Raw genomic sequence first — 72089 nt, 5'->3', positions numbered from 1 at the left:
ATTGTCATTTTCATTTTTTAAAATTGTAACACTCCTCTCCACCCCCACAAAGCAGCATGGTAGTGTTCTGACCCAGCTCTGGCAGTGCGCACACATGTATGTGTATGTTAATCAGGAAGACAGTGAAATAGCTGTAAACGCAGCTTGCTCAGAAAATTAAAAAAAAGACAATCCAACCTGATTAAAACCCAGATCTACACCTTGAGCTTAATATCTGCCCAACAGCAACCCTGCTTTAAGCATGACAAAAAAAATGCAAGACCATCATCTGACATCAAAACAAAAAATTCCAACAATTTGTTGTGACTGACTAGTACAATATTGTCCATCTCACAGGTCTCGTGTGAGCACTTGCATACAAGTGTATGTATTCATGAACATATGAATCTGCCTGTGGAATCACGGTGGTTTAATGTTAAGCTAGCTAGTCAGTGAAGCAAAATCTTTTCAAACTCAAAATCATATCAAGTAGCTAACATTACTAGAAAAGAAAGATTCCTACAGTTTGTTTATTTGGCAAGATGATGCTAAAACATTTCTGAAAGGACTTCAGATAAGTTAACTTTATTCATGTTAGCGTAACTCTATTTTTACATGCTAATTAAGTGTCCAAGTTAACTAGTTATGTGTTAATGTTAGCCATGGACAAGGCTACGGCAACTTGGCAGGCAAATCCATAGAAAGTTATTTGACTAACCAGACTGCATAGCTATTGCAACATTATCGCTAGCTCTAAAAGCACAGACAACTTCACTGCAAGCTTTCTCTTGGAATAAAATGTTTATATCCCTCAATATGCTTCTGTAGGTCAGACAGCGAGTTTTTATAGGCTGTGATGTGGTTCATTTTAGGTAAACAAAGCAAACATTTAAAATGAAACAACTCTTTATTCCTTTCAGAAACTGAAACATGGGTTCTTGGTAAAGCCATGGGTGCATTCATTCCCCAGAAGAACCGCCTCCTTCCATTCTGCCATCAACTGATCATGTTAATTAATGCTGCTGAGAAATCACTGAACTTGATTTTATCCAATCTATGGACGAGATGTGACCCTAGTGATTACTGATAGATTGTCTCAGTGTCACCTGCAAAAAAACAATCACGTTTTAGAAAAGAAAAGAAAAAAACATGCACTTTCAAAGCCACTTCATAGTCTCAAGTAATGAGGACCTTGATAGAAATGTAGTGGAGTAAAAAGTACGATGTTTGTCTTTCAAATGTAGTGAAGTTAAAGTCATAAGTTGCCAAAAAAATCAATAAAGTACAGATACTCAAAGTGTACTTAAGTACAGTACTTAAGTAAATGTACTTCGTTATTGTCCACCTCTGTTTAACACACTTAGGCCAAGTTTACATTAGACCGTATCTGTCTCGTTTTCTTCACGGATGCACTGTCCGTTTACATTAAAATGCCTGGAAACGCCGGGAAACGGGAATCCGCCAGCGTCCACGTATTCAATCCAGATCGTGTCTGGTCCGGTGCTGTGTAAACATTGAGATACGCGGATACACTGTGCTGAGCTCTAGCTGGCGTCGTCATTGGACAACGTCACTGTGACATCCACCTTCCTGATTCGCTGGCGTTGGTCATGTGACGCAATTGCTGAAAAACGGCGCGGACTTCCGCCTTGTATCACCTTTCATTAAAGAGTATAAAAGTATGAAAATACTGCAAATACTGATGCAAATACTGCCCATTGTGTAGTTATGATTGTCTTTAGGCTTGCCATCCTTCCACTTGCAAGTGGTAAGTGGCGCACATACCCGATATGCACTGAGAGCACACACACAGCGGCTCAGTCCCGAATTACTGCTCGTGCACTTCACTCGCGCGCTCTGTGAGCTGCGCAGGGCCGGAGTGCGCACCCTCCAGAGGGCACTCGCTGTTCAGGGCGGAGTGATTTGGAGCGCAGGATGCCTGCGGAGCCGAGCGTATCCGTGTATTGGCGTTGCTGTGTGCAGGCGAATCGTGTATTGGTGTTGCTGTGTGCATGTTAATCGTTTTAAAAACGTTAATCTGATGATCCGCTGATACGGTCTAATGTAAACCCCACCTTAGAGGTTATAACTACAGAATCCTGATTGTTGAATAACGTAGCAGCAGAATATTAGAAGGCTCAATAACCAGACTTGGATGATATTTCGACCATGTGAATGTTAGATTTGTTCCTTGTGTTGTAGTTCTGTACTTCAGGATTGTGGTAAACATATTTTCTAAAATGCAGTAAAAACAAAAATCTGTGATTTTATTAATTCATGTGAAACTTTATTTAACTGACAAAAGTACAAAGAAAATATTTTCAGTAGTTTTACTGACCAACTTAATTGTATTTTGTAAATATAACCAAACATAGAATTTGATACTGCTGTGGGCCGAATGAAACGAGACAGAGGGCAGTATTTTTTTCCACAGGCCTTGAGTTTGAAACATGTTCGATAGCTTCACCTTCACCAGCTTTCTTTTAGTCATAAATGTGCTGATGTTTGTGTTTTTAAGCAGCGCTCACCACTGACATTTCCTGTGTGTTTGAATAAAAAATATAACTATTTACAATTTACACTTACTGGGTAATGGAATGACAGTCAGATTGACCACAGGAACAGCGTTACAGTAGTAAATCCCAGAGTCTGACAGAAACAGATTCTGTATCAGGAGTGATGAATCACTTAACACACTGTATCTGTTATCTGGATCAGGTTTGTGTTTAATGATGATTTCTCCATTTTCAGCAGTGAGGACGTCCTCTCTCCCTCCGTCGACATTTTTACTCCAAATCACTTTCCCATCATGTTTACAGAACAGAAGAGTGTTACCCTGCTCTATACCACTCTGATTCAATATGACTGTAAAAAGGACAAAAAGGACTCAAATGTACACAGCTTTTACAAATATCTGCATTTCTGTTTTTATTTGTGAGCCTTTATTTAACACATCATACAGCCTGTGCAGTAAATTTGCAGTAAAATGCAGGTGAAGCTGCTTTATTTTAGTCTATAATAGTTTACTCACCACTGTGAGTTGTGTGTATGGAGCCATAAAGCAGGAACCCGGTTAAAACAAGAACCCACATTGCAGTTGCTGCCGCGTGTCCTTACAAAATGTAAAATCATGTAAAATCCTTCAGTCTGCGATGACAGCTTTAAAACTGGTGGAAAAACACAGAGGAAGTGCTCTGCATGTCGAGTGATGTGTTGATTCATTTTTTAAAAAGGGCTGTTGTCTGTATAGTTCTGCTTGTGCAATCTTATACAGAACCTTACATCACTTCTGGGAGAGATGACAAATATATATATTTTAGGTTTCCCTCAAAATGTATGTAGTTGTAGCAATATAAAAAAATTTCAAGGGGGTGAATACTTATACGAGGTGCTGGAACAGATTGCTACAACATCCGACTGCATGGGTTTCATCATAGACATGATAAACCATTTTTTTCAGCAGAATTTTTGTATTATTTGAAAATCAAGTCAGTGCTACCATCCATCCATCCATTATCTGTAACTCCTTATCCCGTTCAGGGTCGCATTGCAGGGCTGACACACAACCATTCACATTCACACCTACGGTCAATTTTGAGCCACCAATTATCCTAACCTGCATGTCTTTGGACTGTGGGGGAAACCAGAGCACCCGGAGGAAACCCACGCAGACACGGGGAGAGCATGCAAACTCCGCACAGAAAAGCCCTCGTTGGCCACTGGGCTCAAACCCAGAACCTTCTTGCTGTGAGGCAACAGTGCTAACCACTACACCACCACGCCATCCCCCCCACTACTATATTCCCCATATTTTTTAAACCAGTTTAACTTCCTGTGAAATATTTACATTTCCAGGTTTTTGCCACTAAAAGCAGCCTTCATAAGGTAACTTCCACTACAACAACAATGGACAAGTGGAATTACTGCATCAGAGAAAAACTGTGAAATACAATAGAAGAAACAGCTTGAAGGCTGCAAATGAACAGCAGTTGCAGTAATTAAAGATAATCTGACAGATTCGTGAGTTTAACTGTAAGTTTGTTTGGCTGCTAGCAAGTTTTACTGATTATCTCACCTAAATGCGGTTTTATCATTTTGTAGAAATATGAAATATACAGTTAGAAAATAATAAAAATACTGTTTTAAGAGAATATGTGCACATCACGCCTGTCTTATCCACACTGCATTGGCTCCCAATCAAATTTTGTATTGATTATAAAATACTACTATTGACCTTTAAAGCACTAAATGGTCTCGCACCACAGTACCTGAGTGAACTTCTGCTCCTCTATGACCTGCCACGCCTACTTAGATCAAAAGGTGCAGGCTATCTGCTGGTACCTCGTATAGTGAAGGCTACATCAGGGGGCAGAGCCTTTTCTTACAAAGCCCCACTGTTATGGAACAGCCTTCCAAGTAATGTTCAGGAATCAGACACAGTCTCAGCATTTAAGTCTAGGCTGAAAACATATCTGTTTAGTCAAGCCTTTTGTTAATGGTGTTTATGAGGTAAAGGAGTAGATCTGGAGGGTCCTCAGACATAGAGTGTTTTGGTAAACTGGGATGTATGGATGCTGTCAGTCCCCACTTGCTTGCTCACTCGAGTTTGTTGACGGTGTAGTGGCTGGCTGCTTTATGTCCCGGGGCTCCCTCATGCCTGTGTTACCTTCTGGCTCTCTCCTTTTAGTTATGCTGTCATAGTTAGTTGCCGGAGTCCCTGCTTGTACTTGGTGCAATATGTATACTGTTCCTACTTATTCAGGTGACATTGGGCATACCTAACCACCTGTGTTTTCTTTCTCTCCCCCCCCACCCCAAATCTGTCCCTCTGAGTTACATGGAGTCAACAGGAAATCTTTTGGTGGAGACGGTGGAGACCTCGACTGGCTATCGTAGCCTGCAGGGAATCGGCCGTCAGACTTTCTGTCGCATGTCCCAGACCCGGTGAAATGTAACTGAATTGTCTTGGCCAGCCCTAAGGGTCCCATCTGCATCTCTTCATTGCTGAGGAGTGTGCTCCCATCACCCAATCAAGCATCCAGCCAGAGCAGGTCATGATATATTTTACCATATTAACATGCCATTGTGTGTTATGCCTGATGTAAAGACTCTCGTCTCTGCTAGCCTACCACACAGATTTAATACTTGTCATTTTTAGGGCATACCTAACAACGTGTTTTCTTTCTCTCTCTCTCTCCCCCCCCATCTGTCCCTCTGAGTTACATGTTGATCCTGGGATTGAGATGCTGGCCTCTTCTGCCCCTCGGACCTGCTTGATCCATCCTGGTGCCCTGTGTCTGGTCGGAGTTTTATCGCCCCACTCCTGTGAAGGACGGCCCCATGAGGACAGTTGAGGGTTATACCTGTTAAAACTGTTAATATTATAGTCAGGCTGTCTGTTGTTGCCCAAATGAGGATGGGTTCCCTTTTGAGTCTGGTTCCTCTCGAGGTTTCTTCCTCATGTCGTCTGAGGGAGTTTTTCCTTGCCACCGTCGCCACAGGCATGCTCATTGGGGATAGATTAGGGATAAAATTAGCTCATGTTTTAAGTTGTTCAAATTCTGTAAAGCTGCTTTGCGACAATGTTTATTGTTAAAAGCGCTGTACAAATAAACTTGATTTGATTTTGATTTGATTTGATGTGCAATGTATTATGGATTATTTAAATGACCGAGCTGGAGAGTATGTGCAGGAATGTGCAACAGAAAACCACAGAATGAAGAACACATGTCAGGAAATGTGCAACACTCCAGAGAGGAAGTGTGTTAATGTGACAATGTGGGTGAGTGGGAGGTTGGGCACAGTCAGTGGCGTTCTGTGGCCTTATTAATGAGGCCAACTATGGTGGGGAAAAAGCTGACCTTATAGCATGATGGACCACAGCCTCCTACCAGAGGGGGGTGTCTCAAATAGTTTGTGGCCCAGATGGGAGGGGTCAGCCACAATCCTTTCAGCTCTCCTCAGGGTCCTGGAGTCATACAGGTCCTGGAGAGATGGAAGATTGTAGAGGATCACCTTCTTGGCAGAGTGAATGATGCACTCCAGTCTGCCCTCATCCCTGGCAGTGGGAGCACAGTACTAGATGGTGATGGAGGAGGTGAGGATGGACCCAGTGATGGTGGTGTAAAAGTGCACCATCCTTGTCTTTGGCTTCAGGAAGTACATCCTCTGCTGTTCTTTCATATACATTTAATACATAAATAATATCACAAGCTGGCCTAGTGGTTAGTGTGTCCACCTCTCTACCGGGAGATTGTGAGGTCTACTTGTGGTCTAGTCATACCAAAAATCCATCATAAAAACAATACCTTCTGGTAAGGCACACTGCAATACAGATGCGAGTGGGGAGTCAAACTCTCACAGTTACCAGAGGACACCCCCCCACACACTGTAACCTAACTGTATAAACGAGAGGCCAAGAGCTATAGAAGCAGAGATCAGCGCTGCCCAACGCGGTTAGTACTGGGACAGAAGACTGCCTGGGAAGACCAGGTCCTGACACGGGAAGGACTCTGACTTTTGACATAAATAATATCTGTACATCCATTGGCAAATTTAGACTCATTTTATCAGTTTCTGTTAGTGACAGGACAAACAAATACAGGTTTAAATGGCTTTATTTTAAAAGGTTTAATGTCCTTTATTATCCCCTGGCATATAATGTGGGGGGATATAGCTATCGCTCTGTCTGTCTCTCCATCTGTAAACATTTTAGTTTCTGGAGCATAACTCAAAAACCATTAGGAATTTTTTCACGAAACCTGACAGTTATGTTAAGTGAGTCAAGGAGTTGTGCCTTTTGACATTTTGTGATTTCTGTGATTTTATTTATTTTTGTATTTCCATGGCAACCAATTCAACATAGGAAAATTTGGAGTGGGGTTTCATGTGCCAGGGGGGTGGGGTGGGGTATATGTCATCTGCTGATGAATCTTGTTTTATAAAAAGTCTTGATGTTACAGTAGGTAACGCCTTTAACATTGGTAGTCCACCATGCCAGTGAAAGAAGGACAAGAAGAAGTTGGTTAGTGAATTTCATGGCACAGATTAAAAACCCAAGTATGATGAAATGTTAGCAAATAAAATTGCTGGATGTTCTGAGAATGTCGGGTCAAATTGGTTATTACTTTGACTTAGAAATTCTTTGGTTATAGTTACATGGTGTGAATAGTGTGTCAAAGAACTTTAGCTGACATAGTTCGCTTAAAGGTCTCATTGCATTGTTTTTTCATTAACTGTGCGGTGGTCTCTAGTATGAGTGAATGCCCTGTGAGCCAGTTTTGGTGAAAAAAATGCTGTGGTTCTCCTGTTTCAGGCTGTTCTAGTTTGGTGGAGGAGTGGGTGGTGGGAGAACGACAGGATTTCAGCTCTTACTCATTAATATTCATGACATGTAAATGTGTTACCTCTGATTGGCTAACAGCAATCAGTAAACATGTTACCTCTGATTGGCTAACAGCACTGTGACGCTACCTCCAGTGGGTCAGAACAAGTGGCTGTGGGTGTCTTTGTAAAAACTGTTTTGATTGGCTATTATGGTCTCAACATCGATGTTTTGACCAATAACAATGTAGATAACACAAATTTTACATCACATTCAATGAGATTTAAATGAGACTAAAGAAGGCGACTTACAAATAATGTGTAAACATCGTTGGAGTTAATAAAGTTTGAACAGCATGAAGGAACATACCCCAACCCCCTGAAATTAATAAAAAAAAAAATTTCAATGGATTTGGCATAATATAAAAAGGTCGTTTTTTACTCAGAAAAAGCGGAAATCCGCCAAAAAGTGGAAAACTCTCATCCCTGCCGAGCTTGTGACCATGTCATGCATGCTAACGTGGAGAATATGAACATGCTATTTTGTAACAAAAACCTTCGAACAAAAAGTTCATGTTTTACTTACAGCTGAGCTGGTGGTCGATCGTCTTGACAGTACAGCTCCAGGTATTAAAAACAACCTTGAAGCAAAACCACTACTGAAGGCACCGAAGCTTGAAAAGTCACTGTGGTTGAAATGATCAGAACACATTACTAACATTGCATTATATTTCGCTGGTGGTGTTCCAAAGATAAATTCCAACCATTTCTTCTTCAGCTCTTCTATCTTGGGGAAGTAATGCAACGTTGATGTGTTACTGCCACAAATAACACAGGCACGAACTTGTTCAGACATGTTTTCAACTTGCTGTTAGGTCCTCTTCGTTAGCTACTGACGAGATGGGCTCTGCTATCTCTCCTCGTGCTTAAATCCCAACTTTCTTCCCATGGGCGGTTGCAAGCCAAGGTGGGCGAGGCCATGACTACTAATTTACGAAGTGACGCAAGTTCGTATGGCTTTTTCAGATCCGCTCGTTTTTCCGACTATTTTCTTTCATAAGCTAATACAGGGAATGGGAGTAGAATTACATTTTCACATGCAGCATGCATACTGTATGCAACTCAGAGTGAACTATGGTATTTCAAAAAGAGCCAGTATTAAACGTTTTTGGTGGAAGGGCACCTTTAAGATTTTTGGCTAACATTAACTTTCTGAGCTAGTCTGCTTACAGTTCAGAAGCTAACGGCACTAAATGCACTTTATTATTTTAGTTAAATGTATGGACAGTGAACTGAAGCACTGCAACAATCCCTGACTCATTGTTTTTCTGTAGATGGACAAATGATTTTGTTTTTTTTAAAGAAAACAGCCAGGTTCCCATGAGAAACTGAATTATTATTATTATTATACACGGCGGCACGGTGGTGTAGTGGTTAGCACTGTCGCCTCACAGCAAGAAGGTCCTGGGTTCGAGCCCCGAGGCTGGCGAGGGCCTTTCTGTGTGGAGTTTGCATGTTCTCCCCGTGTCCACGTGGGTTTCCTCCGGGTGCTCCGGTTTCCCCCACAGTCCAAAGACATGCAGGTTAGGTTAACTGGTGACTCTAAATTGACCGTAGGTGTGAATGTGAGTGTGAATGGTTGTCTGTGTCTATGTGTCAGCCCTGTGATGCCCTGGCAACTTGTCCAGGGTGTACCCCGCCTTTCGCCCGTAGTCAGCTGGGATAGGCTCCAGCTTGCCTGCGACCCTGTAGAAGGATAAAGCGGCTAGAGATAATGAGATGAGATGAGATTATTATACACTGCAATAGACCACTGTAAAGGTCTCTGGAATGGGGCAGAACAATGAAGCACTGTGAAAGGAGGGTTAGTTGTAGGGCAACTTTTTTAATCAAACTTTTCAGCTTCAACACTTTTCTTTCAGACATGTACACAGACAAACACGGCACACAGGGAAGCTCTCTCCTCTCTGGTTCCTCCCTCCATATAAACCCACAGCTGTCACGACAAGACAGAGAGACACACACACACACACACACACACACACACAGACACGGGTGCAGATAGAGGGTGGGACGGGTGGGATTTGTCCCACCCAGATTTAAATTCACCTCGTTTGGTCCCCCCCACTTATAGTTAGTGTTGACACCTGTCCCGGTTTTTCCTGATTGTCCCGGATTTTCATGGTCTGTCCCGGAAAAAAAAAAAAATCCGGGACACTGAATGTCCCAGTTTTTTGTACATGATGGGCAAAATATGTATTTCAACTTGCGAGCCAGCTGAGAACCAGTTTACTTTTCCATAGCTCGCCGTGCTAAGCGGAGCCACGTCATTACGTCACTGTATACGTCACTTACGTTGCTGTATACGTCAGTTATGGCGCTATGTTTACATAAACCTTGGCGCGAATATCAAAGCAAAATCAACACGGAAGAAGCAGCAGCAGCAACAACAACAACAACAATAATAATAATAATGGATGACTTCGCGTTTGTACAGCTGCTGCTTCTCGTCGCTTAAAAATGGTGATCTTTCGCGGTCTTGTTATTGTTGTTGGTCTTAACAACCCCGTCCCCCCGCTGATGTAAGCGGTTCTTTCCTCTGGCCCAGCAGAGAGTTGGTGCTAGCCTGGAACCGTTTTTTTCTGGCCCCAGAGCCAGTTCTTTGTCAGTGGAAACAGAAAACCCGGTTCCAAACTAAGCACTGGCCCCGAACCAGCCCTGGAACTGCTTTGGTGGAAAAAGGGCAATGGAGGATGCTTGGACTGATAAAAGAAACAGACTCTCTGTTGCAATGGTGAAGGCTGAGCTTCAAGTCAGGCTAAACTTTCAGTTGTCCTGTACTGAGTTCAAGACATTCATTGAAAATCAGCCAGGACTCATAGCAGCAGCAAAGAAAAACACCAAATATAAATGGAAGATTAGGTAAGGTTTTGGTGAATTAAATGAAATAGTGTAGTACATACTCCTGTATGTACTGTATGTGCCCAGTTATATCAGTTACATGTCCTCCTATGTATTTGTTTAGCCAAGAGCAGCAGAGGCACAGGCAAGCACAAGCAAAGCACACACCACACTCTAAGCAATCAGGTAAGCTGTTTGACACTGCACCTTACATTGTTACCACCCACGTGCAATGAACCGGTGGTACAGGTGCTCTAGCCCCTGCCCCTTTTCTGTTTGCTGTCCAAAGTGCCCTTTTCATAGGGATTGTTTTGTTGTTTTTTTTTAAATATTTGTAAAAGATAAGTTAGCTCCAACATCAATATTCTCTACAATTTGACAATAATATATGAAATTATAGATTTATAAAATAACGTTTTTCTATGTAAATGCGGGCATCAATCCGTGACGTCATGCATTCAGTGAGCCTCCATGCAGAAAGCGCATGCAGGCGGTTGACAGTGGGAGACAGTGCGAGGAATGGCATGGTAAGGTCACACTGAAAGTCTCCTTTCATTTCTTATCTGAACATGCAATATTGTGCAGCTTAGAACACAACAGTAAATGCGTAGGGTTGTTTATCATTTAATGAAGCCGCCTAGGCTATATTTAAACCGTTTGCTCCATCCATTTCATTAACGTGGCAGATTCGGAAACTTTAGTTTGAACGAATAAAGTTAACTTGTGTGAAAAATTTGTTCCAAGTGCCCTTTTTTGAATGTTGAGCCCCTGCCCCTCCAAAGGTCTTTGCACAGCCCTGCACTGTATGCAAGTAGAAAAAGATACATGCTTTTAAACCATGTCTTCACTGGCACCCAAGGATTCAGCACAATAAAGCCCATGCATCAAACCACAGCGAAATTGGGCCATTTCAAACATGAGACCAAGCAAGTTGCCACACCTTTTACCGGACCAAACAAAGCAAGTTGCAATAACCCTTACCAGCCAACAATTACACAAAGCACCATGTGAATATTTGAACCTTAAGACGCTACAAACACAAACATTTTCCCCGCATCTCAATGCCCCGTCAGCGCAACAATTTCCTCGCATTCACAACAAAATAAAAATAACCGCGAGCTTACCGGCTGTCTGTTCAGATCTTGACAATGGCAAAACTTCTACACAGCTTCACAAAATGCTCGGCAAGTGATCGAGTTTGTATTTGGCGCTGCAGCAGCCTATTTTTTGCTGTTCAGTCCTCGCACCCGAGCAGGAAGTCAGCATGTCGCTTTGTTCTCCTTGATTGCATGCAGGTGAGTAATTAATGCGCATGCATACCGGCTGACAAAAAGGGCATTCGCCGCGACAACAACAATGCTATTTTTTGATTGGCTGTTGGGTAGCTACATTTCTCAATTTATTGATCGGTGTGTGGCAAGCTATTTCTGAACTCTGCGGGAAACCGCTTAATGCCTGCTCTTCGTCCACAGTTAAAAAATAGCGGTGCACCTTGGTGGGCTTTGGCTTAGTAATTTATGTGTGTGAGAGATACAAGGTGTGGCGTGTGAACTGCTTGAAGTGCATGTGTCTCACGCTCAATGAGTGAGACTTGAGAGCCCTGAATATATACCATGGGCGATTGCTCTAAGACAACGAGGGAGGCTCAGCCTCCTCTAAAAATGACGAACATCGTGTAGGATGAATTGCGCTAGGCTTATGTTATAACCGACCTTATAACATTGCTATTTCAGATCCAGAATCATAGAAATATGTGCTCAACCCAACTACAGTGCGAAATCATTCCGTTATAACTTTCCCCAGTTCGCCTAATGTGTGCGTGAGTTTTTCCCCCTCGTGACAGCGCGATGCAGCGCAGCCTCAGTGGATTGGGAGCTATGTGCTTGTCAATCTCAAAATGCAAGATGATTATTGGACAAATACTGCGAAAATGCCCCCCCACGGAGTCTCACGGACTCCCAGCCTCAATGGACTTCAATGGCATTTGGGAGCTATGCGCTTTTCAATCTCAAAATGGAAGACGATTATTGGACAAATACTGCGAAAACGCCCACCCACAGACTCCGAGCCTCACATGGGAGGGACATGGCAGTTTCCACAAGGAGACTGGTGATTGGTGAAAGCGGCCGGATATTTTCTTTGATTGACAGCTCGTTTCAACTATAGACAGGCAGCGGTACAGTGTTGCCAGATTGGGGGTTTCCCACCCAATTGGGCGGTTTTAAGTGCATTTTGGCGGGTTTTGAACATATTTTGGGCTGGATAACGTCAGCAGTATCTGGCAACATCAGTTCAGTCCCATGCGGATTCGCAAGTGCTGTGGTGTATTGTAAGAGATCAGCTTACATTTCGATTTCATTCATTACATACGGTTTCTACCAGCTTTTTTAGTTTGTATATATTTTCATTGTAAATGAAGTGTAAATATAGTGTTGTCAAGTTTGCTATCTTAGTTCCAGAAATTTTGTTTATTTGAGTGACTGAACTTGAACTTGAGGGGGCTAGTCAGCTAGCAAGAAAGCTGCGCACAGATGCCAAGCATTGCTGATTTAATTTTGGCGAAGCCATTTGCCAGTCTTCCTTTTGAGGAAAAAATTAAAATTAAAGAGCAGGGTAGACCAACACCTCAAATTGACTTGGTGAAAAAGGTAGGGAATAATACTCGTTCCTTTCAGCTCTCCTGGTACGAGAAAGTGAATTGGCTAACAGCAAGTGACCCACATCAACAACAGTAAATAGGCTACTTTAGTAATATGTCATGATGGACCAAAAATATAGAATCTATTTAAAATGTTTATGATGAGTATATTATATTGGAATATATGTTTTTCTGGATATGAATTAAACACAGCTACAATTTGGAAAACATTTTTAAACAAAAACACAGCCGAGGTCAATTTTTAAACAACATGCCACAATTTTAAAATATAAAATGTTAAAATACCCCCTCCCCAACACCACCATCATGTATATTGGACAGTAGGCTAATGGGCCAAAAGAACCTGTTATTTCACAGTTTGTGATGCTGCCAACAATCAGCCAGATCAGAGGCAAGAGTATGGGCAAAATTGATGTGTTTTTTCTTTTAAAATCTGGAAATATCTTAACCGACCAGCCTCCCCTGTTTGAAAGACTACCAGCCGCCACTGATATATACAGTATATATATATATATATATATATATATATATATATATATATATATATATATATATATATATATATATATATATATTTTTTTTTTTTTTTTCCATGGCTCCCAGAAGTGATGTAAGGTTCCGTATGAGATTGCACAAGCAGAACTATACAGATGACAGCCCTTTTTAAAAAAAAAAGAATCAACACATCAGTCTGCACACAGAGCACTTCCTCAATTTTTTTCTATTTTAAAGCAGTAATTGCAAACTGAAGGACACGCGGCAGCAACTGCAATGTGGGTTCTTGTTTTAACCGGGTTCCTGCTTTATGGCTCCATACACACAGCTCACAGTGGTGAGTAAACTATTATAGACTAAAATAAAACAGCTTCACCTGCATTTTACTACAAATTTACTGCACAGGTTGCATGATGTGTTAAATAAAAACTAAAACTAACTAACTAAATAAATAAATAAATAACTAAATAAATAACAACCAAAATTAACAGTGAGGAATAATGTGTATATGGGGATGTCCGTGTGTGTGTGTGAGTATATATAAGGAGTAGTACTGACTTGCGGTTGGACTGGGGAGATGGAGGCTAGATCGCAGAGAAGGAGGGTGTAGAACTTCGAGCGGGTGGGTGGAGCACAGAAGTACGGCAGGCCAGAACTGAGTTTCCAAAAACTCTTTATTTTTGCACTTTTCAGAGACTTTACAATCTCCCAGCCACACATACACACACATAAGTCATCTGGTTGGGGAGAGAGCTTCCTTCCTCTGCTCTCTCTCCCTCCTTATACAGTATAGGGCACGGTCACTGGGGAAGACACACAAACACAGGTTAACTGACATCAGGTGCAGTGATTCTGCCACTTACCTTCTCTGACTCCGCCCTCCGTTCACAGACCGACGCTTGACCATGCCCCCACTGCCACAGAGGGTTTCAAAGGAAATGAGTATTATTATCTTTATGTAGGATAATAATAAGAGAAATAAGAATAGGGATAAGAACAGGAATAATTTGATTAACTGACTGATTATCCAGATTGCCTGGGCACCCAAGTATGACCATGGTGTCGTCCCACCCCCGCACAAGATATAGCACAATGAGACGGCAGAGGGAAGGCCCTGCGTGCTAACCAGCCCACGGCCCAAGGCCAAGGGCCCCCAGCACCACCACCACCCCCCACGACCCACCACACCTCGACACCAGACCATCACGCAACACACCATATTTGTCCTATGTAAGAATATAAATGACTAGATTGTGGGCTTACTCTAATGTATTGCATTAAAAGAAGTGTGCGTGCAGGGTGAATCTCTGCCCAGATTTCCCCCTGTACGCCGCAACAACCCTGCATACTCATAGATATATGCCTCCTCTAAATTGTGTTAGCATTAAAAAAAAAAACGAGGCGTGCAGTGAAACACCTGCAGAGGCATCTGCATGCAAGCCTCGCTTACCCTAGTCTATTGTTCTTGTTATTGGTAGATGTATGCAATCTAATGTGTAGTGCATTTAAAAGAGAATAAGGCGTGTTATGTATTACCAGGAAGAGGTATGTGTGTGTGCGCAAAGGACGAGTGCGCAACGGGGGCCCAGAACTCACAAATACCCCACAGCACCAACCAACACCGGTCCCACATGGCAACCCGACAGGACCGGGCCGCCCGAGCCACCCATGGGGCCCAGGCAGAACAGGGATGAGTGAAGTAGAGAGAGGCAGAGAGAAAGAAAAGGGAGGAAAGGAGAGAAAAAAGGGGAGGGGAGAGGGAGATTATACCAGGGCTTTACATTAGCACCCACCCACCCGCCAAATGCGGGTAAAATTGTGCTTTGGCGGGTAATGACTTTAGTCCCACTAGCCACTTTGGCGGGTGGTTTATTCTGTGGTATGACAATATATTTTAATTGTAGTTTTCTCTGAACGCATCTGATATAATAAATGCATTGCAATGTAATATTGTGTGCCAGTGGCGTGCACAGACATTTTGGGGGGCAAGTGCTCTGGGGGAAAAAGGGTACTTTTTTGCGCATGTAGAACACATTATAAAAGTCTGAGATTTAACCCTCCTCTTGTGTTCGGGTCGCCACTGACCCGTTTTAGTTTTAAAAGGTGTAAAACAACCACTTAATGTTAATTTATTACATCAAGGCTTTTTGACTTTGCCAGGAATCTCTAGTTGAACAAAATAGAAAAAGAAATTTTTGTTTTCCTAAATCTGAAAATGGTCTAGCAAAAAATATAATACTTATGTGCAGTTGTTTCTGTATGCGACGGGCTACTTCACGACAAAATAATTACTGGGCTTAGAGGGCAAACAATACATTTTCACTTGATTCATGTGTTACCTGGCTGGTGGGGCAGGGGAAGAGCTGACTGACTGCCCGATGTGTTGTCTGCGCTACGACAAGGCCGTGGCTTCCAGGACGCTATGCTGCTGCAACCTCACATTGAATGCACTGCACGCTTGTTCACGTGACAGAGCAAGAGAGACAGAGGTCCGGTGTGTGTGCGGAGGGGGCACACATCGGGACATTATTTTCACACATGCTTTTAATGCCGCGGCTTTTCTAAAATATCATGTTGACATTGGCCTCAGTAAACTGTAAAAAAAAAAAATTCAAAAGGGCACTTTTTTGGACAGAGGGCAGAGGGGCAGGTGCTTGAGCACCACCTCGTGTCTATCTGTGCACGCCACTGTTGTGCGCTGACAACTCCCATGAGCCCCTGCATAAACATTCTGACAACATGTTAGAATTGTTTAGAACGTTCGTTAACGGCTCAGATAAAATCAGTGATGCGGTAACCTGCGGTTAATAAACGACAAGCACACAATGTGGCGGCGTATAGCTGGAGTTTCAAACCCTGCTGCTCAGGGAAAAAGGGGCAGAGATGATCAGGGCCGGAGCAGCATTTTAAAATCACCGAGGTCCGTGATGCGCAAAGCGCGCGCCGAAACATTTCCGCCATATTTAAATGAGAGGGTGAATTACACATCACACAAGAGATCTCATCTCATTATCTGTAGCCACTTTATCCTGTTCTACAGGGTCGCAAGCAAGCTGGAGCCTATCCCAGCTGACTACGAAGTTTGAAAATGTAAATTTAACAGCTTCATGAAAGTGCGCTGATGGTTACCATGGAAACTCCATGTCTCCTGCACTGCGTTCCTCCCCCGAGTCGCGCATGTGCTCATTTGCTTTTGTGTTCTTGGTCTCAGAGCCGCACGCACCAAACAGAGACAGAATCAATGTTTAACATCATTAACAATGCACTTTTTATGGAGACATTTTAATGTTATTCTTTATTTTTTTATCCAGTTGAATATTTAGTGTACAAATGTATTTTCAGCTCTTAAAAATGACCGAGGTCCGGACCGCGGGGGCCTCAGAGCTGGCTGCGGCCATGGAGATGAACAAGACGCTAATAGGAAGATAAGACAGTTCAATGACAAATGGAAGTTCGGGTGAGATTGGCTAGTTCATAGCAAAACCGAAAATACCATGTACTGCGAAGACTGTAGAAAGTCTGGCAAAGACAGGCACCAGTAATTTGAAACTCGAAAGTATAAAGGACCACGAAAAGTCAAATGCACACATCGGTACTATAACATCAAAACAGGCGAAGACGGCTGGTCACTACAGGACAGCATTGCTTTCAGTCTCTGGCTGTCATGAAGTCGGCTGAGCTGGAGAGGATGGAGCTGCTGTTTAGAAATGTTCAAGCGATTGGAAAGAAGTTGATCTCACCCCAGCTATTAACTTACGGCCTGCTGGAAGCCTCAGGTCACGAAGACGATTTTTCATGGACCATTCAGACTCATCTGATGATGAATGTAATGAGGACATTTAATGTCTCTCTCTACACATGTTCACACACACACACACACACACACACACACACACACACACACACACACACACACAATTAATAGATAATACATAATATACATAATAATACTTGATAATACACATAATACTTGCATATCAAAACATCAAATGTTTTTCAATTGATTGATTGATTTATTCAATATAAAAATGATCTTGTACATGATATATAAAATACAAGTACAAAAAACATTAAAATATTGGGATGACACAAGAAAGTGTAAACACTTATTTCCATTGTGGTCCCCCAAAAAATAAATAAATAAATAAATAAAAAAGATGTATAAAACTGACAATATCACAGAACAACATAATGTAAACTTAACAATAGAAAAAATAAACTAATAAACAGTTACCAGGTTATATAAATATAAGAAAAAATAAATACAACAGTATCACAAAAAACAATACAATACAAGCAATTTCTTGGTTTTCAAGTCGACATTCCTTGCTTGTCTATATAGGAATTTCAGTTTGGCATTTGACTTACTGATGACATTTTCAGCCATGCCTTGTCCAGATAATGATTGATCAAGTTTGGCACCAAGGTATTTCACCTCTGTTTGACTATTCAATGTATTTCCAGCACATTGCACCTGAATGGTATTACATTTATGAAGTTTAAATTTAGATCTGAAAAGTATAGACTCCGTCTTTCCTAGGTGTAATGATATCTTATTATTGATCAGCCATTCTCTGATCGATTCAAGCTCTGAGGAGAGCAATCTCTCTATACTCTCAGGACTATGACCCGACACTATAAGGGCAGTGTCGTCCGCATATAAGAGAATCTTACAGCAGACAGACAATGGAATATCATTCATATATACAAGGTATAGTAGGGGGCCTAAAATAGACCCCTGTGGTACACCACATGTTATGGTTGCGGAATTTGAGATCGTACCACTAATCTCGATCGACTGTTTTCGCTCTGTCAAATAGGATCGGAACCAGTCTATAGCTGATGCATGACATCCTAGGGCTCCGAGTTTCTGTAAAAGGATCCTATGGTCTACCATATCAAAAGCTTTTTGAAGCTCTAAAAGGACCATGCCTATGTAATGGCCTTTATCTTGTTCCTGTTTGATATAATCAGTCAGATTGGCCAAACAGGTATCGGTAGAATAAGCTGATCTAAAACCGGACTGATATTCATATAAGAGCTTATGGGCTCTGAGGTAATCATCTAATTGATTATAGATGACCCTCTCAAATAATTTGATATTGTGCTCAGAATTGAGACCGGTCGGTAGTTACCTACATCCAATTTGCTATTTTTCTTATGTATAGTTGTCACCCTTGCCTGTTTTAACTCATCTGGAAATTTACCAGATGTTATAGAAAGATTCAGAATATGCGTTAGTGGAGACGCAATGAGCTTGGCACCATCTTTTACAAATCTGGGTGACAGTTGGTCTAAACCGGTAGCCTTGCTCGAATTTAGATCAGACAAGATCTTATGTACCATGTCCTCTGAGACCACTGAAAGTTTGAAACCATTAACAGGAGCATTAAGTGATGTATAATAATTCTTTTTAGATATTTTTTTGGGCTTTATTGGATAGGACAGTGTAGAGACAGGAAATGAGCGGGAGAGAGAGAGACGGGAAGGGATCGGGAAATGACCTCGGGCCGGAATCGAACCCGGGTCGCCCGCATTCATGGTATGGCGCCTTAACCACCTGAGCCACGACGCCCCCAAGTGATGTATAATAATTCTTAATATGGCACCAACCATATTTACCAACAGAAGGAGGAAGCTTGTCAACAAGTGTAGAGGCAATGGTCGTAAAAATTTGTTAAAATGCTCGGATACTTTGAGTTTGTCAAAACAAGTCTCACCATCAATATTTAGACCAATATTCCCAGCACGGGTTTTACATTGCAATGACATTCCGAGACTTTTAAAAATTTGCCACAGTTTCTTTGGTTTATTTTTATAGTCATTGACTTTGCTACTCAGATAGTCTGATTTAGCTTGTTTTTTCTTATATTGCACCTGATTTCAAAAATATATATATTTGTCATACCAACTGTGGTCCTTCGATTTCTTGTATTTATGTAAACAGCGATCCCTTTCATGAATGAAGTGTAAAATTTCTCCAGGGATCTGTCTGTTTCTTAACGCGAACATATTTAAGCGGTGCTATTTGGTCGATTGCGAAGAGGAATTTGGATTTAAAAACACACCATGCCTTTTCCACCTCTGTACAACCCTTGACCTCCTGCCAGTCTACCTCAGATAACAGACCTTCAAATGCTGATTTGCTGTAATTTTTACGTGAGCGTAGTTTTATACCTTTATGTTAATTTATCGGCATTTTCTTACATTTACGGGTACAGTAGATAAGTAGATGATCACTCACAGCAAAATCTAAAACACCTGATTGACTAATCTTGTTCGAATCTGGAACAATAATGAGATCTAATATAGTTGAAGTGGTTTTAATTACCCTAGTTGGTGCCTTGATAAGCTGTAACATATCAAACATTAATAAGAAGTAATTCAAACTAGTATGCAGTTCATTATTTCTGGATCTAGTAACACTTGTGTCCACATTAAAGTCACCAAGGATAACACACTCACTTTCAGCAAAACTGTCACAGTTCATGCAAGATTGTTCAGGTCTGTCGAAGAAGATAAATGATAAATGTTTTGAATTGGACTTTTAATATTAGAATCAGTTTAGTTGTACTGAATGTTATTTTTCATATTATACGATATTTCATATTGTAAGGGGCTTGAATTTGAGTTCAATAAACAGAATACTCTGTTTATATTTTTGTCTGAATTGGTTGCATGTTTTCATATACAGAGCTACCTTAACAGCACTGAATACCTGAGTGCTACTGTAGAGATACATTATACGCTGTCATTCATAATTAAATCTAGATCTTCCGAACTTTAACGTATCATGATGAATAAAAAAACTTCGATTTCCTGGCAACAAATTGTGGCTAGTGAAAAGGCTGAATGGCTAGTTGCTCAGGAAAACCACTAGCCACAGTGGCTGGTGAGCAAAAAAAAAATTCATTATTATGAATATTAGTATTTTATATATATATATATATATATATATATATATATATATATATATATATATATATATATATATATAATATTCATAATAATAATAAAAATAATTGTTCCAGCTACCATCTCCCACCCTATTATATATAGCCATTTACATGTGGATGTAAAATTGTGAGTTGGATCTCAGGTGCAGAGGGTCAAGTCATAACTGTAAGAAGGTTTAAATTCGGTGTAAATTTTAAATTCGGTGTTATATTTGAATTCTAATTTTTTGTATAATTGCATTATAAATGTTTTGTATAATTGTATTGTATATGAATATATCAATAAAAAAATAAAAATAAATAAATAAATAAATAAATAAATAAATAAATAACAGAAATGCAGATATTTGTAAAAGCTGTGTACATTTGAGTCCTTTTTGTCCTTTTTACAGCCGTATCGAATCAGAGCGGTACAGAGCAGGGTAACACTCTTCTGTTCTGTAAACATGATGGGAAAGTGATTTGGAGTAAAGGTGTCGATGGAGGGAGAGGGGACATCCTCACTGCTGAAAATGGAGAAATCATCATTAAACACAAACCTGATCCAGATAACAGATACAGTGTGTTAAGTGATTTATCACTCCTGATACAGAATCTGTTTCAATCAGACTCGGGGATTTACTACTGTAACGCTGTTCCTGTGGTCAACCTGACTGTCAGTTCATTAAACGGTGAGTGTACACTAACTTTGGCATATTTGTATTATTGATTCAGAAGTAAGTTTTGTTTTGTTGATGCTTTAATTGGATTTACATCACCAATTACTTACATTTTCTTTGTGTTAAACCTACAAAAAAATTTAACTTGACAGTTAATAAATGCTGAAGTTTATTGTTTGCTAACTTCAGGGAATCTTAATGTAAAACATTTCCACATTATACATTTTTTTTCATTTGTAGTGTTGTTTAGCTGCATTAAAGCCTCCCATTTAACTCTTCTATTATTCCCTGTACATTCAGGTAACAATACTGAGAAAGTAACAGATTCAACTCTCAAAGGTGAACCATTAAACCTGTCTTCACACAGAAACATGTATCTGGAGGTTGAACCTTATCAGTAGAGCTCATGAGTGGTGCAACAGCGAAATGTTCAGACAGTTATTCAGAGATTGTGAGAAAAATTGATTGAGGAGTCAGTGGAGTAAAACTAATGGTACTGTCTGGGTGGGAGGGGCATCCTCTCTCCCACATGGGCGCTGCCAGGGGGGGAAAGGTTAGAACAATTCTAGGGGCCCAGCACTGCCATGGGGCCCTTTAAGGGGCTGATAATATGCTTTTAATGATTTTAATAAGACTTTTGAAATAACAACAATGCAATATTCCATCTGGTAAAATGAGCTAATTGAACAAGATTGTCTATTTCTTGAGTTCTTCAACATATTGTCATTTAACCCTCCCCCTTTTGCGAAATGGTATGGTCCAGTTCTGGTAGAAGCGCGATGCGTTAAATCTGTGTGCTGATCAGTGCAATGCTACTTGCTGCTGTGTCGCGGTGCAGCAGCCAGCCAGCCAGCAGTGGAGTGCGTACAGTCTATGATCGCTAAATATGAAGAGTGGCTGTCAAAAACATAAAGAAAGGCAAATATTTTAAGTTCGTTTCTTAGACAAGGATATTTTTTAAGCTTGTTACCTCGTTAACAGTTTCGGCGAGAATCTCCCACCTTCTTCAGAAACAGTCACCAGATGTCGAGTGGTGACGTGCCTTATCAGCTGATGTTGCGTTACGGAGGCGTGAACGTCCCGCCCAATTTGACAGGTAGTTCACGCCTCCTGCTGTCAGGTCGCTCCTCCAGGACGGCGCTCCAGGTGTGCGACAGTGCATACGCTCCCTCGTCCCGGTTCATCGTCCTCTGCGCCCGCTTACGTATCTCCACTGCCTCTAAAATCCAACGCTGGAATCTATTTTCTTCAGCGCGAGTGACTCTGGCCTCTTCCCAATTCATTATGTGATTTTGCCGTTTGCAGTGGTCTGAAATGGCTGATTTTAGGTTTTCTTGGTTTGCTTTTTCTTTTTCGGATCTTGTGAGTCTTCTTGTTGTTTCTTTTTCACACTCTATTTGGTGTTCTTTCCTTCGAGTATGGAAGCATCTGCCCGTTTCACCAATATAGACTTTATTACATGAACGGCAAGGGATTTCATAGATGACGTTGCATTTATTGTCCAGTTGTATTTTGTCTTTGGGGTGAACTAGCAGCTGTCGGAGGTTCTTGTATGGTTTGACCGGGGTGTTGATGTGGTATTTCCTCATGGATCGTTGGATGCGTTCTGTGACTCCTTTTATGTATGGTAGTGTGACAAAGCCCCGGTTTGTTTTTTCAGTGTTTTTTCTTGTTTGTTTATTTTCTTTTATTTGTGTCTGTAATTTCCCTTTCCGAATTGCCCACGGTGGATATTGGCAGTTTTTTAATGCCTGTTGGATGTGTTGTTCCTCCTCCTGTCTGTCTTTCTCCTCTGTGATGCTCTGTGCTCGGTCGTATAGTGTTCTGATTACTGACATTTTGTGTGCGATGGGATGTTCAGATGTCCAGAGAAGATATTGGTCGGTGTGTGTAGGTTTTCTGTATGTTGTAATTCTAATGTTCCCTTCTTCTGTGTGGTGTATTTTTAAGTCCAAAAAAGCTATTGTCTTGTCCGTTTCCTCTTCGTGTGTGAATTTGATGTTGCCTGTCTTGTCTATGGAGTTTAAATGATCCGTGAGTTGTTGTGTGTGGCCTGTTTTGGTTATTTCAAGAATGTCATCAACCTATCTTTTCCAGAAGATAGGTTTGCAGTCATCCGGTGCTGTTTCTATGGCTCGGGTTTCCAGATCCTCCATAAAAAAGTTACATAGAGTGGCAGATAGCGGGTCCCCCATTGCAAATCCCTCTTTTTGTCTATAGATAATGCCTCTAAATTGGAAAAATGTGGAAGTGGAAATGAAATGTAATAGTTTTGTTATGTCCTGTGCTGTAAGTTTTGTGCGTTTTTTCAGGGTTCTGTCTGCTTTTAACCGTTTTTCTACTATGTTGAGTGTTTGTGACCGGTGTTTTTGTAAAGAGGGATATGACGTCATGCGATACATTCATCCTTTTTTATCTTGATTTCCTTTAATTCTTTTGCCAGTTGTTTTGAGTTTTTGCAGTGGTATTCCGTGAGTCCGAGGAGTGGTTTGATTATGTCTGCCAGCGTCTTGGAAAGGTTGTAGGTAACTGATCCTATACTGTCTACTATGGGTCTTAGTGGTGCTCCGGGTTTATGAATTTTCGGTGTGCCGTATATCCGGGGGGTGATGTTTGCTGTGGGGATGAGGTGGTTGTATGTTTGTTTATCGATTTTGTTGTCATCCAGTAACGGTTTGAGTAATAGCTTTAGTCTTCTTTTCTTTTCCTCCGTCGGGTCTTTTTTTAATACTTCATATGTGTTTGGGTCCGTGAGCATTTCATTCATTTGTTTTTCATATTGATTAGTGTCCAGGATAACCGTGGTCCTCCCTTTATCAGCCGGTAATATTGTTATTTTCTTGTTCTTTGTAAGTGTTCTGATGGCTTCCATTTCCTGTTTGGTTATGTTTCTGGGTGGCGGTTTAGCTGAGGTGAGGATGCCTGCTATTTCGTTCCTTAATGCGGCTTTCTGTCCTTGGTCCTGTATCATATTGCACGCTAGTTCCGTGGCTAATACGAATTCTTCATGCGGGATTTTATTTGGTGTGATGGCATAGTTTAGTCCCCGTGAGAGTATGGTGCGTTCTGCTGTTGTTAGTGTGTGTTTAGACAGGTTGCAAATCCATTTTTCGTTTATTTGCTTGTCCTTGCATTTATTTTGTTTCTTATTGATAAGTCTGTTCAGTTTTTTAATATGGCGTGTTTTTGTTTTTGAAAACTCTTGTTCTTGTATTGCATTCAGATGTTCTTCCATATTTTTTTCCATTTCACTGCTGAATTTGAACCGGCGTTTGAATTCATGTTTTCTTTGTGCTATTTCTGTGTTTAAATTGTTGATTTTGTTAGTCGTGCATCTGATTCTTTCTCTTACCAGAGTCATTCGCGCTCTTTCGATGGTCCTTTCCGCGTTTCTTGTTGGTATCGGATTTTTTATGTAGAGGCTTGCTGGAATGACGCCTTCGTCTCGGCAGCGGAGATTGAAGCGGAGATGGTTTCTTTGTCGCGCCAATTTTTTTCCTAGCTTTTCCAGGTAGCGTATCTCTTTGGCACAATCTTCTCCATAACTTATTTTTAATATGTAGTGGATGTTCATTATGTCTAACTATTACAAATATTTTAAGTTCGTTTCTTAGACAAGGATATTTTTTAAGCTTGTTACCTCGTTAACAGTTTCGGCGAGAATCTCCCGCCTTCTTCAGAAAAATAAAAAATATCCTTGTCTAAGAAACGAACTTAAAATATTTGTAATAGTTAGACATAATGAACATCCACTACGTAAAGAAAGGCAGCTGAAAGCTGAGAGGGACCGGAGAGGCAGGCAACTGGTCACTCAGTTTTTCCCAAAGAAAGGTAGCTATCGCTCACATGTGTGTTCAAAATATTAGCGAATGGTAAATGAACAGTATGAACGTGGTTGGATTAGCCTATCAAGAGAACACTTTTACAGTTTGTACAGTGACATTTTTTTCCATTTTAATAACTGAACTGACTTGTGTGATAAACAAGATGAAATATTACGTTATGCTGGTGCTAATAACTAGTGCTAATAACCAGTTTCATAACTAATGGGGTGCCCTAAATATGCACAGATTCAGCCTCAGGGGGACCTCCGCCCTACCAAACCACTGAACCCCCCTTTGGAGAAGGAGGTAAGCAGCAATACAACCCATAAATGCTTTAGGATTGAAGTTTTTAATGAGCGAGCACCATATACAGTTTGCTAGATTAAAGTGTTGCTAATAACAGACACCAGTCAAGTGTTTGACATGGTTACGTGTGTGGAATGACCAGTTTTCATCTAGTCCCTGGTAGGTTAATACATAAAATGTAATAAAGTCACAAACTCAAGGTCCATGGGCTATCAAAAGTCAAATAATGACAATAGTGCAATTGTGACGAGGGTAGGCAAAGTTGAGGGGCCCAAAATTCTAATCTTTCATGGGGCCCAAAATTTCTGGCGGCGCCCCTGCTCTCCCACTCCAGTGTCAATCACTGTGGCGCTAGCCAATTACAGCAAAACTAGCTGATCATCAGGGCTGTGTCAGCCTTCACCCTCTCTTATTGGTAACTGTCGTGTGAGAGGTGAGAGCTGAATAGTGGGTGGGAATCAGCAAATGAAATAATAATAAAAAATAAATAAATGAAATAAATATGTAAATAATACTCTATAAACAAGTATCACATGTGGAAAGAGCTATCTGCACTCTTCTACATACATAAATCTTATGGGTTCCAGCTATGGGTTAAATAGTTCATCACCAATAAGACGCTGGCAGCAGGGCACTTTTCGGTGTAATGTGGCAGATGACCCCAAAAGGGTCAATGGCACACTACCAGATGGCATATGGAAGAGCCACTCAAATGGCCAATGGATGGCATCACTCAGCAAGTCAGTTGTCACTATGGGGAAATTTCCATACCCGTCAGGTCTGTGGCACTTTTGTGCACCACTTGGCATCAGGTCTGGAGGTCCTGATGCCTCTGATGAGGCATGACATAATTTGTCTTACCTTACTGTGCAAGGCACTTTGTTAGGAGAGGAGAATAGGATGGAAGAGCTCATGAGGCCAGACATTCCGTGATGGCTCAGCCGGGCTATTTGTGCCGCTGCTGCGGGCAACTCTGTCACTCTGGTGTGTAATTAGCCACTGCAAATTCAAGAATTTGCTAATGACCTTGTCATTTGTAACTCCATTTTTCAAAAGAGGGAAAACTGTTAGGGTTTTGCTGGGATTCGAACCTGGTTCGTTGGTATGATGATCCAGCAAACCCCCACTAGGCCACCAGGGGAATGACTCAAATGCAGAGGCGTGAGGCGGAAGTAGAAAAAGTAACAAAAGGTTTATTTATACTATGTACACTATATACAATCCAGGGCAAAACAAAAAAACAGAAACAAAGAGTATAATTCAAAAAGAAAAAGGCAAAAATGCAAAAGCTCAGAAGATCCACAAAACACAGTACAAAGGAAACTGGAGATAAACATAACAGCACAAAGACTCCGTGACAAGAGGACTGAACTCAGGGGTATAAATACACAAACTAATTAAGGACACAGGTGAAGATAATTAGGACTAACAGGCAATTAACAAAAAACCCCACAAAACACAGGAACAGTGGCGGCCTCTAGAGGCCAAAATAAACATGACACAAAAAGGAAATAACAGCGGCCTCTAGAGGCCAAAACAGTCCAAGTCCTAACAGGACCCCCCCCTCTAGGAGCGTCTCCTGACGTTCCCAGGGCGATCCGGATGGGCCGAATGGAAGTCCCGACACAGTTCTTTATCCAGGACATCCCGAGCAGGAACCCAGCAGCGCTCCTCAGGACCATAGCCCTCCCAGTCCACCAGATATTGCAACACGCTGCGGACCCGGCGGGAGTCAAGCAGGCGATGCACAGTGAACACAGTCTGCCCCTGGAAGATGCGGGGGGGTGGAGGGTTCCTAGGGGCAGGGGCATACGTAGACGTCAGTACAGGCCGCAACAGGGAAACATGGAAAGTGGGGTTGATCCTCAGAGTCCGGGGCAACTGGAGCCGGTAGGAGACAGGGTTCACCCTGCGCACCACCTTGAAGGGGCCAATGTAGCGAGGAGCAAGCTTGCGGTTCTCCACCCGCAGCGGAAGGTCCTTAGTGGACAGCCAAACCCGCTGCCCAGGGCGGAAAGTGTGTGCAGGTCTTCTATGGCGGTTGGCCTGAGTCTGGTTGGTTCTGGAGGTCTGGATGAGGGTCTTCCTGACCTTGCTCCAGGTCTTGCGACACCGTCTCACATATTGGTTGACCGAGGGCACCCCCGCGTCCTCCTCCTGGTCCGGGAACAGAGGTGGCTGGAACCCGAATTGGCACTGGAATGGCGACAGCTTGGTGGCCGATGACTGCAGGGTGTTGTGGGCGTACTCTGCCCATGGCAGCCAGGTGCTCCACGATGTCGGGTTATCCATAGCCAGGCCTCGCAGGGTGGTTTCCAGGTCCTGGTTGAGCCTCTCCGTCTGACCATTGGACTGTGGGTGAAACCCAGAGGAGAGGCTGGCAGTGGCTCCGATGACCTTGCAGAACCCGTGCCACACTCGGGAGGAGAACTGGGGCCCTCGGTCTGAGACGATGTCCTGTGGAAGACCAAAGACTCGGAAGACATGATTAAATATAAGTTTCGCTGTTTCAAGAGCAGAGGGGAGTTTGCACAGAGGTATGAAGCGGCAGGCCTTGGAGAATCTGTCAACAATGACCAAAATGACCATGTTACCTTGTGACTCAGGGAGACCCGTGATGAAGTCGACTGCCACGTGGGACCAGGGACGCCGGGGAATGGTCAGAGGATGCAGGAGACCCTGGGGACGCTGTCGTGGGTTCTTGGTTCTGGTGCAAACCTCACAGGACAGGACAAATGACCTTACTTCCTTCTCCATGTTAGGCCACCAGAAGCGTCTTTTCAGGAAGTCCAGGGTCCTCCGAGCTCCCGGGTGGGCGGTGAGAGGGGAAGAGTGACCCCACTGGAGAACCTTGGCCCGGGCTTGATGTGGGACGTACAAGAGGCCCGGTGGCCCCGTCCCAGGACCGGGGTCCTGGCGTTGGGCTCGTCGAACAGCCTCCTCAATACCCCAGCGGACAGGGGCCACAATCCGGGACACCGGGATAATAGGCCCGACTTCATTCTCCCTGTTAGTGGCAGAGAACAGCCTGGACAGTGCGTCAGGTTTGGTGTTCTTGGAGCCGGGACGGTACGAGAGGGTGAAGTCAAACCGACTGAAAAACAGGGCCCACCTAGCCTGTCGAGGGTTCAGTCTCTTGGCTTGCTGGAGGTACTCCAGGTTCTTGTGGTCAGTCCAAACCAGGAATGGATGTTGCGCTCCCTCCAGCCAGTGCCTCCACTCCTCAAGGGCCAGTTTGACCGCTAGCAGTTCTCGATCCCCCACATCGTACCGGGACTCCGCAGGACTCAGGCGGTGGGAGAAGTAAGCGCAGGGGTGCAGCTTTCCTTCCGAACATTGAGAGAGTACCGCGCCGACACCACTGTCTGAGGCGTCCACCTCCACGATGAATGGTTGGGAGGTGTCCGGGAGGACCAGAATGGGTGCCGTGCAGAAGCGGGCCTTGAGGTCTTTGAACGCCTTTTCTGCCTGAGGAGACCAGCCATAAGATCCACCTGTCCCTTTGGTGAGGTCTGACATGGGTGCTGCCACAGAACTGAAGTTCCTGATGAACTTGCGGTAGAAGTTAGCGAATCCTAAGAACCGCTGAACCTCCTTAACGGACTTGGGAGTAGGCCAGTCCCGGACGGCCAGGGTCTTGGCAGGGTCCATTTGGAGTTGGCCTGTCCGTACAATAAATCCCAGAAAGGAGACCTCGGGAACATGAAATTCGCATTTCTGGGCCTTGGCGAACAGATTGTTCTGTAGCAGCCTCTGGAGAACCTGGCGGACATGGTGGCGGTGCTCCTGCACGGTCTTGGAAAAGATAAGGATGTCATCGAGGTAGACAAAGACGTACAGGTTAATCATGTCCCTTAAGACGTCGTTGATTAGGGCCTGAAAAACAGCTGGTGCGTTGGTGAGTCCGAAGGGCATCACCTGGTATTCGTAGTGCCCAGACGGGATGTTAAAGGCAGTCTTCCACTCGTCTCCCTGTCGGATACGGATGAGGTGGTATGCGTTCCGTAGGTCCAACTTGGTGAAGACGGTGGCACCTTGGAGCAGTTCGAAAGCAGTGGACATCAGCGGAAGGGGATATCGGTTGCGCACAGTGATCTTGTTCAGGCCCCTGTAGTCAATACATAGTCGAAGCCCCCCATCCTTCTTGCCGACAAAGAAGAAGCCGGCACCAGCAGGTGAGGTGGAGGGTCGAATGAACCCAGAGACCAGGGCGTCTTTGAGGTATTCCTCCATAGCCTTGCGTTCTGGCTGAGAGAGGGAAAACAGTCTGCCATGAGGAGGGGTAGTCCCAGGGAGCAAGTCGATGGCACAGTCGTAGGCCCGGTGCGGAGGAAGAACGGCAGCCCTGCTCTTGCTGAATACCTCCTTGAGATCCCAGTACTCTGTGGGAACTTGAGATAACTCGGTGAGATCAGGGGGCTCGGCAGGAGACACAGGAGAGCTAGAGAGCAGACAAGAGGCATGGCATGCAGGGCCCCATTCCACAACCTGGCTTGTTACCCAGTCTATGCGAGGGTTGTGGCGAGTAAGCCAAGGAAGGCCTAGAATAACTGGGAACTCAGGTGAAGGAATCAGGTGCAGGGATATTTCTTCCTTGTGACCTTGAGACTGGAGGAAGACTGGAGAAGTAACTTGAGTGACTCTTCCATCACCTAACGCTTGGCCATCGAGGGCAGACACAGACAGAGGGACTTCAAGAGGTGCAGTAGGTATATTGATGCTTTGGGCGAAGTGAATATCCATAAAGTTCCCAGCCGCCCCTGAGTCTATCAAAGCTTGACAAGAGTGGACAGACTCACCCCAGGAGATGGAGACCGGGATGTAGATTCCTTGGCCAGGGAGTCCGGGAGAGAGGGTAGGCCCCGTCACAACCCTCCCTCGGCTGGACGGGGCGGTCCTTTTCCCAAGAGTTCGGGACATGATGCTCGGAAGTGACCAGGCTTGCCACAGTAGATGCAGCACTTGTCCCTCCTTCTGCGCTCCCTCTCAGATGCGGAGAGGCGAGTACGACCCACTTGCATGGGTTCTGGACAGTCACTGAAGGAGGTAGACGGTCTCCAGGTAGAGGTAGGGAGGCTGGGGGGGCTCAAGGCTTGGTGGCATTCTCTCATCCTGTTGTCCAGACGAATAGCATGTGAGATGAGGGTTTCAAGGTCACTTGGGCATCCAATAGAGGCCAGACCGTCCTTGATGGGGTCAGACAGACCATGGTGGAAGGCTGACACCAGGGCAGTCTCATTCCATCCACTTACTGCTGCGAGTGTTCGGAACGAGATGGCGTAATCTGCGACGCTTCCTCCTTGCCGGATGGACATGAGCTTTCGGGCTGCGTCGGTACTGATGTCTGCCTGATCGAAGACCCGAAGCATCTCTTCAGAAAACAGCTGGAAATCAAAGCACTCAGGTCCCTGTCTTTGCCAGATAGCAGTAGCCCAGGCTCGCGCCTTACCAGCTAATAAGGTGATCACAAAGGCAATCTTGCGGCGATCCGTAGTGTAGGTGGTAGGCTGAAGCTCAAAGGTGAGTTGACACTGGGTAAGGAACTCTCGGCACTCACTGTGCTTGCCGTCATACCTCTGTGGTGCAGGAAGGCTGGGTTCGCGAGGTGAAGAAGGCAGCATGGCAGGAGGCACTGGAGCAGGAGCTGAATCAGGAGCAGGAGATGCAGGCAGAGATGTCAGCTGTGCCAGGGTTTTCCCAATTTGCTGAAGCAGTTCCTCGTGGCGAGCAAGGGCCTCACGTTGGCTGGTGAGCGTATGTCCATGAGCGTCCATGGTCGCTCCGAAGCGCGTCAAAGCTGCCATAATTCCCTGAAGGTTGGCCGGGTAGACAGTTGAAGCAGCCTCTGCTGAGTCGGTCATGACGGAGTCTTTCTGTTAGGGTTTTGCTGGGATTCGAACCTGGTTCGTTGGTGTGATGATCCAGCAAACCCCCACTAGGCCACCAGGGGAATGACTCAAATGCAGAGGCGTGAGGCGGAAGTAGAAAAAGTAACAAAAGGTTTATTTATACTATGTACACTATATACAATCCAGGGCAAAACAAAAAAACAGAAACAAAGAGTATAATTCAAAAAGAAAAAGGCAAAAATGCAAAAGCTCAGAAGATCCACAAAACACAGTACAAAGGAAACTGGAGATAAACATAACAGCACAAAGACTCCGTGACAAGAGGACTGAACTCAGGGGTATAAATACACAAACTAATTAAGGACACAGGTGAAGATAATTAGGACTAACAGGCAATTAACAAAAAAAACCCACAAAACACAGGAACAGTGGCGGCCTCTAGAGGCCAAAATAAACATGACACAAAAAGGAAATAACAGCGGCCTCTAGAGGCCAAAACAGTCCAAGTCCTAACAGAAAACCACCTTGTTACATACCAGTCTGGAGGTGCTTCCACTCAGGTTGATTACATCTTAACCAGAAGGTGCCAGTTCAAATGTGTTACCAATGTTAAAGTACTTCCCAGTGAAGAATGTGCCCTGCAGCACAAGCTACTCATTTGTGACCTTTCCCTCAAATTCAGTAAGAGGCGAAAACAGGTCTTTACTCCCAAGCTCCACATTTGGAAACAGAAAGATCCTAGGGTAAGCACTGATTTCCTAAATGGCATGAAGTCTAAACTGAATGGTAGTCATACTGTCTCAGTGGAAGATACCTGGCAGTCTTTAAAAGACAGCCTTCTGAGAGTAGGGGATAAGGTCTGTGGATTTACAAAGAGAGGTAACTGGAGAAAGCAGACATGGTGGTGAGACAATTCTGTCAGTTCTGTTATTGAAGAGAAAAGATGCTTGTGGAAAGTTTGGAAGAAGGGTGGTAGCAAGCAAGACTATCTGGCTGCTAAACATATCATGAAGAGAACTGTTCATGCTGCTAAAAAGAAGGCAGAGGCAAGTAGGTTTGCAGATATTGAGGAAGGAAACAAGGACATTTATCGCATCACCAAGCAGTTGAAAAAGAGAATATGGATGTTGTGGGTGAGTGTTGCATAAGGGATGATCAAGGACATATCTCACTCACCAATGATGCCAAAAAGAAGACTTGGAGAGACCATTACAACCACCTTCTAAATGTTGAGTTCCCTTGGTCTTCTGAAGACTTACCACCAGCCAAACCAGTTGAGGGTCCCCCAATCTGGGTAATATCCGAAATGATGGCAGAAACAATGTGCAATATGAAACCGTGCAAAGGACCCAGCCCCTCTGGCATTGTGGCGGAAATGTTAAAGGCCTCTGATGAGGTTAGCATCCCTCTTCTGGCCAACCTTGCAAATGCTATCATTGCTGAGAAGAAAATCCTAGAGGACTGGAACATGAGTTATATCATTAATCTTTATAAAGGCAAGGGAGATGCAATGGAGAGTGGCAACTACAGGGGTCTTTAACTAACTGAGCACTGTTTGAAGATAATTGAGAGAGTGGTGGGGAAGATACCTCATGAGTTGGTGGCCATTGATGAGATACAGTTTGGTTTTGTACCTGGCAGAGGGACAACTGATGCAATTTTCATTCTACAGCAGCTACAGGAAAGCCACCTTGCCAAAGAAAAAAACTTGTTTTTTGTTTTTGTAGATCTAGAAAAGGCTTTTGACCATGTTCCTCGAGATATGCTATGGTGTGCAACACAATGTCTTGGTCTACCAGAGTGGCTAGTCAGTACAGTTCAGGCCATGTACAGTAGAGTCCGAGTCAACAACTCCTTCAGTGACAGCTTCAAGGTTCAAGTAGGTGTTCATCAAGGCTCAGTGTTGAGTCCCCTACTCTTTATCATTGTGATGGAGGCTTTGTCACATGAATTCTGCACTGGATGTCCATGGGAGCTGTTGTATGCTGATGACTTAGTTATCTCATCTGACTCACTGGAAAAACTCCTGGAGAAGCTGTGTAGGTGGAAGTTTGGATTGGAGTCAAAAGATCTTCGTGTAAACATGAGCAAGACTAAGATCATGATGTCTGGCCCCAACTTGGATTCGCTGAGAGACTCAGGCAAGCATCCATGCTGCATGTGTAGGAAGGGCATTGGTAGTAATTCCATCTACTGCAGTGGGTGTTTGCATTGGGTTCATAAGAAATGCAGTAATGTATGTGGCAGGCTGATCACTGACCCATTGTTCAGGTGCAGCAGATGCCTAGGAACAGCTCGCCCCATCGATGGCAGGCCATGCGGCTACGTCATGGTTGGTGAACACTGTCTAGATATGGTAGATTCCTTTTGCTATCTAAGAGATACCATCTGTGCTGCTGGTGGCTGTGAGGCTGCCACAATCACTAGGGTGAGAGCCACCTTATGCCGCTTTTCCACTACAAACGCGGCTGAGCCGTGCCGTGCCGAGTCGAGCTGAGTCGAGCTGAGCGGGGCTGTTGGAGTTGCATTTCGACTACAACCGCGCTGAACCGTGCTGGCTGGAAGTGGGTGGACACATTGGGTGGAGTTAGCGAAAGTGGGTGGACGTCATGTGATGCCGTTAAGCAGCGCAAACAGTGACATCAGTGACAGTGGCGGAACAAGTCAGAGCCGGGCCGGGGGCGGGGCAAATGACCGGGCCCTTTATTAAAGCTTATCATAACATCATTTTAGGCTACAAAATGTCCGCAACTGCGGTGTTTACCAATTTCAACACTACCGGGTGCAACTATGTTATTTAGTACATCAAGTCCTTCAAACGAACATGTAACTCAGAAACAAAAAACATTAGGATACTGTACATGGCTCATAATAAAACATCAATAGCCTATACTGCGCACATTATTTGAAGGGCATACGAATGAGCGCTCAGAGTGGTGACAGGAAGAGTCAGAAATAAAAGGAGGGCGGTGCAAACCTCACTGAATGCACTGTGTTTACCAATTTCAACACTCCGGGGTGCAACTATGTTAGTTTGTACATTAAGTCCTTCAAACGAACATGTAACTCAGAAACAAAAAAAAACATTAGGCGACATACTGTACATGGCTCATAATAAAACATCAATAGCCTACTGCGCGCATTATTTGAAGGGCATACGACGAGCCTTGCGCTCCGCGAACTCGTCCACGATGCTCTGTATGTCACTGATTCAGTGATCTTTTAAGTGGTAGTCTCACGACCCGAATAGTAAACAATAAACATGGAGGACATGGAGTCGTTAGTGTTGCTGGTCTCGGTGCTGTGGCTTGTTGTCACCGACAACGCGGACAGATACTGGCAAGAGCGTATAGATGAGGCGAGGCGCATAAGACTTCAGAAATTCTCGTAATTCATAATTATTCTTCTTCCGGGTTTGCGGTGTTTACAGATCCCAGCGCGCTCGCGGGGCGTGTGTGGGCATGTGAGGACACTCCTCCTCACCAATCAGTGCACAGGGGAGTGTCTGCTCACGCCCCCAACCTCAGTCGGCACGGTTTGGCTCGCTTCAGCCCCACTCCAAAACGGTGCGAGTTTTAGGGGCTAAGCAGGGCTGAAACGAGCTGAGTCGTGCTGGTTTTTGGTAGTTGAAACGCGAGCCGTGTCGGGCTGAAGTGAGCTGAAGCGAGCTGAAGTGAGCTGAAAAAGGGTAGTGGAAAAGGGCCATTTGACTTAGACAACCTTTATTGTCATTCAGTATGCAACAAGTGTACACTGAATGAAATTTCGTTGCAATTTGGCTCAGCACAGAATTAAATGTGAAGTGTATTAAATTAAATTATGCAGCAGCAAAAATATTATAAAGTGCAATAGTATAAAGTGACCTGTGGAATTAGGAATGTTCAAGTTATAAATAGAAGTTTAGTGTTTGGATTTGGAGTTCAGCAGTCTGGTGACCTGGGGGAAAAAGCTGTTACAGAACCTGGTGGTCCTGCACCGAATGCTGCAGAACCTCTTTCCAGAGGTCAGAGGTGAGAACAGTCCATAATGAGGGCGTGAGGGGTCACTGATGATGTTTCTGGCTCGAGACATGCAATGCCTTGGTGCAATGTCCTGAATGGAGGGAAGAGAAGTCCCAATGATTTTCTCTGCTGTCCTCACCACTCTCCTCACATTCTTCCAGTCAGAGGCACTGCAGCCTCCACACCACACAGAGATGCAGCTGGTTAGAATGCTCTCTATGGTGCTTCTGTAGAATGTAGTGAGGATGGGCGGGGGCAGGTGGGCTCTCCTCGTCCTACGCAGGAAGTGCAGATGGTGCTGTGCCTTCTTGACCAGTGACACAGTGTTCACAGACCAGGTGAAGTTGTCTGTGATGTGCACCCCCAGGAATGTGGTGCTATTGACCACCTCCACGGCCGTGTTGTTGATGAGAAGTGGAGCATGGCTGGGCTGGTTTTTCCTGAAGTCAACAATGATCTCTTTAGTTTTGTCCATGTTCAGGATCAGGTTGTTTTCCCTGCACCAGCCCACCAGCTGCTCCACCTCCTCTCTATGGGCCAGGTCGTTATTGTCCCTGATGAGGCCCATCACTGTTGTGTCATCTGCAAACTTCACAATGTGGTTGCTGGTAGCCCTGGGGACACAGTCGTGGTCCTGGGGACACACCTGAGGCAAATTCAGGGAGCTGCTGAGGTTTGCAACAGAGGTTTGAACTTCAGACATTCGGTTCACATTAAATGATTAACCTGGATATTAAATCTGATTTTTAAACCAAATCCCAAAACATTTTATGTAATTCAAACATCTTAATGTATATTCTGGCCTCAGGTGACAAAATGGACAAGAAGGCGGAGAAGGATGGGGAGGATGATGATGATGATGATGATGACGAAAAAGGTTAGTTGTTCACCGAGTTACACTTTCACTGGCCTTTTCACATGTGAATTTCTCAAATGTGAATGCCATTATGACGTGAGATGATGATGACGATGATGATGATGATGTGTTCTCCTGATCAGAGTTGTGGACAGTTGCTGCTGTAGTTGGAGTGAGCTGTGTGGTGGTGTTGCTGTTGGCTCTGTTGATGTGGAGATTTTTCACTAAAAGGAAAAGTGAGAAATGTTGACTTTGTTAGAAACTCTTGGTAGTTCATTACATTGAACCTAAATGTGTGAGTCTATAGTATTATTTCTGCTCTATATCTCAGCAGGTCAACAAAACCAGATACACATGCAGGACTCGATTAACAACCTTCCAGCAGCCCCACCACCTGGTGAGTTTATTATTAATATTAAGTTTAATTTTATCATGTAAAATTAAGCCCAGAGAAGCCCAGTATGTGGACAACATTGTGATATTTGCCAATGATGGCACAGCTCTACAGCTTTTGCTGTCTGCCTACAGCAATTTGTCAAAGAAAATAGGCCACTGGATTAACATCAAGAAGACAGAAACCATGAGTGTAGGTGAACAGGTTGATTTCTACAACGATGGACACAAGATGAAGAGAGTAGACCGCTTCGAATATCTTGGTAGTTATGTCACCAAAGATTGTAAGTTAGATGCAGAAATTACTGCACGCATTCAGGCTGCCTCATGTGCAATGGGAAAGCTAAGGGACAGGGTTTTTGACTGTAGAGACCTTACTGTTGCAACAAAGCTCAGGGCATACAATCAGTGTGTCATCCTGCTAATGATGTACAAAAGTGAGATCTGGACCATATACTGTCACCACATCAGGCTTCTCAGGACTATCCAACAATGGCATTTGAGATCTATACTCAAAATCAAATGGGACCACTACATTACAAGCAATAAAGTACTGAATTGCACCAACACCACAGATATTGAGATCATTCTTATCTGGAATAGACTTCATTGGATGGGCCATGTATCACGCATGCCAGATGAGCAGCCGATGAAGACACTTCTTTATGATGTTTTGGAAGAGGGCTCCAGGAGAGTCGGTCGCCCTCTTCTGAGATACAAAGACACTTTGAAGGACATCCTAAAGTGTGGTGGTGTATTACAGTAGATTCATGGAGGAGTGATGCAGTGGTTGACAGACCAGAGTGGCGGGGACTAATCATGTACGTTAGCCAAAAAATAGATGAGGACAGAAAGCTCTCTAATAAGGAGGAAAGGGAAAGATGACATGTGAAGAGAGGAAGAGAGAGACAAAAGTAATGGATGAACTGGCTTATTTTCTTTTATCCATATTTATTGTATGATGTCTGTATCAGGCTTGAGACATTGTTGTTTATCTTGTAATGTCTAAAATGAATAGTCAGAAATAACAGTGTTAGGCTGATACACTCTCACCTGAGGCTTCATTAACAACAATAAAAAATAACCTATAAATTTCTCTGGATTAAAAAGTGTTTATTAACACCCACACACACCCACACACACACTTAAAGACTATTAGGAGAATGTACAGTATATTAGTATATTTGGTATATATGAGAATGGATAAAAGGTGAGAAGTGCCAGAAGGGAAGAATGTTAAAACACTATTTCTGTTGTGTGTTTTAACAGGATTCAGCGTTATACAAAATCAGGAAGCCATCTATGCCTCCATTAATGAGCTTCCAGAAGCCAGACAATGTGGTATGTTTACCATTAATACAATGTTTTATTTTATTCTATGCCTTTTAAAGCTAGACGGCCTTTCAATTTCATAAAATTGGTGAAATTTAGTTTCCTCTGAAATGTGGTCATTGTGATATCTGTTTATTTCTGTAATATCTCACAAAATATCAGGCCATTCTGTGGCTGAGAAGTTATTTAATTTGAGGGGATTAAAGCAAATAATGTGCATGAAATCGCTCGCTTTGCGCAGTCAAGCAGACAGAGGAAGTCCGTGTGCGCATGCGCAGATTTACCTTCTTCTTCTTTTGGGTTTTACTGCAGCTGGCATCCACAGTGTTGCATTACTGCCATCTACAGGTTTACCTTTGAGCATGCACTGACAGTTCCATCATTCTGTCGTTAAACAAACAGCTGATCATACCGACCGAGGTGCTCACTGAGTGCCCATATTTATTAGTTTGGTCCTGCGTTTCCTTTCTTTCATATATAACATATGCCGCTTTTCCACTACAAACGCGGCTGAGTCGGGCTGAGCCATGCCGTGCTGAGTCGGGCTGAGCGGGGCTGTTGGAGTTGCATTTCGACTACAACCGCGCTGAACCGTGCTGGCTGGAAGTGGGTGGACACATTGGGTGGAGTTAGCGAAAGTGGGTGGACGTCAGGTGATGTCGTTAAGCAGCGCAAACAGTGACATCAGTGATCTTTTAAGCGGTAGTCTCACGACCCGAATAGTAAACAATAAACATGGAGGACATGGAGTCGTTAGTGTTGCTGGTCTTGGTGCTGTGGCTTGTTGTCACTGACAACGCCAACAGATACTGGCAAGAGCGTATAGATGAGGCGAGGCGCATAAGGCTTCAGAAATTCTCGTAATTCGTAATTCTTCTTCTTCCGGGTTTGCGGTGTTTACAGATCCCAGCGTGCTTGCGGGGCGTGTGTGAGCATGTGAGGACACTCCTCCTCACCAATCAGTGCACAGGGGAGTGTCTGCTCACGCCCCCAGCCTCACTCGGCACGGTTTGGCTCGCTTCAGCCCCACTCCAAAACGGTGCGAGTTTTAGGGGCTAAGCAGGGCTGAAGCGAGCTGAGTCGTGCTGGTTTTTGGTAGTTGAAACGCGAGCCGTGTCGGGCTGAAGTGAGCTGAAGCGAGCTGAAGTGAGCTGAAAAAGGGTAGTGGAAAAGGGCCAATAGTGTCTTTTCTTCTCACTTTCCGTTACTGTAGTCAGTCTTTCACATTTCATTTGCACACTCATGTCCTCCATTTTTCTCTCCTGTTTCAAATTTCTATCCCACAATGCCTTGCATGAACGGGGAAAACCCACCACGTGCTGCATGACGTAGTATCTTGTATTGGATCATGGTGAAGCAGGAAAAAGCAGCAGAGAATTTTTTTAATTTTAATTAATTAATTAATTGTTCTCTTTTTAAAAAAAGATTTAATAAAATTGGAAGTCTGTGATTTGAATTCAGTAGCTTTTGGTCACTAAGCAAAAAATAATTGGATGTCGGGGAAAGTTCTTATTATAGCCTACATTTGAAAAATCTGCAAGGCAGTACAGCTTTAAGTGTACAGTCAGCAATAATATGATATTTTAAACCGGTGTTGATCAGGTGATCAACAGAGAGCGTGAGGCCGTGCATTTCCTGGCAAAAGACCTGACGTCCAACGCCACAGGTACATACCATAGCTTCTGTTATCATATGATCTTTTAATCTGGAAGTACAAACTCAGACAGCTGTCATTTTCAGAAAAATTATTTTCTACTGTCTAGAATTGAAAACATTTTCTTGAATTTCAGTATTAATTTACTGTTAGAGTCATTACATTACACTATAATTCATCTAAATTCTATAAATTACTGTTTTCTGACACTTTGTTAGTAAACATAATGTGAACTTAGATATCGTTTATCATCATGTATCACCTCATGACTTTTATGCACATTAATGATACACTAATAAACATGTAGGTGCAAATGGACTTACCAAATCAGTCTCATCAAATCAGTCTCATAAAAAGGAATCAGTCTCATAAATTCATTAACAAATGGGTGAAGGCAATTAGAGTTCTTTTCTTGGCAGAGGTTGGCACTTCAGTGAATATTGTAACAATAAACAGGACACAGTTTATTCCAAAGATACCATTTATTGAAATAGCTGACAGGAATTAGCAAACTAATACTGATCAGATAAAGCAACAAGAGCAGCCAAGGAATAATTCAGTAGAAATTATACAATATATACAAAATATATACATATAAGAATCAGTAGTGTGTATGATAATTGAGGCACTAATGGTGATCAGAAGTAATAGGGCGAGTGGATGTTAAAAAGCGATAGGGAAAATCATGTGGTTGCGTGTGTGTGGAATGCGAATGGAATGCATGAGCCGTGCCAGGCCGCGCCTACAAGGAGAGCGCGTGGAAATTAAGACCAAGGGAATCTGGAGTTTGAACTCGCCTCGGTTAACAAGCAAGAGAGAGAGAGAGAGAGAGAGAGAGCGAGCATGCACAATCTAACTAAACAGATAGTAAACAAAGTAAACCAACAACACACGGTCTAAGACCGACTTTCATATGAATCAAAATGCGTACATTTAAATCATAAATTAATTCAAATAAACACTGTTCATGTTAACTAGCTACAAGTAAAACTAACAAACTTTGCCCATATGCCAGCCTTACTCATTAGCGATTGGAAGTGAGCCTTTTGTTATCCGTGAGAAGACGGTACTGAAGTGAGCCTTCTGATCTGAGATAACGCAGAACGCAGATCTGGAGTGAAGACGGTTTTGCTCCTTCCGCAGCTCATCAGCTGGAGATCCTCGGCATCTCGTCGGGCGCCCAATGATCTAGAGAGAGTCTTGCTTATAATTTCGTCGACGTTGGAGAAAAGGGGGCAGAGGGAGCCGGTCGCCTCTTTCCTTTTTGAAGTACTGCGTAGGCTGCAGTAACTATAACTGGCTCAGTTATTATTACAACTCCGCAAAGGTCAAGCACATTGGACTTTGGCTAAAGTTCAGTATCAATAGCTGGTTCTTTGTTCTCTGTCCTTCTGTAGCGCCAAATGCATCGGCTTCTCTTTCACGCGTGGAGTCCACCAAAGAAGACATCCATGGCCAGATAGAGAGAGAATTTCCATTTCCTTCGCTGATTTAAAGTGGTCGTGATGTCACTGTACCTGGTATCCTCTGTATCCAATACCATTACAGGGAGTCAGAGAAAGGGGCGGAGCTACAACATGGCATCGAGTACAGAGATGGGTGTGTTTCAAACTGGTTGTGAAAGGGTTACCATGGTTATGGGCATGGCCGCTGTCCCTACATCCCCCCTTTTGGTCTCAAGACTGGAGTTCTTCCATAGTCCTTGAGAGCAACAGAAGATTGTGTAGTCCATGTCCGTAGTTCACTTACGCTCTGTCAGTCCTGAAAACATTAACAGTTTATACAGGCTTTGGCATCTGGGCAAAGATAAGGCTATGAGCATCTGGGCAGCTATAATATGTCTACTACTCGTGTAACTAAGCAATGCAAAGTAACTATGAGGTAGTCCACACTTTAAAAGGTTACATTTCAAAATACATTTCACATTTCAAGTATATTTTCAAGTATACCTGGAAAGGAACAAAGAGGTGTTAGTAATAGGGGTTAGCAAGCCTATTCTTTGGGAAGGTTAGTGGCGGTTTGTGATGAGGGGGTGTACTGGACACTGCAGAGCTTCCAGCTGTCGGGTACATTGACTATGGAGTCAAGTTTGGTGTATAGTGTTTGTATAGCATGTATGCAATTCCTGCCGTGATGACCCAGCCACTGAGGAGGAGTCCTAGGACAACCAGACTAGATAACTGTCTGACTAATTGGTTAGAGTCCAGCTGGTTCCAGATTGAACTTTACCATTTTGGTCCCCTCAGCCAGGAGCTGCTGTTGAAGGGTGTCATCAATGTTCAGGTCATGACCTTGGAATGCATCTATCATTTCAATTTTGTCAGGGTTGAGGTGATGTACGGTAATACAATGCCATCTATATGAACGGTAGCTCCCTGTGGGACATTGAGGAACACAATCTGGTTGGGAATTTTTATCTTAGTGACTGTGTCATGTAAGACATCAGGATTCCAGTGTTTGGGCTGTTAACTGCCATCGATTGCCTACTCTTTCTACCCTAGTTTCAATGGGTTAACAAAGATGGAAATAGCACTGCCAAGACTATATGCCGGACTGTACAATTCCTGACAATGTGTCTAAAGCGTACAGGGTGTTATTTATTAATTCTGAATGCATGTTGACTGTGAGAATGGTTCCCTGCAGGGTTCTGCCTAGGCCCTGTAGCTGGTCTTGTTGGACAAAGGTTTTGTTAGATTTCTGGGTGAATACTTAATGGTGGTGCATGCCTATGGGGTTAGCGATGCATGCAATGAAAAAAAGGGAAAGGGTGGAGTGAGGCCGCTATGGCTACCCACCCCCCTTTGGACTGGGGAGACCCCACCAGGGTGATCCCTTGCCATGGGGACCATACACTAGCAACCCTTTCTCTACTTTCAGGCAACGCCCTATGTTCTGGGAGTGACTTAAATCTGGAGATTGTTGCAGCATGGGTGCCGTGATGGGAAACTCCTGGGGGTCTGTGACTAACTGTCAGATTCTTTGGATCACTGGGTCTCTTTCCGGCATAGAAACTAAGTCAGCACCACCAGGCTGTCGACCTAGATGGACAGTCTGTAACTTAGTGTTGGAGTCCTCGCGACTGACTCTGGTTTGTTGACGGGTAATGGCATTTACCATGTAAATCGCTCGACGTCCTTTACAAAGGAGTCAAGCTGGCGCAAATGAAGGCCAGGGGAATGGTTCTTTTGGGTCCTTTGGGGAAGTTCGCTGTCTGAGCTACCTGATGATGAGTTTGATGGAGGGGGATACCTCACATGGTACTCATCAGAGGGAGAGAGAGAAGAGAATGAGTGTTCGTTGGTGGGATTTACTGCCGAAGACTTCTCATTCTCCTTTTTAATGTTCGGGAGCTTTGGGGGCTCATTGAGTGCCAGTGGGCATAATTATGCTCCACTGGGGTTGCAGGAGGGTGCAGCAGCCTGGCGCTTTGGTTTGGAAAGGGGGGGGGGGCGTTTGGCGATCGACTAATAAATCTTTGGAGTCTGTGTCAGACTCGGCCCCTCTCCCAGCTACTGGCTCGGTTTCTGCCTTTGCCTCCACGGGTAGTGCCTGAAGCATTGCTTGGGCCCTGGTGCACATTTTGCGACTTTCTTCCATGGTCTGGCCAGCAGCAGCTTCCAGTTCAGCTAGCCTGAGTCTATTCGCGCACTTCCTTAGCAAATCGTTGTTAAGCCTGAGTTCATCATGCAGGGTCTGATTCATTGTGTCTAGCTGGTCGAGGCTAGCGCACAGCTCCTTTTTCTTCCTCCAGAGCTTTTCCAGTTCCAAACGGGTATGTTGGTGATGGAGCAGAAATAACTTGCCTACCACTTGGATGGTGACGGCACCGCATTGGGGATTCTGCACTTGCCGTATCAAGCTGGCAATCCATGCCTGACACTCACCCTGGGTTAACTGCCCAAGTTCTCCCCTTTTCTTAGGAGAGATTTCGAGGAGATCAGAGATGAGGTCAGACAGGGGTATAAGTTCCAGGGGAGGAGAGCTATCCTCCTCACCTCCTGACATATGTGGGGAATTATGGCAGCTCATCCTGACTGCCTGGTTCGGGCACGGACCTATACTTGAGGAGCTAATGACGTGGGCACTATTTCTCGGCCTAACCCCTTTCAATATAAAATAATGCCGTGGCTACAAGGCGACGACAGACAGGCTGTGCTCAGACAATGACAATAAGAAAACGCACAGGTGCTCCTAACCTGTGGGGTTATAATGCTGTGGCTACGAGGTGACGAGGGTACAGGCTGCGCTCAGACAGCGACAAAAAGAAAATGCACAGGTGCTCCTAACCCGTGGGGTTTTGTTTACTACTATTTCTCTCGAAATATGCCAACTAACTATGGCAACTGTACGTGTTTCTACCAATGGCTACTGGTGGTACGGTCACTTATTCCCTACTAGCTGTGTTTACAGTATGACTGTTAGTTAAAACAACACTATCACTATGCTGCAATTAGCCCAAAATACACTCTGATATAGCCTTGGCAATTCCACTTGACTAGCCTATTACTGAGTAGAGGCCTGGAATAGCTCAACACTAAATTTATCTGTTATTGCTACAAATAATCACTGAAGCCAAAAATACCAAGCCTCACATGGGGCACCAAAATATGTAGGTGCAAATGGGCTTACCAAATCAGTCTCATGTAAAAAGGTATCAGTCTCATAAATTCATTAATCAGCAAATCAAATCAGTCTCATAAAAAGGAATCAGTCTCAAATTCATTAATCAGTCTCATAAATTCATTAACAAATGGGTGAAGGCAATTAGAGTTCTTTTCTTGGCAGAGGTTGGCACTTCAGTGAATATTGTAACAATAAACAGGACACAGTTTATTCCAAAGATAACATTTATTGAAATAGCTGCAGAGGTGGAAAAACTGGATTGACAAAGTAAAAGTCCTGCTTAGGTTTTCCTTCTGCCTGTGCTCTCAACACAGGTGATTTCACCAATTAGCTCATCAACCTGGCTTAGGGGATGTGGTAATTAGGATCAGCTGGTTTATTGAATTGGCTGGAGCAAAAATGTGGCAGGGTTTTTACTTTCTGCACCTGGGTTTTTCCACCTCTGAATAGCTGACAGGAATTAGCAAACTAATAATGATCAGATATAGCAACAATAGCAGCCAAGGAATAATTCAATAGAAATGATACAATATATATACATGTAAGAATCAGTAGTGTGTATGATAATTAAGGCACTAATGGTGATCAGAAGTAATAGGGCGAGTGGATGTTAAAACGTGATAGGGAAAATCACGTGGTTGTGTGCGTGTGTATGTGTGGAATGCGCATGCCCAGGCCGCGCCTACAAGGAGAGCGAGTGGAAATTAAGACAAAGGAATCTGGAGTTTGAACTCGCCTCGGTTAATAAGCGAGAGAGAGAGAGAGAGAGAGAGAGAGAGAGCATGCACAATCTAACTAAACAGAGATAGTAAACAAAGTAAACCAACAACACACGGTCTAAGACTGACCTTCATGTGAATCAAAATGCGTACATTTAAATCATAAATGAATTCAAATTAACAACACTGTTCACGTTAACTAGCTACAAGTAAAACTAACAAGCTTTGCCCAGATGCCAGCCTTACTCATTAGCGATTGGAAGTGAGCCTTCTGTTATCCGTGAGAAGACAGTACTGAAGTGAGCCTTCTGATCCGAGATTGCGCAGAACGTAGATCTGGAGTGAAGACGGTTTTGCTCCTTCCGCAGCTCGTCAGCTGGAGATCCTCGGCGTCTCGTCGGGTGCCCGATGATCTGGAGAGAGTCTTGCTTATAATTTCATCAACGTTGGAGAAAAGGGGGCAGAGGGAGCCGGTCACCTCTTTCTCTTTTTTGAAGTACGGCGTAGGCTGCAGTAACTATAACTGGTTCAGTTATTATTACAACTTTGCGAAGGTCAAGCACATTGGACTTTGGCTAAAGTCCGGTATCAATAGCTGGTTCTTTGTTCTCTGTCCTTCTGTAGCGCCAAATGCATTGGCCTCTCTTTCACACATGGAGTCCACCAGAGAGGAAATCCATGGCCAGATAGAGAGAATTTCCATTTCCTTTGCTTATTTAAAGCAGTCGTGATGTCACTGTACCTGGTATCCGGTATCCTCTGTATCCAATACCATTACAGGGAGTCAGAGAAAGGGGTGGAGCTACAACATGGCATCGAGTACAGAGATGGGTGTGTTTTAAACTGGTTGTGAAAGGGTTACAATGGTTACAGGCATAGCCGCTGTCCCTACAAACATGATCCTCATTGCTGCTGGATTCTGATTGGTCAGAAGGCATTGATTAATTTTCTATAACAGCATGTTCTAGTACATTATCGTTTCTGTAGTAACAAGTCGTTCACTGGGATTTGTACAGCAGATGCTCCACTAATAATAAATTGATTAAAAACCAGGTGTAATCATCAAAATGGTGACGCTTTCTGTAAGTTGTAAGGGGAAATGTGTTTATGTAACATTTCTGGAAGGAGTCTCCAGTGTCAGTGCTGTGTAACAGTCCGAGGTGAAGCTGTAACTTTAAGTTTTCAGACATCTTCAGGACAGAGGAGTTTACGCTTTATTTAATTAATATTAAATTGTAATCATTGGTTCTAGAGCTGTGTCCGAAAGAAAGAAATAAACTGCTCTGCTTTATCAGGTGATCAGGAGAGAGAAAATGAGGCTGTGTATTTTCTGGCAACATCCCCAACATCCAACACCACAGGTACACACACACACACACACACACACACACACACACACTTGTTCATGTGATACTGCTTACTTATATTAATTTATATTAATTATTATAATCAACAGATTTTTAAAAATGTCACCTTGTTAACAAAAAGTATTTTATGAGAACAGCAACACACAATGTTAATTACAAAAGAAAGTATGTGTCCAAAAGAATTGGGACACTGTAAAATATAAATAAAAACAGAATGTGATTCTTTGTAAATCAAGGAAACCAGATATTTCACTGAAAATATGAAAAAGACAACTTTGACAATTTTAGGAGTGAGGTCAATGAGGAGCTGGGAGGCAGGCCTCACAATACTTGTGTGTTTTTATTTCTAAATGCTTTCACTTTTCAGTTACTTTAATTCTGCCAAGTATGCACTCTCTCTCTCTTTCTCTCTCTCTCGCACACACACACACACACACACACACACACACACACACACACACACGTGGGGTGACATATTGTAGTGCTCTCCCTGGTTACTGGCTATCTGCAAGACACACAGAGACACACATTAATAGACAGCCAGTAATTCAACACAGGTGTAACTTGTCACATTACCTGCTGGTTCAACCTGACTCCTCACTTTTCACAGCCAATGTTTGGCCACGCCCCCACTGCTACAACAACATATCGAATGTTGAAACTGAGAAATTTTATTGTTTATTGAAAAATATATGCTCATTTTGAATTTGATGTCAGCAACACGTTTCAGAAAAGTTGAGACAAGGGTGTGTTTACCACTTTGTTGCATCACCTCTACTTTTACCAACACTCTGTAAACATTTGGAAACTGAAGAGACCAATTCCTGGTAGGGTCTGCCAAGGCAAACAGTCCCTAGATGAGAGGTCAGATGAAGAGCAGTTCAAAAAGGACCCTTATGAAAGAAAAAACAGGTATCCGAGTACCCTCGCCCGGAGCAAGGATACCGGGGCCCCACCCTGGAGCCAGGTTTGGGGGAGGGGCTTGTCGGTGAATGCCTGGTGGTCAGGCCTAATCTGTGGGCCCAGCTGGGTCCAGCCGGAATGAGCAACATGGAACCACTGTCTTGTGGACCCACCACCTGCAGGAGGTGCCGTAAGGGTCCAGTGCACTGTGGATCGGGTGGCAGCCAAAAGCAGAGGCCCTGGCGTACTGATCCCTGGCTGACAAAACTGGCTTTTGGGACATGGAATGTCACCTCTCTGGTGGGAAAGGAGCCTGAGCTTGTGCCTTAGTTTGAGCAGTATCGACTAGATATAGTTGGGCTCACCTCAACGCATAACTTAGGCTCTGGAACCAATTTCCTGGAGAGGGGCTGGACTCTCTTCTATGCTGGAGTTGCCAAGGGTGAGTGGCACCGGGCAGGGTTGGGGCTATTGGTAGCCCCCCAGTTTGGCGCGCTAACATCAGAGTTCTCCCCAGTGAATGAGAGGGTCATTTGTGCTTATGCACCAAATGGTAGTTCGGAGTACCCGGCCTTCTTGGAGTCCTTGAGTGGGGTGCTAGACAGTGCACCATGAGGGGACTCCATTGTTTTACTGGGGGACTTCAATGCTCATGTGGGCAATGACAGTGAGACCTGGAGGGGTGCGATTGGGAGGAACAGCCTGCCTGATCTGAACCCGAGTGGTGTTCACTTGTTGGACTTTTGTGCCATGCATGGTTTGACCACAACGAACACCATGTTCGAGCATAAGGTTGTCCATAAGTGCACGTGGCACGAGGATACCCTAGGCCACAGATTGATGATTGACTTTCTAGTCGTTTCATCTGATCTACGACCGTATGTCTTGGACACTCGGGTGAAGAGAGGAGCAGAGCTGTCAACTGATCACTACCTGGTGGCGAGCTGGATCAGATGGTGGGGGAGGAGGCCAGACAGACCGGGCAGGCCCAAACATCTGGCGGAGGCTCCCGTCCGTCGGATCTTCAACTGTCACATCCGGCAGAGCTTCAACTGCATACCAGGGAAGGATGGAGACATTGAGTCCGAGTGGACCATGTTCTGCACCTCCATTGCTGAGGCAGCCGTGCAGAGCTGTGGCTGCAAGGTTGTTGGTGCCTATAGTGGTGGTAATCCCCGAACCTGCTGGTGGACACCTGTGGTAAGTGGAGCCGTCAAGCTGAAGAAGGAGTCCTATCTGGCTTGGTTAGCCTGTGAGTCTCCAGAGGCAGCTGACAGATACTGACGGGCCAAGCGGAATGCGGCTCTGGCAGTCACTGAAGCAAAAACAAGGGTGTGGGAGGAGTTCAGTGAGGCTATGGAAAGTGACTTTCAGTCGGCCTCGAAGAGATTCTGGCAAACCGTCTGGTGGCTCAGGAAAGGATAACAGTGTTCTGTCCCTACTGTTTACAGCGAGGATGGAGTGCTGTTGACCTCAACTGGGGACATCATCCAACAGTGGAAGGAATACTTTGAGGATCTCCTCAATCCCACCTTCATGTTGTCCGAGGAGGACGCAGAGTCTGAGGGTGCTTGGGAGGACTCGCCCATCACAGGGGCTGTGACTAACTGTCGGATTCTTTGGATCACTGGGTCTCTTTCCGGTATAGAAACTAAGTCAGCACCACCAGGCTGTCGACCTAGATGGACGGTCTGTAACTTAGTGTTGGAGTCCTTGCGACTGACTCTGGTTTGTCGACGGGTAATGGCACTTACCATGTAACTCGGTTTATTGGGGTCGAATTGCTCAATGTCCTTTACAAAGGAGTCAATCTGGCGCATATGAAGGCCAGGGGAATGGTTCTTTTGGGTCCTTTGGGGAGGTTCACTCTCTGAGCTACCTGATGATGAGTTTGATGGAGGGGGATACCTCATATGGTACTCATCTGTTAGGGTTTTGCTGGGATACAAACCTGGGTCGCTGGTGTGATAATCCAGCAAACCCCCACTAGGCCACCAGGGGGATGACTCAAGTGCAGAGGTGTGAGGCGAAAGTAGAGTATCAAAAACAGTTTATTTACAATATTTACAATCCGAGGGAAAAAACCAAAAGGAAAATCCAAAAGCTCAGTAGATAAACAAAATAAAAATATCCCAAGGTTCAATGTCCAAAAAGAGAAAAGACAAAAAAAGCAAATGCCCAGAAGATTCAAAAATGTAAAGTGCAAAGTCCAAAAAACAAAATACCAAAAAACACTAGGAGATAAACAAGGTACACGGGACAGAGGTAACTTAGCCAAGAGCAGCATAGCATAAAGACTCCATGACAAGGGAACAAACAGAGGGGTATTTATAAACAAGCTAATTAAGGAACAGGGCGGGGCAGGAAACAGGCAATCAAGACAAACACAAAACACAGTGGCGGCCTCTAGAGGCCAAAACAAACATGACAAGATAAACATAACAGCGGCCTCTAGAGGCCAAAACAGTCCCAGTCCTAACAGGACCCCCCCCCCAGCGCTCGAAACTAACGGTGTCCCGATGTCCCGGGGACCATAAAAAATGTCATCGGGACACAAAATTATCATATCTGGGACAATCCCGGGACAATGGAAAAAAAAACAGATCTAGAAAAAAAGTTCTACATTAATATTATTTACAAAGCCGTAACACATACGTAGACATTCACCTAATTTGTCAATTTTAATTTTAAAACGTTAACAGCGAAAAATACATAGTAGCTACACTTTCGATGCACCTGCATCCGTAGGCTACAGAGCAGCGCATTCTGTTCTAGAATCTTCGGCCGGAGTCCGCATTATATGGACTTGGAATGGAATTGCTACCGCACACGCTGCGCCGACTCTTGCCACAACAAAAATGCTGAAGTGGTTGAAGCGGACCGACCGCGGGGAAGAAACTGAAAGCCCAGACATAACGTCTCCGGGACCTTCAGGATCCAAAGTGTCATCGCCTGGTCTGCAGGCAACGCTAGCAACTGAATGAACTTAATGAGCACTGTTAGACACGTTATAAAATACAACAGGAATGATGTGGATGATATTGACGGAAGATACCGTTCAACAGAATAAGTGAGTTTTCTTGGTGTCTTTCTAGTTCAGAAAGTTTAGTCAGTCAGCAGCACAACTAGGCTCGGACCTGCCACTATGCTGATGGTGCTAACGTTTGCACCCGGCAGCGAAAGTTCATAAAATGGATAACGGAAAGGTCATAAAATGGATAACGGAAAGTTCATAAAATGGATAACGGAAAGTTCATAAAAATGGATAACGGAAAGTTCATAAAAATGGATAACGGAAAGTTCATAAAATGGATTACGGAAAGTTCATAAAAATGGATAACGGAAAGTTCATAAAAATGGATAACGGAAAGTTCATAAAAATGGATAACGGTAATGGATAACGAAAAGTTCATAAAATGGATAACGGAAAGTTCATAAAAATGGATAACGGTAATGGTGAAAATTATAAGTTGGCCTTATAAGTGCCAACAGATATTCAAGGTATAAGTAGATGAAATGAACATAAAAGGGGTCTTATTTTCAACTAAAGTGTACTGCAGATGTAGGGAGTTGAAACATTTTCTGAATGAGCTAGTTGGCCCCTTTAAATAAACGGGTATCTATTCATACAGCGAGATCGCCAAAGTTTAATAAACTGAAAATGCAATAACTGTAATTTTGAAGTAGATGATGTATAGGACATGTGTCGCTTGTGTCTTGTGACTTATTGTAAAAATGATATAAAGGGTTCAAAATCGCATAGTTACAAATATAATAGTAACTTCATATGATGGGCGGCACGGTGGTGTAGTGGTTAGCGCTGTCGCCTCACAGCAAGAAGGTCCGGGTTCGAGCCCCGTGGCCGGCGAGGGCCTTTCTGTGTGGAGTTTGCATGTTCTCCCCGTGTCCGTGTGGGTTTCCTCCGGGTGCTCCGGTTTCCCCCACAGTCCAAAGACATGCAGGTTAGGTTAACTGGTGACTCTAAATTGAGCGTAGGTGTGAATGTGAGTGTGAATGGTTGTCTGTGTCTATGTGTCAGCCCTGTGATGACCTGGCGACTTGTCCAGGGTGTACCCTGCCTTTCACCCATAGTCAGCTGGGATGGGCTCCGGCTTGCCTGCGACCCTGTAGGGCAGGATAAAGCGGCTAGAGATAATGAGAGGAGATGAGACTTCATATGATAATATTAACCACTGGTTATTTCAGAGAGGAAAAAAATGGGGACACTTTTGCTTCCATTCGGGACAATACAACACAGAATTCGGGACCACTGGGGGACACAAAGAAAAAAAGTTAATTTCGAGCCCTGCCCCCCCCCCCCCCCCCCAGGAGTGTCTCCTGACGTTCCCAGGGCGATCCGGATGGGCCGAATGGAAGTCCCGACAGAGTCCTTTATCTAAAATGTCCCGGGCGGGGACCCAACAGCGTTCCTCATGGCCATAGCCCTCCCAGTGTACCAGATATTGAAACCCGCCGCGGACTCGGCGGGAGTCAAGCAAGCGATGAACAGTGAACACAGTCTGACCCTGGAAGATGCAGGGGGTGGGGTATTCCTAGGGGCAGGGGCATACGTGGACGTCAGTACGGGCCGCAACAGGGAAACATAGAATGTGGGGTTGATCTTCAGAGTCCGGGGCAACTGGAGCTGGTAAGCAACAGGGTTCACCCTGCACACCACCTTGAAGGGGCCAATGTAGCGAGGAGCAAGCTTGCGGTTCTCCACCTACAGCGGAAGGTCCTTGGTGGACAGTCAAACCCGCTGCCCAGGGCGGAAAGTGTGGGCAGGTCTTCTATGGTGGTTGGCTTGAGTCTGGTTGGTTCTGGAGGTCTGGATGAGGGTCCTCCTGACCTTGCTCCAGGTCTTGCGACACCATCTCACATATTGGTTGACCGATGGCACCCCCGTGTCCTCCTCCTGGTCTGGGAACAGAGGTGGCTGGAACCCGAATTGGCATTGGAACGGTGACAGCTTGGTAGCCGATGACTGCAGGGTGTTGTGGGCGTACTCTGCCCATGGCAGCCAGGTGCTCCAAAAAGTCGGGTTATCCATAGCCAGGCCTCGCAGGGTGGTTTCCAGGTCTTGGTTGAGCCTCTCCGTCTGGCCATTGGACTGAGGGTGGAACCCAGAGGAGAGGCTGGCAGTGGCTCCGATGAGCTTGCAAAACCCGTGCCACACTCGGGAGGAGAACTGGGGCCCCCAGTCAGAAACCATATCCTGTGGGAGACCAAAGACTCGGAAGACGTGATTGAACATAAGTTTAGCAGTTTCAAGGGCAGAAGGGAGCTTTCACAGAGGTATAAAGTGGCAGGCCTTGGAGAATCTGTCCACTATGACCAAAATGACAGTGTTACCTTGAGACTCAGGGAGACCCGTGATGAAGTCTACTGCCACATAGGACCAGGGACGCCGGGGAATGGTCAGCGGATGCAGGAGGCCCTGGGGATGCTGTCATGGGTTCTTGCTTCTGGTGCACACCTCGCAGGAAAGGACGAATGACCTCACTTCCTTCTCCATGCTTGGCCACCAGAAGCGTCTTCTCAGGAAGTCCAGGGTCCTCCGAGCTCCTGGGTGGGCATTGAGAGGGGAAGAGTGACCCCACTGGAGAACCTTGGCCCGGGCTTGATGTGGGACGTACAAGATGCCCGGTGGCCCTGTCCCAGGACTGGGGTCCTGGTGTTGGGCTCATCGGACGGCCTCCTCAATACCCCAGCGGACAGGGGCCACAATCCAGGACACAGGGATAATAGGCCCAACTTCGCTCTCCCTGTTGGTGGAAGCGAACAGCATGGAAAGTGCATCAGGTTTGGTGTTTTTGGAGCCGGGGCGGTATGATAGGGTAAAGTCAAACCGACTGAAAAACAAGGCCCACCTAGCCTGTCATGGATTGAGTCTCTTTGCTTGCTGGAGGTACTCCAGGTTCTTGTGGTCCGTCCAGACCAAAAATGGATGTTGCGCTCCCTCCAGCCAGTGCCTCCACTCCTCAAGGGCTAGTTTAACTGCTAGCAGTTCTCGATCCCCCACGTCATACCGGGACTCCGCAGAACTCAGGTGGTGGGAGAAGTATGCGCAGGGGTGCAACCTTCCTTCCGAGCGTTGAGAGAGGACTGCGCCGACGCTGCTGTCCGAGGCGTCCACCTCGACGATGAAGGGTTGCGAAGGGTCCAGGAGGACCAGAATGGGTGCCATGCAGAAGCGGTGCTTGAGGTCTTTAAACGCCTTTTCCGCCTGAGGAGACCAGACATATGATCCACCTGTCCCTTTGGTGAGGTCCGATATGGGCGCTGCTACAGAACTGAAGTTCCTGATAAACTTGCGGTAGAAGTTAGCGAATCCTAAGAACCACTGAACCTCTTTGACGGACTTGGGGGTGGGCCAGTCCCGGACGGCCAGGGTCTTGGCTGGATCCATCTGGAGTTGGCCCGTCCGTACAATAAAACCCAGAAAGGAGACCTTGGGAACATGAAATTCACATTTCTGGGCCTTAGCGAACAGATTGTTCTGTAGCAGCCTCTGGAGAACCTGGCGGACATGGTGGAGGTGCTCCTGTATGGTCTTGGAGAAGATAAGGATATCTTCAAGGTAGACAAAAACGTACTGGTTAATCATGTCCCTCAAGACGTCATTGATTAGGGCCTGAAAAACAGCTGGTGCGTTGGTGAGTCCGAAGGGCATCACCTGGTACTCATAGTGCCCAGACGGGGTGTTAAAGGCAGTCTTCCACTCATCTCCCTGTCGGATACGGATGAGGTGGTATGCGTTCCGTAAGTCCAATTTGGTGAAGACAGTGGCGCCTTGGAGCAGATTGAACGCTGTGGACATCAGCGGAAGGGGATAGCGGTTGCGTACAGTGATCTTGTTAAGACCCCTGTAATCAATACATGGCCGGAGCCCCCCATCCTTCTTGCCAACAAAGAAGAAGCCGGCACCAGCGGGTGAGGTGGATGGTCGAATGAACCCAGAGGCCAAGGCGTCCTTGATGTACTCCTCCATGGCCTTGCATTCTGGCTGAGAGAGGGAAAACAGTCTGCCATGAGGAGGGGTAGTCCCAGGGAGGAAGTCGATGGCACAGTCGTAGGCTTGGTGCGGAGGAAGAACGGTGGCCCTGCTCTTGCTGAAAACTTCCTTGAGATCCCAGTACTCTGTGGGAACTTGAGATAACTCGGTGAGATCAGGAGGCTCAGCAGGAGACACAGGAGAGCTAGAGAGCAGACAAGAGGCATAGCAAGCAGGACCCCACTCCACAACCTGGCTAGTGACCCAGTCTATACGAGGGTTGTGGCGGGTAAGCCAAGGAAGACCTAGAATAACTGGGAACTCTGGTGAAGGAATCAGGTGCAGGGATATCTCTTCCTTGTGACCTTGAGACTGGAGAAAGACTGGAGAAGTAACTTGGGTGACTCTTCCATCACCTAACGCTTGGCCATTGAGGGCAGACACAGACAGTGGGACTTCAAGAGGTGCAGTCAGGACATTGATACTTTGGGTGAAGTGAACATCCATAAAGTTTCCAGCCGCTCCAGAGTCTAACAAGGCCTGACAAGAGTGGACGGTCTCACCCCAGGAGATGGAGACAGGGATGTAGACTCCTTGGCTGGGAAGTTCGGGAGAGAGGGTAGGCCCCATCACAACCCTCCCTCAGCTGGATGGGGCGGTCCTTTTCCCAAGAGCTCGGTACATGATGCTCGGAAATGGCCAGGTTTGCCACAGTAGATGCAGCACTTGTCCCTCCTTCTGCGCTCCCTCTCAGCTGTGGAGAGATGAGTACGGCCAACTTGCATGGGCTCTGGACAGCCACTGGAGGAGGTAGACGGGCTCCATGTTGAGGCAGTGAGGCTCAGGACTTGGCAGCATTCTCTAATCCTGTTGTCAAGATGAGTAGAATGTGAGATCAAAGTTTCGAGGTCACTTGGGCATCCGATAGAGGCCAGGCCGTCTTTGATGGGGTCAGACAAACCATGGTGGAAGGCTGACACCAGGGCAGTCTCGTTCCATCCACTTACTGCTGCAAGCATCCGGAACGAGATGGCGTAGTCTGCGATGCTTCCTCCTTGCCGGATGGACATGAGCTTTCTGGCTGCGTCTTTACTGATGTCTGCTTGATCAAAGACACGAAGCATCTCCTCCATAAACAGCTGGAAATCAGAGCGCTCAGGTCCCTGTCTCTGCCAGATAGCTGTGGCCCAGGCTCACGCCTTACCAGCTAACAAGGTTATCACAAAGGCAATCTTGCGGCGATCCGTAGTGTAGGTGGTAGGCTGGAGCTCAAAGGTGAGTTGGCACTGGGTAAGGAACTCCCGGCACTCACTGTGCTTGCCGTCATACCTCTGTGGTGCAGGAAGGCTGGGTTCGCGAGGTGAAGGAGGCAGCGTGGCAGGAGGCACTGGAGCGGGAGTGGATGGTGGAGCAGGAGCAGGCAGAGGAGATGGGGACAGAGAAGTCAGCTATGCCAGGGTTTTCCCAATCTGCTGAAGCAGTACCTCGTGGCGAGCAAGGGTCTCACGTTGCCTTGCAAGAGTTCATCCATGAGTGTCCATGGTAGCTCCGAAGCGTGTTAAAGCGGCCATAATTCCTTGAAGGTTAGCCGGGTAGACAGTTGAAGAAGCCTCTGCTGAGTCGGTCATGACGGAGTCTTTCTGTTAGGGTTTTGCTGGGATACGAACCCGGGTCGCTGGTGTGATAATCCAGCAAACCCCCACTAGGCCACCAGGGGGATGACTCAAGTGCAGAGGCGTGAGGCGAAAGTAGAGTATCAAAAACAGTTTATTTACAATATTTACAATCCGAGGGAAAAAACAAAAATGAAAATACAAAAGCTCAGTCGATAAACAAAATAAAAATATCCCAAGGTTCAATGTCCAAAAAGAGAAAAGACAAAAAAAGCAAATGCCCAGAAGATTCAAAAATGTAAAGTGCAAAGTCCAAAAAACAAAATACCAAAAAACACTAGGAGATAAACAAGGTACACGGGACAGAGGTAACTTAGCCAAGAGCAGCATAGCATAAAGACTCCATGACAAGGGAACAAACAGAGGGGTATTTATAAACAAACTAATTAAGGAACAGGGCGGGGCAGGAAACAGGCAATCAAGACAAACACAAAACACAGTGGCGGCCTCTAGAGGCCAAAACAAACATGACAAGATAAACATAACAGCGGCCTCTAGAGGCCAAAACAGTCCCAGTCCTAACATCATCAGAGGGGGAGAGAGAAGAGAATGAGTGTTCCTCGGTGGGATTTACCGCCGAAGACTTCTCATTCTCCTTTTTAATGTTCGTGAGCTTTGGGGGCTCCTTGAGTGCCAGTGGGTGTAATTCTGCTCCACCGGGGTTGCGGGAGGGGGCAGCAGCCTGGCACTTTGGTTTGGAAAGGGGGGGGGCGTTTGGTGATCGACTAAGAAATCTTCAGAGTCTGTGTCAGACTCGGCCCCTCTCCCAGCTACTGGCTCGGTTTCTGCCTTTGCCTCCACGGGTAGTGCCTGAAGCATCGCTTGGGCCCTGGCACACATTTTGCGACTTTCTTCCATGGTCTGGCCAGCAGCAGCTTCCAGTTCAGCTAGCCGGAGTGTATTATCGCACTTCCTTAGCAAATCATTGTTAAGCTTGAGTTCATCACGCAGGGTCTGATTCATTGCGTCTAGCTGGTCGCGGCTAGCGCACAGCTCCTTTTTCTTCCTCTGGAGCTTTTCCAGTTCCAAACGGGTATGTTGGTGATGGAGCAGAAATAACTTGCCAACCACGTGGATGGTGACGGCACCTCGTTGGGGATTCTGCACGTGCCGTATCAAGCTGGCAATCCATGCCTGACACTCACCCTGGGTTAACTGCCCAAGTTCTCCCCTTTTCTTAGGAGAGATTTCGAGGAGATCAGAGATGAGGTCAGACAGGGGTATAAGTTCCAGGGGAGGTGAGCTATCCTCCTCACTTCCTGATGTATGTGGGGAATTATGGCAGCTCATCTTGACTGCCTGGTTCGGGCACGGACCTATACTTGAGGAGCTAGTGACGTGGGCACTATTTCTCAGCCTAACCCCTTTTAATATAAAATAATGCCGTGGCTATGAGGCGACGACAGACAGGCTGTGCTCAGACAATGACAATAAGAAAACGCACAGGTGCTCCGAACCTGTGGGGTTATAATGCCGTGGCTACGAGGCGACGAGGGTACAGGCTGCATTCAGACAGCGACAATAAGAAAACACACAGGTGCTCCTAACCCGTGGGGTTTTGTTTACTACTATTCCTCTCGAAATATGCCAACTAACTATGGCAACTGTACGTGTTTCTACCAATGGCTACTGGTGGTACGGTCACTTATTCCCTACTAGCTGTGTTTACAGTATGACTGTTAGTTAAAACAACACTATCACTATGCTGCAATTAGCCCAAAATACACTCTGATATAGCCTTGGCAATTCCACTTGACTAGCCTATTACTGAGTAGAGGCCTGGAATAGCTCAACACTAAATTTATCTGTTATTGCTACAAATAATCACTGAAGCCAAAAATACCAAGCCTCACATGGGGCACCAAAATATGTAGGTGCAAATGGGCTTACCAAATCAGTCTCATGTAAAAAGGTATCAGTCTCATAAATTCATTAATCAGCAAATCAAATCAGTCTCATAAAAAGGAATCAGTCTCAAATTCATTAATCAGTCTCATAAATTCATTAACAAATGGGTGAAGGCAATTAGAGTTCTTTTCTTGGCAGAGGTTGGCACTTCAGTGAATATTGTAACAATAAACAGGACACAGTTTATTCCAAAGATACCATTTATTGAGATAGCTGACAGGAATTAGCAAACTAATACTGATCAGATATAGCAACAATAGCAGACAAGGAATAATTCAATAGAAATGATACAATATATATACACATATAAGAATCAGTAGTGTGTATGATAATTAAGGCACTAATGGTGATCAGAAGTAACAGGGTGAGTGGATGTTAAAATGTGATGGGGAAAATTACATGGTTGTGTGTGTGTCTCTGTGTGTGGAATGCTCATGGAATGCACGAGCCGTGCCAGGCCGCGCCTACAAGGAGAGCGCGTGGAAATTAAGACAAAGGAATCTGGAGTTTGAACTCGCCTTGGTTAATAAGCGAGAGAGAGTAAGAGAGAGCATGCACAATCTAACTAAAAACAGATAGTAAACAAAGTAAACCAACAACACAAGGTCTAAGACCGACCTTCATATGAATCAAAATGCGTACATTTAAATCATAAATGAATTCAAAAAAACAACACTGTTCACGTTAACTAGCTACAAGTAAAACTAACAAGCTTTGCCCAGATGCCAGCCTTACTCATTAGCGATTGGAAGTGAGCCTTCTGTTATCCATGAGAAGACGGTACTGAAGTGAGCCTTCTGATCCGAGATTGCGCAGAACGTAGATCTGGAGTGAAGATGGTTTTGCTCCTTCCGCAGCTCGTCAGCTGGAGATCCTCGGCGTCTCGTCGGGTGCCCGATGATCTAGAGAGAGTCTTGCTTATAATTTCATTGACGTTGGAGAAAAGGGGGCAGAGGGAGCCGGTTGCCTCTTTCCCTTTTTTGAAGTACTGCATAGGCTGCAGTAACTATAACCGGTTCAGTTATTATTACAACTTTGCGAAGGTCAAGCACATTGGACTTTGGCTAAAGTCCGGTATCAATAGCTGGTTCTTTGTTTTCTGTCCTTCTGTAGCGCCAAATGCATCGGCCTCTCTTTCACACATGGAGTCCACCAGAGAGGAAATCCATGGCCAGAGAGAGAGAATTTCCATTTCCTTCGCTGATTTAAAGCAGTCGTGATGTCACCATACCTGGTATCCGGTATCCTCTGTATCCAATACCGTTACAGGGAGTCAGAGAAAGGGGCGGAGCTACAACATGGCATTGAGTACAGAGATGGGTGTGTTTCAAACTGTTTGTGAAAGGGTTACAATGGTTACAGGCATAGCCGCTGTCCCTACAAACATGATCCTCATCGCTGCTGGATTCTGATTGGTCAGAAGGCATTGATTAATTTTCTATAACAGCGTGTTCTAGTACATTATCATTTCTGTAGTAACAAGTCGTTCACTGGAATTTGTACAGCAGATGCTCCACTAATACAACCCCAATTCCAAAAAAGTTGGGACAAAGTACAAATTGTAAATGAAAACGGAATGCAATAATTTCCAAATCTCAAAAACTGATATTATATTCACAATAGAACATAGACAACATATCAAATGTCGAAAGTGAGACATTTTGAAATTTCATGCCAAATATTGGCTCATTTGAAATTTCATGACAGCAACACATCTCAAAAAAGTTGGGACAGGGACAATAAAAGGCTGGAAAAGTTAAAGGTACAAAAAAAAAGGAACAGCTGGAGGACCAAATTGCAGCTCATTAGGTCAATTGGCAATAGGTCATTAACATGACTGGGTATAAAAAGAGCATCTTGGAGTGGCAGCGGCTCTCAGAAGTAAAGATGGGAAGAGGATCACCAATCCCCCTAATTCTGCGCCGACAAATAGTGGAGCAATATCAGAAAGGAGTTCAACGGTGTAAAATTGCAAAGAGTTTGAACATATCATCATTTACAGTGCATAATATCATCAAAAGATTCAGAGAATCTGGAAGAATCTCTGTGCGTAAGGGTCAAGGCCGGAAAACCATACTGGGTGCCCGTGATCTTCGGGCCCTTAGACGGCACTGCATCACATACAGGCATGCTTCTGTATTGGAAATCACAAAATGGGTTCAGGAATATTTCCAGAGAACCTTATCTGTGAACACAATTCACCGTGCCATCTGCCGTTGCCAGCTAAAACTCTATAGTTCAAAGAAGAAGCCGTACCTAAACATGATCCAGAAGCGCAGATGTCTTCTCTGGGCCTAGGCTCATTTAAAATGGACTGTGGCAAAGTGGAAAACTGTTCTGTGGTCAGACGAATCAAAATTTGAAGTTCTTTATGGAAATCAGGGACGCCATGTCATTCAGACTAAAGAGGAGAAGGACGACCCAAGTTGTTATCAGCGCTCAGTTCAGAAGCCTGCATCTCTGATGGTATGGGGTTGCATTAGTGCGTGTGGCATGGGCAGCTTACACATCTGGAAAGACACCATCAATGCTGAAAGGTATATCCAGGTTCTAGAGCAACATATGCTCCCACCCAGACGACGTCTCTTTCAGGGAAGACCTTGCATTTTCCAACATGACAATGCCAAACCACATACTGCATCAATTACAGCATCATGGCTGCGTAGAAGAAGGGTCCGGGTACTGAACTGGCCAGCCTGCGGTCCAGATCTTTCACCCATAGAAAACATTTGGCGCATCATAAAACGGAAGATACGACAAAAAAGACCTAAGACAGTTGAGCAACTAGAATCCTACATTAAACAAGAATGGGTTAATGTTCCTATCCCTAAACTTGAGCAACTTGTCTCCTCAGTCCCCAGACGTTTACAGACTGTTGTAAAGAGAAAAGGGGATGTCTCACAGTGGTAAACATGGCCTTGTCCCAACTTTTTTGAGATGTGTTGTTGTCATGAAATTTAAAATCACCTAATTTTTCTCTTTAAATGATACATTTTCTCAGTTTAAACATTTGATATGTCATCTATGTTCTATTCTGAATAAAATATGGAATTTTGAAACTTCCACATCATTGCATTCCGTTTTTATTTACAATTTGTACTTTGTCCCAACTTTTTTGGAATCGGGGTTGTAATAAATTGATTAAAAACTAGGTGCAATCATCAAAATGGTGACGCTTTCTGTAAGTTGTAAGGGGAAATGTGTTTATGTAACATTTCTGGAAGGAGTCTCCAGTGTCAGTGCTGTGTAACAGTCCGAGGTGAAGCTGTAACTTTAAGTTTTCAGACATCTTCAGGACAGAGAAGTTTACACTTTGTTTAATTAATATTAAATTGTAATCATTGGTTCTAGAGCTGTGTCCGAAAGAAAGAAATAAACTGCTCTGCTTTATCAGGTGATCAGGAGAGAGAAAATGAGGCTGTGTATTTTCTGGCAACATCCCCAACATCCAACACCACAGGTACACACACACACACACACACACACACACACTTGTTCATGTGATACTGCTTACTTATATTAATTTATATTAATTCTTATAATCAACAGATTTTTAAAAATGTCACCTTGTTAACAAAAAGTATTTTATGAGAACAGCAACGCACAATGTTAATTACAAAAGAAAGTATGTGTCCAAAAGAATTGGGACACTGTAAAATATAAATAAAAACAGAATGTGATTCTTTGCAAATCAAGGAAACCAGATATTTCACTGAAAATATGAAAAAGACAACTTTGACAATTTTAGGAGTGAGGTCAATGAGGAGCTGGGAGGCAGGCCTCACAATACTTGTGTGTTTTTATTTCTAAATGCTTTCACTTTTCAGTTACTTTAATTCTGCCAAGTATGCACTCTCTCTCTCTTTCTCTCTCTCTCGCACACACACACGTGGGGTGACATATTGTAGCGCTTTCTCTGGTTACTGGCTATCTGCAAGACACACAGAGACACACATTAATAGACAGCCAGTAATTCAACACAGGCGTAACTTGTCACATTACCTGCTGGTTCAACCTGACTCCTCACCTTTCACAGCCAATGTTTGGCCATGCCCCCGCTGCCATAACAATATATCGAATGTTGAAACTGAGAAATTGTATTGTTTATTGAAAAATATATGCTCATTTTGAATTTGATGTCAGCAACACATTTCAGAAAAGTTGAGACAGGGGTGTGTTTACCACTTTGTTGCCTCACCTCTACTTTTACCAACACTCTGTAAACATTTGGGTACTGAAGAGACCAATTGCTGTAGTGCTGAAAGAGAAATGTTGTCCCATTCTTACCTGATATACAATTTCAGTTGCTCAACAGTTTGGGGTCTCCTTTGTCATATTTTGCGCTTCATAATGCACCAAATGTTTTAAATGGGAGACAGGTCTGGACTGCAGCAGGCCAGTTTAGCACCCAGACTCTTTTACTACAGAGCCATGCAGTTTTAATATGTACAGAAAGCGGTTTGGCATTGTCTTGCTGAAAGAAGGAAGGCCTTCCCTGAAAAAGATTTCGTCTGAATGGCAGCATATTGCTCTGAAACATGTTTATATCATTCAGCATTAATGATGCCTTTCCAGATGTACAAGCTCCCCATGTCATGTGCACTAATGCCCCCTCATACCATCACAGATGCTGGCTTTTGAGCTGTGCACTGATAACAAGCTCGATGGTCCCTCTCTTTAGCCTGGAGGATGTGGTGTCCATGATTTCTAAAATGAATTTCTACTTTTGATTCATCAGACCTCGGAAGAGTTTTCCACTTTGCCTCAGTCCATCGTAAAAGAGCTCGGGTCCAGAGAAGGGGTGGGTTTCTGGATATTGTTTATATCTGTTTTTAACTTGCATTTTTGGATGCAGTAATGAAGTGTTTTCACAGACAATGGTTTTCTGCCCCTCCTTGAATCGCCACCTTATCATGGTGGAGGGCTTTAAGTGCCTCAGGGATTCTAAGACCTCTGTTGTCGGGCAATTGCCCCTGGCAGGGTCTGCCAAGGCAAACAGGCCCTAGATGAGAGTTCAGATGAAGAGCAGTTCAAAATGGACCCTTATGAAAGAAAAAACAGGTATCCGAGTACCCTCGCCTGGAGCAAGGATACCGGGGCCCCACCCTGGAGCCAGGTCTGGGGGAGGGGCTTGTCGGTGAATGCCTGGTGGTCAGGCCTATATCTGTGGGGCCCGGCTGGGTCCAGCCTGAATGAGCAACATGGAGCCACTCTCCTGTGGACCCACCACCCGCAGAAGGTGCCGTAAGGGTTCAGTGCACTGTGGATCGGGTGGCAGCCAAAGGCAGAGGCCCTGGCATACTGATCCCTGGCTGACAAAACTGGCTTTTGGGACATGGAATGTCACCTCTCTTGTGGGAAAGGAGCCTGAGCTTGTGCCTTAGTTTGAGCAGTATCGACTAGATATAGTTGGGCTCACCTCAAAGCATAGCTTAGGCTCTGGAACCAATTTCCTGGAGAGGGGTTGGACTCTCTTCTATGCTGGAGTTGCCAAGGGTGAGCGGCACTGGGCAGGGGTGGGGCTATTGGTAGCCCCCCAGTTTGGCGCACTAACATCAGAGTTCTCCCCAGTGAATGAGAGGGTCATTTGCGCTTATGCACCAAATGGTAGTTTGGAGTACCCGGCCTTCTTGGAGTCCTTGAGTGGGGTGCTAGACAGTGCACCATGAGGGGACTCCATTGTTTTACTGGAGGACTTCAGTGCTCATATGGGCAATGACAGTGAGACCTGGAGGGGTGCGATTGAGAGGAACGGCCTGGCTGATCTGAACCCGAGTGGTGTTCAGTTGTTGGACTTTTGTGCCATGCATGGTTTGGCCATAACGAACACCATGTTCGAGCATAAGGTTGTCCATAAGTGCACGTGGCACGAGGATACCCTAGGCCACAGATTGACGATTGACTTTCTAGTCATTTCATCTGATCTACGACCATATGTCTTGGACACTCGGGTGAAGAGAGGAGCAGAGCTGTCAACTGATCACTACCTGGTGGCGAGCTGGATCAGATGGTGGGGGAGGAGGCCAGACAGACCGGGCAGGCCCAAATGAGTAGTAAGGGTATGCTGGGAACATCTGGCGGAGGTTCCCATCCGTCGGATCTTCAACTGTCACATCCGGCAGAGCTTCAACTGCATACCAGGGAAGGATGGAGACATTGAGTCCGAGTGGACCATGTTCTGCACCTCCATTGCTGAGGCAGCCATGCAGAGCTGTGGCTGCAAGGTTGTTGGTGCCTATAGTGGAGGTAATCCCCGAACCTGCTGGTGGACACCTGTGGTAAGTGGAGCCGTCAAGCTGAAGAAGGAGTCCTATCTGGCTTGGTTAGCCTGTGAGTCCCCAGAGGCAGCTGACAGATACCGACGGGCCAAGCGGAATGCGGCTCTGGCAGTCACTGAAGCAAAAACAAGGGTGTGGGAGGAGTTCAGTGAGGCTATGGAAAGTGACTTTTGGTCGGCCTCGAAGAGATTCTGGCAAACCTTCTGGCGGCTCAGGAAAGGAAAACAGTGTTCTGTCCCTACTGTTTACAGTGAGGATGGAGTGCTGTTGACCTCAACTGGGGACATCATCCAATGGTGGAAGGAATACTTTGAGGATCTCCTCAATCCCACTTTCATGTTGTCCGAAGAGGACGCAGAGTCTGAGGGTGCTTGGGAGGACTCGCCCATCACAGGGGCTGAGGTTGCCGAGGTGGTTAAAAAGCTCCTCCATGGCCGGACTCTGGGGGTGTATGAGATTCGTCCTGAGTTCCTGAAGGCACTGTATGTTGTTGGGCTGTCTTGGCTGACACGCCTCTTCAACATTGCGTGGAGGTCGGGGACAGTGCCTCTGGATTGGCAGACTGGGGTGGTGGTCCCCCTTTTTAAAAAGGGGGACCGGAGGGTGTGTTCCAACTATAGGGGGATCACACTTCTCAGCTTCCCTGGGAAAGCCTATGCTGGGGTGCTGGAGAGGAGAGTCCGGTCAATAGTTGAATCTAGGATTCAGGAGGAACAATGCGGTTTTCGTCCTGGTCATGGAACACTGGACCAGCTCTTTACCCTTGCAAGGGTACTGGAGGGTGCATGGGAGTTTGCCCAATCGGTCTACTTGTGTTTTGTGGACCTGGAGAAGGCTTATGACCATGTCCCTCATGGTGCCCTGTGGGGGGTGCTTTGGGCGTATAGGATTCAGGGCCCACTACTGCAGGCCATTCGGTCCCTGTATGACTGGAGCAGGAGTTTGGTTCGCATTGCCGGCAGTAAGTCGGACTCATTCCCGGTGCATGTTGGACTCCGCCAGGGCTGTCCTTTGCCACCGGTTCTATTCATAACTTTTATGGACAGAATTTCTAGGTGCAGCCAAGGGGTGGAGGGTGTCTGGTTTGGTGGCATCAGGATCACGTCTCTGCTTTTTGCAGATGATGTGGTCCTGTTGGCTTCATCAACCTGTGACTTACAGCATGCGCTGGGATGGTTTGCAGCTGAGTGTAAAGCAGCTGGGATGAGGATCAGCACCTCTAAGTCCATGGCCATGGTGCTCAGCCGGAAATGGGTGGAGTGCCTACTCCAGGTCAGGGGGGAGTTGCTACCTAAAGTGGAGGAGTTTAAGTACCTTGGGGTTTTGTTCACGAGTGAGGGTAAGGGGGAGCGGGAGTTGGACAGATGGATTGGGGCAGCATCAGCAGTGGTGAGGATGGTAAACTGGTCTGTTGTGGTAAAGAGAGAGCTGAGCCAAAAGGCAAAGCTCTCAATTTACTGGTCCATCTATGTTCCCACTCTCACCTATGGTCACGAGCTATGGGTAGTGACCGAAAGAATGAGATTGTGGATACAAGTAGTAGAAATGAGTTTTCTCCGCAGGGTGGCTGGGCTCTCCCTTAGAGACAGGGTGAGAAGTTTGGTCATTCAGAAGAGATTCTGAGTAGAACTGCTGCTCCTCCACATCGAAAGGAGTCAGTTGTGGTGGTTCAGGCACCTTGTTAGGATACCCCCTGGACGCCTCCCAAAGGAGGTTTTCTGGGCATGCCCCACTGGGGGGAGACCCCCAGGCAGACCCAGGACATGCTGGAGAGATTACATCTCTCAGCTGGCCTGGGAATGCCTCAGTATTCCCCTGGAAGAGCTGGTGGAGGTGGCCAGGGAGAGGGAAGTCTGGGCTGCTCTGCTTAGCCTGCTACCCCCGCAACCTGGATCCGGATAAGCGTTAGAAGATGGATCATTGTTTTCTGAAGTGTTCCTGAGCCCATACAGTGATTTCCACTACAGACACGTGTCTGCTTTTAATGCAGTGTCTCCTGAGGGCCTGAAGATCACAGGCATCCAATGTCAGTTTTCAGCCTTGTCTCTTGCATACAGAGATTCCTCCAGATTCTCTCAATCTTTTAATGATATTAGGGACCACTGATGATGTGATCCACAAATTCTTTGCAGGTTTATATTGAGGAAAGTTATTCTTAAATTGTTGCACTGTTTGCCCAAGCAGTTTTTCACAGAGCAGTGAACCCCTCCCCATCTTTACTTCTGAGAGACTCCACCTCTCTGGGATGCTCTTTTTATACCCAATCATCTTAATGACCTGTTAACCTAATTACTGTTTTTTAAACACCTTTTACAGTCTTTTGTTGCCCCGTTCCAACTTTTCTGAAACATGTTGCTGGCACTAAACTCAAAATGAGCATATATTTTTCAAACAACAAACACAGTTTCTCAGTTTCAACATTTGATATGGGGCGGCACGGTGGTGTAGTGGTTAGCGCTGTCGCCTCACAGCAAGAAGGTCCTGGGTTCGAGCCCCGGGGCTGGCGAGGGCCTTTCTGTGTGGAGTTTGCATGTTCTCCCCGTGTCCGCGTGGGTTTCCTCCGGGTACTCCGGTTTCCCCCACAGTCCAAAGACATGCAGGTTAGGTTAACTGGTGACTCTAAATTGACCGTAGGTGTGAATGTGAGTGTGAATGGTTGTCTGTGTCTATGTGTCAGCCCTGTGATGACCTGGCAACTTGTCCAGGGTGTACCCCGCCTTTCGCCCGTAGTCAGCTGGGATAGGCTCCAGCTTGCCTGCGACCCTGTAGAAGGATAAAGCGGCTAGAGATAATGAGATGAGATGAGATGAACATTTGATATGTTGTAATAAAGGTCTTTGTACTATTTTCAACAAAATATAGGGTTTCCATGATTTGCAAGTCAGATGGTTCTGTTTTTATTTTAATTTTATGCAGCCTCACCCTTTTTGGAAACAGGGTTGTATAGTTGATAGTAGGCTTTAATGTAATTAATTTGTTTCTGACAGAACCTATCTGAGACTTTTTCAAACTGAAGTGCTGCTGTACTTCACTGTTTAATGCGTAATACTATATCAGGTGATGTTTATTCAAATGCTGTTATTGTAAAGTGCTACCCCTTTTACTCACCATCTGCACACACAGAGTGAGACTTTCTCCCAATATTTCTGGTTTTATCAAATTTCACTTCTTTCTTTATTTCTAGACCAGGACCAAGTTGGACAGATCTACGCCAAGATCCAGAAGCCAAAAAATAACACCTGAAATTGCAGCTGCACTTTTCTCTGTTTAGTTTGTAATCATTGGATGCTGTTATCTTGTTACTGGACTGTACTGCTTTAATAAATTCATCTTACACATCATCCCACATACAGTGGTGCTTGAAGGTTTGTGAACCCTTTAGGATTTTCTCTATTTCTGCATAAATACGACCTGAAACATCATCAGAGTTTCACACAAATCCTAAAAGTAGATAAAGAGAACCCAGTTAAAGAAATGAGACAAAAATATTATACTTGGTCATCTATTTATTGAGGAAAATGATCCAATATTACATATCTGTGAGTGGCAAAAGTATGTGAACCTCTAGGATTATCAGTTAATTTGAAGGTGAAATTAGAGTCAGGTGTTTTCAATCAATGGGATGACAATCAGATAGATAGATTCTTTATTGTCATTACATATTACTATACAACAAAACACTTTTTGAGGGCTCAGATCACAGCAGCATATCTCATCTCATCTCATTATCTCTAGCCGCTTTATCCTTCTACAGGGTCGCAGGCAAGCTGGAGCCTATCCCAGCTGACTATGGGCGAAAGGCGGGGTACACCCTGGACAAGTCGCCAGGTCATCACAGGGCTGACACATAGAGACAGACAACCATTCACACTCACAGTCACACCTATGGTCAATTTAGAGTCACCAGTTAGCCTAACCTGCATGTCTTTGGACTGTGGGGGAAACCGGAACACCCGGAGGAAACCCATGCGGACACGGGGAGAACATGCAAACTCCACACAGAAAGGCCCTCGCCAGCCACGGGGCTCGAACCTGGACCTTCTTGCTGTGAGGCGATAGCGCTAACCACTACACCACCATGTCGCCCATCACAGCAGCATACCAATAAATAAAAATAAGTCAAGTCAAGTTTATTTGTATAGCGCTTTTAACAATAAAGATTGTTGCAAAGCGGCTTTACACAATTTGAACAACTCAAAACATGAGCTAATTTTATCCCTAATCTATCCCCAATGAGCAAGCCTGTGGTGACGGTGGCAAGGAAAAACTCCCTCAGACGACATGAGGAAGAAACCTCGAGACGAACCAGACTCAAAAGGGAACCCATCCTCATTTGGGCAACAACAGACAACATAACTATAACATTAACAGTTTTAACATGAAGTCAGTTTTGTTGATGTTATAAACTCTTCATTGATGGGGACTTGAGTGCAAAACTGTTCATGACAACTGCAGTCCTAAAGTTAGCAAGTCAACTGTAGTCCTCAGCCATAAAAGCATTACTGTAAGAGTCCAGAGCATCCTCCAAGTGTGACTTTCAACTGTCCTCATGGGGCCGTCCTCCACAGGAGCGATGCAATGAGACTCCAACCAGACACAGGGCACCAGGATGGATCAGGCAGGTCCGAGGAGCAGAAAAGGTCAGCATCTCGATTCCAGGACCAACATGTAACTCAGAGGGACAGATTTGGGGTGGGGTGGGGGGGGAGAGAAAGAAAACACAGGTTGTTAGGTATGCCCAATGTCACCTGAATAAGTAGGAACAGTATACATATTGCACTGAGTACAAGCAGGGACTCCGTCAACTAACTATGACAGCATAACTAAAAGGGGAGAGCCAGAAGGTAACAGAGGCATGAGGGAGCCCCAGGACATAAAGCAGCCAGCCACTACACTGTCAACAAACTCGAGTGAGCAAGCGAGTGGGGACTGACAGCATCCATACATCCCAGTTTACCAAAACACTCTATGTCTGAGGACCCTCCAGATCTACACCTTTACCTCATAAACACCATTAACATTGTGTCTGATTCACGAACACTACTTGGAAGGCTGTTCCATAACTGTGGGGCTTTGTAAGAAAAGGCTCTGCCCCCTGATGTAGCCTTCACTATATGAGGTACCAGCAGATAACCTGCACCTTTGGATCCAAGTAGGCATGGCGGGTCATAGAGGAGCAGAAGTTCACTCAGGTACTGTGGTACGAGACCATTTAGTGCTTTAAAGGTCAACAATAGTACCTTATAATCAATACGAAATTTGATTGGGAGCCAATGCAGTGTGGATAAGACAGGGGTGATGGGGTCATATTTTCTAGTTCTAGTAAGGACTCTTGCTGCTGCATTTTGAACTAACTGGAGCTTGTTTATGCACTTATTGGAACATCCAGACAGTAAGGCATTACAATAATCCAACCTGGAGGTAATGAAAGCATGAAGTAGTTTTTCTGTGTCACGTAGTGACATTACATTTCTTACCTTAGCAATATTTCTGAGATGAAAGAAAGCTAGCCGGGTAATGTTATCAATGTGAGTTTCGAATAAAAGACTGGGGTCAATAATCACGCCTAGGTCTTTTACTGCTGCACGTGAAGAAACAGAAAGGCCATCCAGAGTTACTGTGTAATCAGAAAACTTACGTCTAGCTGCATGTGGTCTGAGTACAAGTACTTCAGTCTTGTCAGAGTTAAGCAGAAGGAAGTTAATAAGCATCCAGTGTCTAATGTCCTTTACACATTCCTCAATTCTATTAAGCTGGTGTCTCTCATCAGGTTTTGCAGAAACATACAACTGTGTGTCATCAGCATAACAGTGGAAACTACAACCCCGATTCCAAAAAAGTTGGGACAAAGTACAAATTGTAAATAAAAACGGAATGCAATGATGTGGAAGTTTCAACATTCCATATTTTATTCAGAATAGAACATAGATGACATATCAAATGTTTAAACTGAGAAAATGTATCATTTAAAGAGAGAAATTAGGTGATTTTAAATTTCATGACAACAACACATCTCAAAAAAGTTGGGACAAGGCCATGTTTACCATTGTGAGACATCCCCTTTTCTCTTTACAACAGTCTGTAAACATCTGGGGACTGAGGAGACAAGTTGCTCAAGTTTAGGGATAGGGATGTTAACTCATACTTGTCTAATGTAGGATTCTAGTTGCTCAACTGTCTTAGGTCTTTTTTGTCGTATCTTCCGTTTTATGATGCGCCAAATGTTTTCTATGGGTGAAAGATCTGGACTGCAGGCTGGCCACTTCAGTACCTGGACCCTTCTTCTATGCAGCCATGATGCTGTAATTGATGCAGTATGTGGTTTGGCATTGTCATGTTGGAAAATGCAAGGTCTTCCCTGAAAGAGACGTCGTCTGGATGGGAGCATATGTTGCTCTAGAACCTGGATATACCTTTCAGCATTGATGGTGTCTTTCCAGATGTGTAAGCTGCCCATGCCACATGCACTAATGCAACCCTCTACCATCAGAGATGCAGGCTTCTGAACTGAGCGCTGATAACAACTTGGGTCGTCCTTCTCCTCTTTAGTCCGAATGACACGGCGTCCCTGATTTCCATAAAGAACTTCAAATTTTGATTTGTCTGACCACAGAACAGTTTTCCACTTTGCCACAGTCCATTTTAAATGAGCCTTGGCCCAGAGAAGATGTCTGCGCTTCTGGATCATGTTTAGATACGGCTTCTTCTTTGAACTATAGAGTTTTAGCTGGCAACGGCGGATGGCACGGTGAATTGTGTTCACAAATAATGTTCTCTGGAAATATTCCTGAGCCCATTTTGTGATTTCCAATACAGAAGCATGCCTGTATGTGATGCAGTGCCGTCTAAGGGCCCGAAGATCATGGGCCCCCAGTATGGTTTTCCGGCCTTGACCCTTACGCACAGAGATTCTTCCAGATTCTCTGAATCTTTTGATGATATTATGTACTGTAGATGATGATACGTTCAAATTCTTTGCAATTTTGCACTGTTGAACTCCTTTCTGATATTGCTCCACTATTTGTTGGCGCAGAATTAGGGGGATTGGTGATCCTCTTCCCATCTTTACTTCTGAGAGCCGCTGCCACTCCAAGATGTTCTTTTTATACCCAGTCATGTTAATGACCTATTGCCAATTGACCTAATGAGTTGCAATTTGGTCCTCCAGCTGTTCCTTTTTTGTACCTTTAACTTTTCCAGCCTCTTATTGCCCCTGTCCCAACTTTTTTGAGATGTGTTGCTGTCATGAAATTTCAAATGAGCCAATATTTGGCATGAAATTTCAAAATGTCTCACTTTTGACATTTGATATGTTGTCTATGTTCTATTGTGAATACAATATCAGTTTTTGAGATTTGTAAATTATTGCATTCCGTTTTTATTTACAATTTGTACTTTGTCCCAACTTTTTTGGAATCAGGGTTGTAATACAATGTTTACAAATAATATCACCCAGATGTAACATATATAAAGAAAAAAGCAGTAGACCCAAGACAGAACCTTGTGGAACACCAAACTTTACCTCAGTACATCTAGAAATATCACCATTTATATCAACATACTGATATATGTAGCCAAACACAGTAAGGTGCAGTGTGTGAGTCCAAGTCTGGATCAGGCCTCCAGCAGAGCTTTTACAGCCCTGGAGAAAAAGCTATTTTGATGTCTTGCTGTTTGTGACTTTATGACCCTAAGCCAGAGGGAAGGGTGTCAAAAAGACATTGTCCAGGGTGAGTGCAGTCGGTCCTAATCTTTGTGGCTCTGTTTCTCAGCCTGGCAGAGTAGATCTGTTCTAGGGATTGGAGAGGGGCACCAATGATTTTAGATGCAGTCCTGATGATCCCCTACAGATCATTCCTCTCCTCTGAGGTGCAGCTGCAGAACCATACTATGCAATCAGGTGTGAGTGGACACCCTGTTTTATTTAAAGAACAGGGATCTATGAAACTCTGATCTTCACAACACATGTTTGTGGAAGTGTATCATGGCACGAACAAAGGAGATTTCTGGGGACCTCAGAAAAAGCATTGTTGATGCTCATCAGGCTGGAAAAGGTTACAAAACCATCTCTAAAGAGTTTGGACTCCACCAATCCACAGTCAGACAGATTGTGTACAAATGGAGGAAATTCAAGACCATTGTTACCCTCCCCAGGAGTGGTCGACCAACAAAGATCACTCCAAGAGCAAGGCATGTAATAGTCGGCGAGGTTACAAAGGACCCCAGGGTAACTTCTAAGCAACTGAAGGCCTCTCTCACATTGGCTAATGTTCATGAGTCCACCATCAGGAGAACACTGAACAACAATGGTGTGCATGGCAGGGTTGCAAGGAGAAAGCCACTGCTCTCCAAAAAGAACATTGCTGCTTATCTGTAGTTTGCTAAAGATCACATGGACCAGCCAGAAGGAAATTGGAAAAATGTTTTGTGGATGGAT

General features: G+C 44.7%; 1 protein-coding gene across 4 annotated transcripts; it reads left to right on the top strand.

Annotated features, from left to right (window-relative positions):
• The first annotated feature begins 13603 nt into the window (after positions 1 to 13603).
• LOC132875162 (uncharacterized) lies at positions 13604 to 66998 on the top strand. 4 transcript variants are annotated; one of them, XM_060911832.1, is made up of 11 exons: positions 13604 to 13694; positions 20706 to 20984; positions 21273 to 21311; positions 25043 to 25102; positions 35761 to 35829; positions 35952 to 36044; positions 36143 to 36205; positions 37471 to 37542; positions 45825 to 45890; positions 60769 to 60834; positions 66837 to 66998. In XM_060911832.1, the coding sequence occupies exons 1-11, from the start codon at positions 13634 to 13636 to the stop codon at positions 66893 to 66895; spliced, it is 927 nt and encodes a 308-aa protein (XP_060767815.1). In that variant the 5' UTR covers positions 13604 to 13633; the 3' UTR covers positions 66896 to 66998. The 4 variants fall into 4 exon arrangements, with proteins under 4 accessions (XP_060767815.1, XP_060767807.1, XP_060767825.1 ...); XM_060911824.1 differs by having other exon boundaries at positions 36140 to 36205; XM_060911842.1 differs by lacking the exons at positions 21273 to 21311; positions 25043 to 25102 and having other exon boundaries at positions 36140 to 36205.
• The last annotated feature ends 5091 nt before the right edge of the window (positions 66999 to 72089 follow it).

This window comes from Neoarius graeffei, chromosome 2 (genome assembly GCF_027579695.1).
Source record: "Neoarius graeffei isolate fNeoGra1 chromosome 2, fNeoGra1.pri, whole genome shotgun sequence".
NCBI classification, from domain to species: domain Eukaryota; kingdom Metazoa; phylum Chordata; class Actinopteri; order Siluriformes; family Ariidae; genus Neoarius; species Neoarius graeffei.
Note: the sequence above shows the minus strand (reverse complement) of the source record. Positions and strands in the feature narration are given on the sequence as shown.

Bases quoted from the DNA above. Each gene is read 5' to 3' on its own strand.
- LOC132875162 (XM_060911824.1), top strand. From the start codon at position 13,634: ATGTGGGTTCTTGTTTTAACCGGGTTCCTGCTTTATGGCTCCATACAC. The intron at 20,985-21,272 runs GTGAGTGTACAC...CTGTACATTCAG, and splicing joins GACTGTCAGTTCATTAAACG to GTAACAATACTGAGAAAGTA. The intron at 37,543-45,824 runs GTATGTTTACCA...CTGCTTTATCAG, and splicing joins TCCAGAAGCCAGACAATGTG to GTGATCAGGAGAGAGAAAAT.